Source organism: the organism of the source record quoted next, unplaced genomic scaffold (genome assembly GCF_019419815.1).
Source record: "Pyrus x bretschneideri cultivar Hongxiangsu unplaced genomic scaffold, Pyrus_bretschneideri_v1 Contig90, whole genome shotgun sequence".
Classification (NCBI taxonomy): Eukaryota; Viridiplantae; Streptophyta; class Magnoliopsida; order Rosales; family Rosaceae; genus Pyrus; species Pyrus x bretschneideri.
The window spans coordinates 954769-1026038 of NW_025999832.1; the positions used below are offsets into that span (position 1 = coordinate 954769).

At 36.5% G+C, this 71270-nt stretch overlaps 7 protein-coding genes across 10 annotated transcripts in view; 5 read left to right on the forward strand and 2 right to left on the reverse strand.

The window, feature by feature from the left end:
- The first annotated feature begins 1935 nt into the window (after positions 1 to 1935).
- On the forward strand, positions 1936 to 3231 carry LOC103955142 (probable CCR4-associated factor 1 homolog 11). The gene has a single exon (XM_009367016.2). The coding sequence runs from the start codon at positions 1936 to 1938 to the stop codon at positions 2752 to 2754; it is 819 nt and encodes a 272-aa protein (XP_009365291.2). The 3' UTR covers positions 2755 to 3231.
- Positions 3232 to 12180: 8949 nt separating this feature from the next.
- LOC103955095 (nudix hydrolase 3) lies at positions 12181 to 26821 on the forward strand. Its single transcript, XM_048576742.1, is given in 22 exon segments — positions 12181 to 12529; positions 12897 to 13029; positions 13031 to 13077; positions 13539 to 13616; positions 14234 to 14330; positions 14640 to 14773; positions 15183 to 15264; positions 16037 to 16123; positions 16548 to 16654; positions 17131 to 17302; positions 17381 to 17634; positions 18196 to 18277; positions 19005 to 19070; positions 19336 to 19413; positions 19525 to 19620; positions 19990 to 20096; positions 20188 to 20356; positions 20938 to 21021; positions 21336 to 21430; positions 21545 to 21635; positions 21728 to 21874; positions 26312 to 26821. Coding segments are annotated over 22 exon segments (2331 nt in total). The 5' UTR covers positions 12181 to 12431; the 3' UTR covers positions 26339 to 26821.
- A 2262-nt stretch (positions 26822 to 29083) lies between these two features.
- On the forward strand, positions 29084 to 32009 carry LOC125473636. Its single transcript, XM_048576743.1, has 2 exons — positions 29084 to 30304; positions 30385 to 32009. Exons 1-2 carry the CDS (start codon positions 29969 to 29971, stop codon positions 30895 to 30897), a joined length of 849 nt encoding a protein of 282 aa, XP_048432700.1. The 5' UTR covers positions 29084 to 29968; the 3' UTR covers positions 30898 to 32009.
- A 1229-nt stretch (positions 32010 to 33238) lies between these two features.
- LOC103955096 lies at positions 33239 to 36653 on the reverse strand. 2 transcript variants are annotated; one of them, XM_048576745.1, is made up of 5 exons: positions 36197 to 36653; positions 34997 to 35217; positions 34773 to 34901; positions 33778 to 33909; positions 33239 to 33651 (listed from the first exon to the last, which is right to left on the reverse strand). In XM_048576745.1, the coding sequence occupies exons 1-5, from the start codon at positions 36528 to 36530 to the stop codon at positions 33538 to 33540; spliced, it is 930 nt and encodes a 309-aa protein (XP_048432702.1). In that variant the 5' UTR covers positions 36531 to 36653; the 3' UTR covers positions 33239 to 33537. The 2 variants fall into 2 exon arrangements, with proteins under 2 accessions (XP_048432702.1, XP_009365243.2); XM_009366968.3 differs by having other exon boundaries at positions 34997 to 35214; positions 36197 to 36650.
- Positions 36654 to 45724: 9071 nt separating this feature from the next.
- Positions 45725 to 48620, forward strand: LOC125473650 (tubby-like protein 8). Its single transcript, XM_048576773.1, has 8 exons — positions 45725 to 46347; positions 46565 to 46679; positions 47068 to 47244; positions 47347 to 47399; positions 47481 to 47577; positions 47761 to 47850; positions 47934 to 48026; positions 48229 to 48620. The coding sequence occupies exons 1-8, from the start codon at positions 45836 to 45838 to the stop codon at positions 48370 to 48372; spliced, it is 1281 nt and encodes a 426-aa protein (XP_048432730.1). The 5' UTR covers positions 45725 to 45835; the 3' UTR covers positions 48373 to 48620.
- Positions 48621 to 56663: 8043 nt separating this feature from the next.
- LOC125473634 (AP2-like ethylene-responsive transcription factor At1g16060) lies at positions 56664 to 60411 on the reverse strand. Of its 3 annotated transcripts, none has more exons than XM_048576732.1 (8): positions 59935 to 60411; positions 59691 to 59773; positions 59526 to 59534; positions 59303 to 59391; positions 59073 to 59146; positions 58940 to 58990; positions 58468 to 58544; positions 56664 to 57449 (listed from the first exon to the last, which is right to left on the reverse strand). In XM_048576732.1, exons 1-8 carry the CDS (start codon positions 60111 to 60113, stop codon positions 56896 to 56898), a joined length of 1116 nt encoding a protein of 371 aa, XP_048432689.1. In that variant the 5' UTR covers positions 60114 to 60411; the 3' UTR covers positions 56664 to 56895. The 3 variants fall into 3 exon arrangements, with proteins under 3 accessions (XP_048432689.1, XP_048432688.1, XP_048432690.1); XM_048576731.1 differs by having other exon boundaries at positions 59911 to 60411; XM_048576733.1 differs by lacking the exon at positions 58940 to 58990 and having other exon boundaries at positions 59911 to 60411.
- Positions 60412 to 67122: 6711 nt separating this feature from the next.
- The window catches only part of LOC103964281 (probable folate-biopterin transporter 3), a 4804-nt gene continuing 656 nt past the window's right edge, over positions 67123 to 71270 (forward strand). The window contains exons 1-5 of the mRNA XM_009377200.3: positions 67123 to 67678; positions 69777 to 70036; positions 70511 to 70606; positions 70679 to 70849; positions 70953 to 71270. The exon at positions 70953 to 71270 is cut by the window's right edge and continues 656 nt beyond it. Coding sequence (XP_009375475.2) covers positions 67297 to 67678; positions 69777 to 70036; positions 70511 to 70606; positions 70679 to 70849; positions 70953 to 71270 — 1227 coding nt within the window. The 5' untranslated portion in view covers positions 67123 to 67296. The remainder of the gene's footprint in view (positions 67679 to 69776; positions 70037 to 70510; positions 70607 to 70678; positions 70850 to 70952) is intronic.

Here is a 71270-nt window from a genome sequence, read left to right on the forward strand (position 1 = left end):
ACGGAAGTATGTTCTTGATCTTCTCTCTGAAGCTGGAATGTTGGCTTGTAAACCAGTTAAAACTCCCATTGTGCAGAATCATCACCTGGCGATATACTAGGATCAAGTTCTAACCAATAAAGAAAGATATCAGAGATTGGTAGGACGGTTGATTTACCTATCACTTACACGTCCGGATATTACGTATGCAATTAGCGTTGTAAGTCAGTTCATGCATGTTCCTAGTGAAGATCACATGGCAGCAATGATGCGTATACTGAGTTATCTGAAAGGTGTACCAAGTAGATGACTGATCTTCAGGAAGCATGGACATATGGAGGTAAAGAGGTATACTGATGCTGATTGGGCGGGAAACATTATTGATCGTCGCTCCACATCAGGTTACTTCACATTCGTAGCAGGAAATCTGGTAACTTGGAGAAGCAAGAAACAAAATGTAGTGGCTAGATCCACGGCCGAGGCAGAGTACAGAGGGATGGCACATGGAATTTTTGAATTGTTATGGCTCAGGATTCTTCTCACTAAGATTGGGTTCAAGCCCCAGGGAGCTATGTTATTATACCGCGACAATCAAGCTGCGAGAGAAATAGCCAATAATCTTGTTCAACATGATCGTACAAAGCATGTGGAGGTAGATAGACACTTCATCAAAGAGAATTTAGATTTCAAATTGATTGATATTCCATACGTGAGGTCTAAAGAACAATTAACAGATGAGTTAACTCATGCGGTTTTAGCAAGGGTGTTTCAAGACTCACTTGACAAATTGGGCTTAAGAGATATCTATACACCAACTTGAGGGGGAGTGTCAATGTGAGTCAACCATTTAATTTAGGAATGTAATCCTATAATTTATTCCTTGTATAATTGAGATTCTTATTTCCTGTTATGTGGGATATTGTACAACTATTTATTTACCTCCTAGAGAGAAGAATAAACATGCAATTCAAACCCTAAACACTTTTATATATAAATACCAGTTTTGAGGTGTTTATATATAAACTCATTAGTATTTGTGATAAAATGGTATATGCTCGTTATTCACAAAGCATTAATGCGTAGTTTATCCGAGAAGTGGATGATTGTCCAAATCGAGCCATGTCCATAAAACATCATTTTGGTTCTTATATCATCATAGGGTTGACATAAGATCCTTCGTGGAAAAATGATTGTTCAAGGTGCAAGTAATTCCATGTTTACTCATGGTTAAAATATTTTCTCAATAGAGTGATGAAAATATACTTGCATTTACCTTATATGGAATTGCAAGAACCCTAACCATGAACAAATCACAAAGTTCCATTTTATTTCTCACAGTTGTATTTGAACAACAGGCCTGTTTGTGATTTAGCCATTCCTCATCATGTGCCCCATTTGAAATTGCCTTACTTTTTGACAACTTATAGGTTTCATTTGAAGACAAACATGAATTGTATTTACGTCCACTATGATTCACAGCTCGTGAACAATAAGGAATCTATTTTCCGCCGTTACTCTGTGATCGTCCGTCTTTCTTGATTATGATACCGATGAAAGAGAAACCTAAGAGAGAGAGAGAGAAACAAAGTTACCGACTTTGATGTGGCAATTAAATTTATGTTTTTTGTCTTTTGTTTGGGGAACAATTGGAAATTAGGAAATTAAATCTTTCCTTATTGCATCTTGTCGTTTGTTCTCTTTTCAGCTGGGTTTCGTGTTTTCACCTGGAACCAATATTTGAAGTAAATTAACCTTTTCGTCGATGATCAGTTAGCGAGAAATATTATAAAACATATATTTCCTAGTTGTTCTTGGAAAGAAACTTAATTACTCTGTGTGTGTGTATATAAGCCATGCATTATCTCGGTGATCATAACATTAATTCAACGTCCATCCAGGAACAAACCAACGAACAAAAAGAAGACGATAACGACAGACAAAAAAAGTTCCAAAAAGATGAAGAGCGTAGCGATTCGACGGGTTTGGCAGCACAACGCAGCATTCGAGTTTCATCTGATTACAGCCTTGATTCGTCACTACACTTTCGTCTCTCTAGACACCGAATTTCCTGGGACAGTTTTCCAAATTCCTGCACAGACGCCTGCATCCAAATACCACCTCATGAGGGAAAACGTGAACGCCACCAAGATAATCCAATTAGGTCTAACGCTCTCCGACCGCCATGGAAACCTTCCGGACTTGGGCACTGACACCTGCTACATTTGGGAGTTCAACTTCAGGGACTTTGATATCGATCGCGACTGTCAAAACAAGGACTCAATCGAGTTACTTAAGAGGCAAGGAATCGATTTCTTGGAGAACAAGCAAAATGGTATTAGCGCTTCCTACTTCTCTTCTCTGTTGAGGAATTCCGGTCTGATCTCCAGGGAATCCAACTTGACATGGGTGACATTCCACAGTGCTTATGACTTCGGGTTCTTGATCAAGATTCTAAACGAGGTGTTGCCGCACGACATTACGAGTTTCATGTGGATGATGGATTTGTACTTTGGACAAAGAGTGTATGACATCAAATACATGATTAGGTTTTGCCAAGGGCTTCATGGAGGTCTCGAGAAAGTGGCGAATGCACTCAATGTCGATCGTGTGGCCGGAAAGAGTCACCAGGCTGGCTCCGATAGTCTGCTGACTTTGCAAACGTTTATGAAGCTCAAGGATGTGTATTTCAAAACTAGCTTATTGGAACAAAACTACAACTCAAACTTTTATTGCTGTCAAGGAGTTTTGTATGGCTTGGAAGTTGAGGATCGTTGATATAATTGCCGTGCCCTCATTGAGATTTTTTATTTTTTTTGGTTGTATGTTTTTTTTTAATTTTCAAACGTGTAATTACAATTTAGTCTATATAATTTATTTTTATTCTTCTATATGCTATCAAAGATTGATTTGTAACATTTTTTAATTAAGCATGCTTGGTGGGCTGGCTTGAATCTGGTTTCAGATATTCTGGATATGAATTAAAAATCTATATCCGATATGCGATACATTTTAATGCCACCAAATAATGCACATCATTCATATCCAGTTTAATTGTACTTATCCGATGATATGGAGGGTGGGGAGAGTAGATTTTTTCTTTCCTCTAGAGTGGATAAGGAGGGTGTGATTTTTGTACATTTTGTCGCTAATAACAGCTCTTTAAATTGGGTAGTTCGAAAGAGTTAATTAAACAAGAATTTAGGGACAAAAAATTGGTAGTGTGTAAATGGAGAAAAAAAAAGTTTACGCTTGGTTTTTTTTAGCATCATTTGAAAATGGGGATGACTGTAAAGAGTATTATACATAAGTTATGTCATTGTCATCCCCATCCCTGTTAAGTATTTTTTCCTCATCCTTGCCTTTATATACGAAAATTTCAGATCGGGGATTCTCCGGTTGGGAACGGCTTCCTCGCCCCGGCCCATTACAAAAAGTTATAAAAAAAATATTTTCTCGAATTGAAAATCTGGACTATATAGAAAAATTAAGGGAAAATTAATGAAAAAATACTTGAAAACTTTGAGTTTTAACGAAAATGACAAAATAAAGGGTAAAGTGAATTGGTCAATTCAGCAGCTTTTTGCTCAATCTCTCATGGAGTAAAATTCTTATCAGTACGAGTCAAGGGAATGGCTCATTGTCCTTTTATTTCCATATAAAGGACACGACGAGCATAAATACCCTCTTTAATTTCTATTCTGATGGACTGAATGTCTTTCATAAGGACTCAAAGGAATATGCAACGATTTTTTCCAGGAAATCCCCAACGAAAAATACACACTATGCCCTCTTTTATATCGAATCGATCATAACCACTACCTACATTCCACGAAATTGTGCACCACAAATAAGAGCTAATAAAAAGACCTGCGATCCCATAGAAAGACATCACGATACCTTGTGGAAAAAAAATGATTTGCTGAGAGGGAAATAAAGATATAAAATTCCTACCAAAATAACTGGACGTTCCAACCAATAAAAACCCTAATGAACCTAAAAAAAGAATAAAGGCCCAACAGAAATTACTTGTTTTTCGAGACCCCGCTATAAGTTCTACCCATATACGTTCTGATCGCCAACTCATACTCTAACTAGACCTAGTTGCATTTTATTGGAATTGGGAGAATAACAAAAAAAACAAAAAAAAAAAATTACTTTTTTATTTTTCCATAGTAACTCTCATCAACCAGCACTATTATGATGTGAACCCTTAAGGATAATTTATCAAATTTTTTAGATCCAAACTAAAATAATAATATCACTTTCATATGATTTCCTAATACACATAGATATATTGACTTTACATTTTAGAAATTCTCCTCGATCCCAATCTATTTGAAAATAGTTATAATTCATTCATCATGTTTACACATACTGTCACATCCCGGCCCGGGCTCCCACCACATCCCGGGCTCGACTCCACCGTAGCACGATATTGTCCGCGATTGTAAGATCCCACATCACCTAAGGGTGAGGATCTTGTAAGCCTTATATGTATATTCCTATCTCTACCTAGTACGAGGCATTTTGGGAGCTCAATGGCTTCGGGTTTCGTAGGAACTCCGAAGTTAAGCGAGTTCGCGCGAGAGCCACTGGGAAGTTCTCGTGTGAGTTCCCAGAAACAAAACCGTGAGGGCCGTGGCGCCCAAAGCGGTTTTGTTTCTGGGAACTCACACGAGAACTTCCCAGTGGGTCACCCATCATGGGATTTGCTCTCACGCGGACTTTCTTAATTTCGGAGTTTCTACGAAACCCGAAGCCAATGAGCTCCTAAAAGGCCTCGTAATAGGTAGAGATGAGAATATACATATAAGGCTTATAGGATCCTCACCACTGGGTGATGTGGGATCTTACAATTTATCCCCCTTAGGGGCTCGACGTCCTCATCGGCACACTTCTGGCCAGGGATTGGCTCTGATACCAAATTATAACATCTCGGCTCGGGCCCCGACCACATCCCGAGCTCGACTCCACCGTAGCACGATATTGTCCACTTTGGGCCCCGACCACGCCCTCACGATTTTGTTTCTGGAAACTCACATGAGAACTTCCCAGTGGGTCACCCATCCTGGGATTGCTCTCGCTCGAACTCGCTTAACTTTGGAGTTCCTACGAAATCCGAAGCCACTGAGCTCCTAAAAGGCCTCGTACTAGGTAGAGATGGGAATATACATATAAGGCTTACAGGATCCTCACCCCTAGGTGATGTAGGATCTTACACATACATAAGAGCTTATGCCCGAAGGAAGCCGCATATTATACCATATTTTACTAAATAGATATCCGTGTTATGATCCAAGTAAGTCTTGAAAAAAAAATATATATATATAAGATTTGTCCTTGTTGTATCTAAAAAATCTTGTTTTTTTGAACATAAAGAGATAAAGAAGCCATTGCAATTGCCGGAAATACTAAGCCCACTAAAGGCACAAAAATGGAGGGGAGACTGTTGAGAGTTATCATAGAATGGGTACCTCGATTTAATATTTGTACCTGTTATTTATTGTTATATTTATTGTTTTATATTTGAACCTTATATTGTTATAAAGATATCTTATAATTCATATATAATTGTTATATTATACTAAGTATACCTAACTGAGTATATATATACTTAATAGGGATAGGGAGTCTATAAGTATATGTTTTAAGAAATATATATATATTAATTAATAAAATACAATAAATATATAAATAAATGGACCTATTCATCTTTCTACATGTTTCTAATTCATCTTTCTACATGTTTCTACATGAAATATATATATACGATAATCCACCCTTTTTATATTCGTATTAGTAGTTATTATCTTTTCTTGTCTTATAAATTTCATAATTTAATAAAATTTTAAAGTATTTCCTAAAAACTCCCAAAGAATTCATTATAATACGATCCAACAAAAAGGATTCTTAGTGGGGGATTATTTTCGGGAGATATAGAAAGATGCAAGACCTTGTTAACTAATTCCACGGAAGAAAGCGAAAGAATTCACTCTTTTATTTTGAAAGAATTCACTCTTTTGTTTAATAGAGATTTCCTAGTTAGTATTAGTAACCAGGAATATCAATAAAAAAACGATCCGGATGGTTCTTTCTACAATTCAATCTTATGTTACCAAAGTCAAAATCCATTCTTCGGATTTTGACTTTGATTCCTATAAATTAAATAACTACTTGATCACCACACATAAAAAAATATATTAAGTTTTATTAAATTAATACTCTTATTAAATATTCAATTAAGACTCTAAGGCTCTAATCTAATTTTCATTCAAAGGAAAGAAAGCATGAAGCTATAGCGTCATCATTCGCTGGAATCGAAATATCTGCGAGATCCGGGTCACAATTTGTATCGATTAAACAAATCGTTGGAATTCCCAAAGTGATACATTCTCGAAGAGCCGTATATTCTTCTTGCTGATCAACGATTATTACAATATCGGGTAACCCCGTCATATATTTAATTCCGCCGAGATATGTTTGCAAGTGAAATAATTGTCTCTTCAACACAGCCGCATCCCTTTTCGGAAGACGGTTGAGTCTCCCCGTCTTTTGTTCTGTTCTCAAGTCCCTGAACTTATGAAGTCTCGTTTCTGTAGTATACCAATTCGTTAACATACCACCGAGCCATTTTTTATTAACATAATGACACCGAGCCTTTATTGCAGCCCGTGCTACTGAATCAGCTGCTTTATTTTTGGTACCAACAATTAAGAATTGTTTTCCCCTACTTGCTGCATCAAAAACTAAATCACAAGCTTCTGATAAAAACCGAGCAGTTCTAGTAAGATTTATAATATGAATGCCTTTACGCTTTGCAGAGATATAAGGTGCCATTCTAGGATTCCATTTCCGAGTACCATGACCAAAATGAACTCCTGCTTCCATCATCTCTTCCAAATTGATGTTCCAATATCTTCTTGTCATTTCTCCCCACACTTCTTTTCTTCTCTTTTTTTTTTTTTTCTTAAAAAAAAATGAGATGAAGTACCCTGAAAATAGAAATAAATAATTGTTCCCATGGAACCTTCTCTTCTAACGGAAATTGGCCGTTGATACAGATCCAAACCGTTCATTTCTTTCCATTCGTTAGTATCTTTATTACTATTACCAAATCAAATGACCGTAAAAGGATGAATTCTCTCTTTCGAATCATTAAATCCCATAAAGGATAAATTAACTCTTAGGAATCCTAAAAATGATTGTTCTGATGTATCATGTAAATTCTTTTAAATGCAAAAATCAAAAAATTCTCTGTGGTGGAACAAAATATCTCTCATTTCCCCCTCGAATAAATTCTTCTTTTTGGTTTCCAAAGGAATGTTGTTATGTTGCCTTGAACGGTGCACTAATCCTTTGAATCCGGTACCAACAGGTATCATCCCCCCTAGAACAACGTTCTCTTTCAAACCTTTCAACCAATCGATACGACCCCGGAGAGCGGCTTTTGCTAAAACTCGAGCAGTTTCTTGAAAACTCGCTTCGGATATGAAACTTTGAGTATTTAGAGATGCTTTCGTTATTCCTAATAATATGGCTCGGTAACAAATTGCTTCTTCCAAAGCGCGCCCCGTTCGTTCAGCTCGCAGCAATCCAATTAGTTCTCCGGGTGAAAAAACATTAGACATTCCATCTTCTGAAACCAACACTTTTGATGTTATTTGACGTACAATAATTTCTATATGTCTATTATGGATCTGCACCCCCTGGGATCTATAAACCTTTTGGATCTTATTAACCAAAGAGATACGACTTTGCACTATAGTTAGCTCAGCACCAATCATAAATCCCCAAGGAATTCCAAGAATTCTTGTTATACACTCGTTCCAACGCTCAACTCTTTTTTCTAGCTTCAATTATCAAAAAGTGCTTCATTCAAGTCCACAAAACACCATCTCCACCTCGCTTCGAACACAATAACCGAAAACATTCCCAAACCCGTTCCCTTCCCCGCTATTAATAGACCTACTACCCACAGGGGCCAAAATATGTGGTGAAAATGGCCTTTCCCATCTAAAGAACAATTCTAGAAATTGGTTCATAAAAATCAAAGAAATTGGTGCATCACTTTTTTATCATAGTTGAATGAATAAGAGAAATTTTATTCAGACCCATTTATAAAAAAATTTCGAATGTGTTCAACAATTCTCTTTCTACACCCAAAATAAAAAAACAAAAAAAAATATATATAAAGTTTAGCACTAGAAAATTCTACCCATCCTATCTCTCCATAGCCCAACCACCCCCAATTTCTACTCTTCCCCGACCCCACCTCCACCTCCTCTACCACCCATAATTAAAACCCTAAAGATCTCAGCCATCACTCACTTAACTTGTCGCAAGTGAAGAATGTTGAGGGACTTGAAACTAGTAGTGTGTCCACAACAATGTATACTTGGATTGTCAGAACTCATTAAGTTCTTCCATGCAAAATGCAAGAACTGCTTCAGCGTAGACCCTTACTTACGTTGGTATCGATACCTAATACCTTGCGGGCAAATGCATAATCATTGGAACCAAACTATCAGTGAAAAACTCCACCTAAAGTGTTTGAACTCTCTTTTCCAATGCAAACTAAATCCAGCTATGAACGCAAACTATTTTTGGGTTTTATTGGGATTAGTTGATTAATCCTTTTTCTTATCATATCGTGTTCAATGATCGATGACTATAATTTTGTATATTGCGAATTAGTTGTAATGTTTATTCTGTTTTAGGATTACCACACAATGGCGAAGCCATGAATTGTCGGGGGAAGGGGTGAAATTTAAAAGGGTAAAAGGTTCCAATAAAATGGGGACACCCATTTGAGGTCTAAGTCCAAGGTTTGCAAAAAAATTATGTAGACTACCCAAAATATTCAAAGAATGATTTGGACTAACTGAAATATTCAAACGAGGACTTGGGCTGCCCGAAAGATTTGAAGGAGGATTTAAGCATTGTTTCTTGTTGTAAAGTTCCATTACATAAGTATATAATAAGCAAAGTTCTAAAGGACGCTAAGCACTAGTTGGGCAGCAGACATGGCCTAACGCTTAGGCAAGGATTTTGGCGGCTAGACATTTAAATAAATTTATTATAATATTTTATGAATAAGAGTCTATTTATTATATAGTATATAGTATCTAAAAATATTGATTATAAAACATAATGTATAAAAATATTTGATATATTTTCTTTATTATTTTGTTGAATTTGATGGTAAGAAATAAAAATTGGAATGATTATGAGTTTGTAGTACTTTAAAAAATATTTTTTAAAGCTTGTGTGATTTTATAGTAAATTTTAAGATATATAACAGTTTCGAACACATGGGTTTAAAACCTTAGAAAAGTGAGCAAATTAACAATTAAAAATCAAAACACTCAAAATAATTCACCACACCTAACTAGCAAGCTAGGTGGTGCACATGCATTGGACAATAGTTATAAAAAAATAAAACAAATTGGGTGATTTGAAGGGGCACGTGGGGTAGGATGGGGGAGATAAAGTCTTTCTTCTTCCTCTCTCTTCTTCTTTGTTGGAACTGAACCAGAAGCACCATTTCAAAAGCTACAAAATGCAGCTTCCATTCCTCCTTTCTTTGGCCTGACTATTTTGAAAAAAAAAAAAAGCCTGTACGCAACCTGTGCTGTAAGCATGGACTCCTCATAGAATTGCAGGTTTTCCGACCGACCAGAGGGGCGGCAACATAGCAAATCAATACTTCTGGCCTTGTTTTTCGGTGAGAGGAGGGGCGGCCGCCCCTCTCTGCCTCTTAGTAGCTTTGCCATTGTTGCCACATGATTTGAAGTTTTGAACTTAACAATTTTCAACTTCCAATCCTACTTCTACTACAGCGTTAGATTCGAATGGTTAGCTACTTCAGAGAATTCGGACTGTTAGAAGGATTGCGTGAAAGATTGGAAGAGGCGTGGTGATGGTTGAGAATTTTAGGGTTTTCATTGTGGGTGGTAAGGAAGGTGGTGGCGGGGGAGGGTAGAAATTGAGGGTGGTGGGATTTCAAAACATGGGTGGCCAGAGGTTTCTAGTGCTGGAATTTTTATTTTTATTTTTCTTTTTCAATTTGGGTGTAAAGAGAGAATTATTGGGCATATTTGGAATTTTAAGAAAAATAATAATAAGTTAAGTGTATAAAGATGATAAATGAGTCTGAATAAAATTCTCCATTGAATAATCTCCAAAATGAATGAAACTTTATAGAATTGATCTTTTGGTTTGACTCTGAAGACATACGCTCTAGGACTGTATCCAACTGATGTATTAGTATTGGCCAAAAAAAAAAAATTGATGTATCTGGCAATTTCATTTCTGAATCATTACCTAAATAAAAATAAAGTGTCACATCCCGGCCCAAGCGGCACCACTTCCCGGGCCCAACTCCACTACCGTAGCACGATATTGTCCGCTTTGGGCTTACCATTCCCTCACGGTTTTGTTTTTGGGAACTCACGAGCAACTTCCCAGTGGGTCACCCATCATGGGATTGCTCTAGCCCCTTTCTGGCTTAACTTCGGAGTTCCTACGGAACCCGAAGCCAGTGAGCTCCCAAAAGGCCTCGTGCTAGGTAGGGATGAGAATATATATTTAAGGATCATTCCCCTAGACGATGTGGGATGTCACAATCCACCCCCCTTAGGGGCCCGACGTCCTCGTCGGCACACCACGACCAAGGTTAAGCTCTGATACCAAATTGTCACATCCCGGCCCGAGGCGGATCACTTCCCGGCCCCGACTCCACCACCGTAGTACGATATTGTCCGCTTTGGGCTTACCATTCCCTCACGGTTTTATTTTTGGGAACTCACGAGCAACTTCCCAGTGGGTCACCCATCATGGGATTGCTCTCGCGCGCTACTCGCTTAACTTCGGAGTTCCCATGGAACCCGAAACCAGTGAGCTCCCAAAAGGCCTCGTGCTAAGTAAGGATGGGAATATACATTTAATGATCACTCCCTTGGGCGATGTGGGATGTCACAATCCACCCCCCTTAGGAGCCCGACGTCCTCGTCGGCACACCACGGCCAGAGTTAGGCTCTGATACCAAATTGTCACATCCCGGCCCGAGCGGCACCACTTCCCGGACCCGACTCCACTACCGTAGCACGATATTGTCCGCTTTGGGCTTACCATTCCCTCACGGTTTTGTTTTTGGGAACTCACGAACAACTTCCCAGTGGGTCACCCATCATGGGATTGCTCTAGCCCTTTTCTCGCTTAACTTCGGAGTTCTTACGGAACCCGAAGCCAGTGAGCTCCCAAAAGGCCTCGTGCTAGGTAGGGATGAGAATATATATTTAAGGATCACTCCCCTAGACGATGTGGGATGTCACAATCCACCCCCCTTAGGAGCCCGACGTCCTCGTCGGCACACCACGACCAGGGTTAGGCTTTGATACCAAATTGTCACATCCCGGCCCGAGCGGCACCACTTCCCGGGCCCGACTCCACTACCGTAGCACGATATTGTGCGCTTTGGGCTTACCATTCCCTCACGGTTTTGTTTTTGGGAACTCACGAGCAACTTCCCAGTAGGTCACCTATCATGGGATTGCTCTAGCCCCCTACTCGCTTAACTTCGGAGTTCCTACGGAACTCGAAGCCAGTGAGCTCCCAAAAGGCCTCGTGTTAGGTAGAGATGGGATATCCATATAAGGATCACTCCCCTGGACGATGTGGGATGTCACATAAAGTCCCTAAATTATTTGTTTTAGAAAAAAAAAAAAAAAGTATCAATTTCCTTCATAATGTAAGATTCGAAGTTGCTCTATCCAAATTAGATTTCTATATTTTTTTTCTTAAAAATAAATCTTTAAATACATTAAACATGACAATTTCCTTCCCATTTTAAGAGTTGAATAACACACGAGTACTCCTAGAAGAACAACTTTGAATCTTTCAGTAGGGAAAGACATTGGTATTTTTTAATGAATTTATGTTGCCACTTAGTAATATACGGGTCATATACAACCTAGTGGTATTTCTTCTTAATTATAAATTACAAGTGAAATATCTTAAATTCGAAACAGGTAAATGCCAAGTTGATAATCAATTTATTCTTTATTTTTATTTTATTAATAAAAAGCAGTTGGTAACTTCATCGTAACAGTCCCCTTTTCCGAAAACCGCAAACACTCACACAAACATTCTAGTCTCCTCTAACTACCAGCGATATAAATCGAACTAAAAACATACTTTGTAGAATAAGGGACTGGAATTTATCCCTTCCACTGGGGCACTGGTCTGGTTAACCAATTTATTCCATTAAACCGTAGTACGTGCACGACTTAATTAACTCAGGACCGTTGCTTCCATTGCTGTCAACGCACGCATACTCGGCCTTGTTGCGAACAAAGAGAGTGTGGGTGGAGACAAATCAACTGAGAAATCAGAATCAAATAAACTCTCGTGGCTCGTGGGGTGGGGGTTAATCGGACTGACTGACAGTAGCAATGCCGGTGGCGGAAGGTGATGCTCCTCCTACTACACAAGAAGAGTACTTTGACGTCCTCACCAAAACCGGTCAGAAGACCGGCATTTCCAAGCCCAGGCAAGCTCCTAACCCTAACCCAAACCCAAACCAAGCATAATCAAGCAAAGATATTTTATTTTATTTATAGTGTTCATTATTTTCTTGTAATTTCTGGGAAACAAACAGAATATATTGTATAAAGAAAAGGAAATGATATGGGTTAAGCAAACTAAGTCAATCAATTACTATTATCAAGTAAATTAAGCAAATCAGTTGATTAGTTTTGATAAATTCAAACACTATTTTTCCCTTTTTTAAATATGTATGTATGTAAATGTTCTGTTTCTGATTTTTAAGAATTTTGTGCTGATAACCCATTAGTTCTGAATCCTTAGGTTCAACTGTGTATGTTGTGGTATAATGAATGTTATTCATGCCCATGTAGGGGAGATGTTCATCGAGACGGGGATTACCATCGAGCTGTTCATGTGTGGATTTTTGCTGAGAGTACACAAGAACTGCTTATCCAACGGCGTGCCGACTGCAAAGATTCATGGGCCGGATTGTGGGATATCTCAAAGTGCTGGACACATATCCGCTGGTGATTCGTCACTTATAACAGCTCGGTAGCTAGTTTCACTGCCCCTATTTTTAACAGATATATAGTTTGTACTTAGATCCATCGCACTTTATGAACTTTTGTTTGATAATATATTTGCATTTTAAAAGGCATGTACAGATGAGATAATAACCAATTTAGTTAAAATGTCATTTGAGCACCCCACCGCCCTCCGCCCACCGCCCTCCGCCCTCCACCAACCACCCCCACCACCCCCCCCCCCCACCCACCAAAAACAAGGTCTTCCCTTGTTTAATCAAGCGCCTTTAGGGGTTTATACAGAACTGCCAATTTCATAAAGTACCTATTTCTGAATTGAAATATTTTCTTCCTCATTTCAGCGAGTTACTGTGCCACCTCCACCTTTGTACGAGACAGTCATGCCTATTTATTGATTTTTCTTTTTGTTGTGACAACTTAGTGCATTCTGAACTGTGGTCGCTAAAACATAATAATGTTATGTTTCAGGAGGGAGCTTCAAGAAGAGCTGGGTATAGTACTTCCAAAGGATGCATTTGAAATGCTATTCGTTTTTCTTCAAGAGTGGTTAGTAGGTCAATTCCTTTATTCTGTGTTGGATATTTCTTTATCTAACATATTTTATTATAAACTAGTTTTTCTTGAAAATATTGCTAGCCATCTTCATTGTTATTGTAATCAAGAGTTAGTTCTGGAAGGTGAGGTGTTATACTTGTGAAGTTGTTGGAGTTGTGGAGGTCTTAAGCAGTTGAAGGTATCTCATATAGGATTCCAGTTTCATTCCATCCAGCATCAGTGAATATCTCTGTCCATAGGCCAACTGTTTTTTACGGGACAAAACAAGTGCATTGCATCCATGCAGGATAAAAATGGGCATTTAAAGATGGATGATTGGTGTGACTAGAAAGCAGATTTAAAAATCAATCTGTTTACAACAAAATGTAAACCGAGTGGCTAGATCCATGAAGCAGGCGTAGGTGGTATGGCATAAACAACATAGACCACTAGATGCATATATAAGTTTATAACTAAAGAAAGACATGTTAAAGTAAAAGGTATTAATAAAAGAAGGCGAACAAATTTGACAGGTTGTAGAAGTGTCGCAAAAGTATATGGAAATCAGATTAATAGAAGACATTGTATATTAATATGATCACTTACATTGCATTACATTTTGAATGCAGTGTGACAAATGATGGAAAATTCATTAACAATGAATTCAATGATGTATATTTGGTGACTACTGTGGATCCAATCCCTCTCGAAGCATTTACTCTTCAGGTGAGAAGGGGGATGCATATCAAGTTGCAATTCCAATCATTTGGGATTCTGCTTTTGCTTTTGTATTAAGTTACATTCATGTATTATCAATACATTGACTTCTCTGGGAAGATCTGTCAGTTATATTCTCTTTAAGGCAGGAAGTATGGCCATAAGAATTATTGACCATTCCTAGAAATAGTTCAAAGACTAGGGTTGAAAAGTAGTAAACTATGAAGATGATTTTGGTATTGGTTGCAATGTACATATGTATTCACAGAAATTTTCATGTGTATCTGAAGAACATATTGCTTTTCTGTTTAATGACAGGAAACTGAAGTCTCTGCTGTTAAATATATTTCTTATGAGGACTATAGAAGCTTACTTGCTAAAGACGACCCTAAGTACGTCCCTTGTGACGTAAATGGGCAATATGGTCAGCTCTTTGACATAATTGCACGGAGGTAAGCTGGCCAAGGAGCAAATTTACTTGTGATTAGTGAGTCCTTGATACATGTAGACTGGATTAGTTGCATCTCCAATAAATTTTCTTTCTTAAAACTTTTATTGTGTTTTTTATACTTTCAAAATTTGAAAGTCAAGATCTAACTTTTTCTTTGACAAAAAGGAGAATTTATATTAATTTTTTTCTTTTTATTGTTCCTCGCCAGCTTCATAAATGAATGTTCTTGTGCCGCCATGGCAACACAATTTTATTCTATGCTTTGGTTGGCAGGAAAAACCTTAATAGTAGATCAATATGTTTATAATTGTGAAGACAGAAAGACATATGCCATATATTCTTATCAGGTCAAATTTCTTGGATATTCACCACTTTCTTATACCTGTTATTTCATATTAAATTTGATAAAGGTACAAGGAGAACACCATAGATCGAAACTTATCACTACAAAAGCAACTCAAACGTTATGCTCCTGTTTCCCTCTGTGCGGAGGTTAGCGCCCTTTAATCAGTTCTTACATCTGTTATAATTTTAGTAAATTATTTCTTTAGTTTAATCTTTTTTCTTCTCAACTTATTTTGATTTAGACTATTCAGTCATGGTACAACGATTATAAGTTTTTGTCTGAAGTTGGAAAGGCTGAATGTTCATAAGTTTTTGCTTCATCCTAAGTTGCCTTCTTTAGTTTTAGTGATCGGGATTAATTTGCTTCGGCCAAAATCTGCTTTGGGCGTTTTTGTTGCACCGTGTATGGGTAATGTGACATGTGAATTCTATAGGTATTATTTGGTGTGCATATGGTAGAAAAGGTATGCAAGGGCTTTCAAAGGCATTGAGCTCTTTATGAACCTTGTGGTTGTTGTGTTTGTTAGCCCATCCAATATTCTGGGGATACAATTTAATGCTTCCTTGGTGAGCATTTCATAGGCTGAGTACCATTCTTTCCATTTTCTGTAACTTGTACAACCAGTACATGCAAACTATGCAAACCAAGTTCAAAGTTGATTAAAAGTGCAATAAGCTTTCTTGTCTGAAAGGTGAACACTGAACAATATTATTACATATTTTTAAGCAGATGGTGCAATTTGTTTTGTCATATTTCTATTTGAGCTTCATGTCTAGAATATAGGATATTAGACACTTTTGATGTTGAAGTTCCTCCTCCCTTTCCCATATTTTGTGGTTAGCAGGTGTCCTTCCTTTTTTCTTTTAGTTGGTTGGGTCCTTGAAGTTAAGTTCAGCATATTTTGTTTCATTGTTTCAGTTAACAGGTCTTACAGAGGCAGACAGGGAGGCTCTGGTGTTACTACTTATGGCTGCAGCAATTGTAGATCAAATCTTTTACCTTCAGGTTGTATAGGCTCATACAGAAATACATGCATTGTTAGATAATTATGCAACCATTCCGACCTATGTATTTGTGCTGTTAGGCTATTCTGAATCTCTGATGCATAATGATCGTTGATATGCATGAAAACCATGATCTGGTGATGCTGCTGCATGGTACATCTGACTATCAACAGCAGTGTGCATCTGCGTACTCATTTTGGAATATATTTTGCACAATAATTAGCTATTTTCATATGAAAGTAAAAATGCACTAAATGAGCCCGTTGGGAAGCTATACAAAAATATCTTCTAATTTCCATGTTTTGCAGCTAGTTTGTCATGCACCTTTTTTCTTTTCCTTCTTTTGTTTTTTTTCAATCCTTAATCAATCTTGCAGTGACCATCTCTGATTTTTTTCCATTCCATTTTTCTATTATTACATTTAGGTTTGGTACAGTAACCCAGTTCTAAGGGAATGGTTGAAGGAGCATGCGGATGCATCACAGTTGGACAAGTTGAAATGGATGTACTATGTAATTGATAAGAGTCCATGGTATGTATTTTTTTAACTCAGGGCTCTTTCAGCTGTATGCACATGACATTTTTACGTGCATATATACCATGTTGTGTGTGTCTTTGCGTGGGTATGCTCGTGTAATTTTGGAAGATTCTACTTGAGTAAACGTCCACAAATGGGCCTTTAGCTGTGGTAAAATTGATTCAGTGGCAATATTCTGCGTGGCATTTAAATTTTCTGGTTATGTGAAAAATTGGGTTGCTTTACTTTTGTTTTGTTCTGAATGTGGCTTTCCTGTTAAAACTAAATGTGGCATTTCCACTTTAGTGTGATGTGGTTCATCTTGTCTGGACCCAAGTTGTGCATCGAGTGTTGGTTGCTTGCTAGTTTTGTTTGTTTTGTACGGATAATCATCTTGTTCATCCTCTTTTTAATTTGCTTTTCCCTTTCTGTAAAATCTCTGTTTCCCTTAAATCAATGAAAATACAAATATTTTCATTTTCTATCAACAGGTCATCCCTTGATGAAAATGAGGCATTTTTGACAACTGCAGATTCGGCTATAAAGTTGCTTCCTGAAGCAACAAGACCGGTTACTGGGTGGAAGGGACTTGAATACAAAGTTGCATTTCCTGTGCTGAAACCTCCTGGTGCAAACTTCTATCCGCCCGACATGGACAAAGTGGTATATAACAGGAGCTCATTGTATTTTAGGAAAGATTTTTTTGCATTTGTGAAGACAAAAGAGTTTCTTTTGGTTTAGGAATTTGAATTGTGGAAGAAAAGTCTAACAGAGGACCAAAAACAAGCTGCAACAAGCTTTTTCACAGTTATTAAAAGACAGAGCGAATCAAGCCTGGATTCTTCCTTGTATGGAAGTACGGATGGAAGCACAAAACATTCAGTGACTTCCACTCACGATCTATATAGTGTTCCCTTCTCCCAAGAGTATAATGCTTTCCTCACACAAGCAGCTGACTTATTGCATAAAGCTGGTGACTTGGCCAGTTCCCCTAGGTATGAGATTGAAGACTTTCTTTTCTTAAGCTGTTTCATTACTGATTCTGAGGGTAAGGATTGTTTATGCAATTTCTAAGCTAATGTGTGTTTAAATACCGAGGTTTCAAGCTTTACAATGTAACAAATATAAATACGTCACACAAGAGTCTAGTAAAACTTCCTTGGTATTTTATGTGATATATGGCTTTTTTATGTCCCTTGATGTCAGCTATCCCTTAATATTTTTGTATGTGTGGCTTCTTTTATTACTAGTATCCAGCGGTATATCATAATGAAATACCAAGGGACAAATGCGCCTTGAAGGGATCTGTCATTTGTATATGTCGTTGTACCTCGTAAAGCACAGTTCTTTCTTCTTCTTTTTTTTTTTTTTTTTATCAGTGAAACCTCATTACTTAAACTCATTAACTCATCATCCAAAAGTTCTTAACGTTAAATTAGAGTGAGAGTGTAGTAATTACTGATGTTAGAAAAAATTACAACTACAAAAGTTGACAGTGGTTGTGCTAAATATTATCTTTGTACAAATGTTAACTTAATCTTTTGTTCTCTATGAAGTTTGAAGAGATTTTTTCACAGTAAGGCCGATGCTTTCCTTTCAAATGACTACTATGACTCGGATATAGCTTGGATGGAGTTGGTTAGTAGAGTATTTAATATACCATTTACAATCATGAATCTGCTCGGTATTTCAGTTATATGGTGTTGGTTCTTAGTTATTCATTCCTATAAACAATTATTTTCATCAGCTAGTTTATTAATGTCGAAGTTGCTATCAATCAGCTTAATTCTTTAACATAATATGGTCTTATTATTGGTTTTAGCTTACATAGGACCGTCATGTATTGATTTCAATGTAATTTAACTACAATATCTTGTTTTCTGAAGTTGCATTGCCTGGATGTAAGTGGTGTTACTTCATATGAAATGGAATTCCCTATTTTATAGCCTGTTGACAATTATTTTTTTTCAGCAATGACCACAATTTTCTTTTTTAATATAATGTAAACGGCAATATATTATGCAAAACCAGCTGTCCACTGGAGGTACTAACAGAAAATGTTGGCTCTATCCACTAGAAATACATTTCCACCCCACACTTGCATTCAAATGTTCAACCATTCTTTCCCACTTAAATGACCCAAAAAATTGCCAACAGACTACAACTTTACAGAACTGTAGCTTTTTCCCACCACCAAACTCAACCATGTTTCTCGCAACAACCTGTACCATAGTCTCAAGCAGATGAGACAGTGAAAGAATGGAAGCTTTCTTGTTTTCCTCTTGTTATTTGCTTATTGTCTGTAAATTCTTCAGAGCATAAACTGTTGAACCAGCCTTTGTTTTTATCTACTCTTCTGTTGTAGGACTCTAAGCTGGATGTTACTATTGGGCCATATGAAACATATGAAGATGCTCTTTTTGGATACAAGGTGTTTTTTATATGGACCACCCTTGTGTTTTGAGCTTCTGCATTTATCACTTTGTATTTTGAAATGTGATCAAATGGATATAATGCAAATACAATTGTATTGATTTAAATTTCTTCTGTTTCTTAAAGTTTTTATAATTTTCATTTTCTTGCATATGGAGTCATGGACATTTGTTTTCTAAAAGAACCTATTTGGGAATTTAAGTGATGTAGCATGGTACTAAATTTTCTGCCTTTAGATGTTATTGAACCAACTTTTATTTCAGGCTACTTTTGAAGCATTTATTGGAGTTCGAGATGACAAAGCAACTGCTCAAGTAAAACTTTTTGGTGACAATTTGCAGGTACTGTTGTGCAAACGTTTTCTACCAGAGATGCAATATCTTACCAAATAAATAAATGATCCTGACAACTTTGTTATTCCTTCTAATTATCCGTTACCTTATTTTTATAAGGTTTTGGAACAAAATCTGCCACTGGATAATGTCTACAAGTCTAGAGATGTGATATCTGCTCCTATTCGAGTCATCGATCTTATTTATAATGCAGGAGTAAGTTTTGGAACTCTGGAGAATCTTTCAAGATGTTCTATTTTATGGCAACATGCAATTTTTTCATCACAGGCACAATGACCGGGATTATAGTTTTCCCTGCTTCTAACCCTCTACTGTTGAAGAAAATAGTCAATGAAAAATAGTGTTTGGAGGGTAGAAAATGAAAATGTATAATTCTCATATTTAGGTTTCAGTTTGACATACCAATCACAAGTTAGTAGTGGATTGGGTTGACTAAAATAGTTTTCTTCTTAGTTATAAGGTCAGTCCATGGGGGTTAGAGTCTTCTTGACCTATGTTTAACAATATATTGCAAATTGATCCAGTTGATGAAGTGACATTGACAACTTCCAAGTTTTACCTTAGGATGTCAAGGGTCCTCAAACTGCTGCATTTAATCTACCAAATGACGAGCATATAGTAAAAGATCGAGGAACATCAATGGTCATGCTTAAGAATATCTCAGAGGCTAAGTAAAACTCTCCTTCCCTCAGATTAATATCCATTATTGCTTTTCCAAATTTTGATCCGTTCATAATGTCAGAACTACCTATGCTAAATCAGGTTCAAGCACATTCTTCAGCCTATAGCTGATGTTTGTATTACAAGGGAACAACAGGAACTTGTAGATTTTGAATCTTTCTTCACTCACACAATTTGCCATGAGTGCTGCCATGGGATTGGACCTCATGGCATAACACTTCCAGATGGTAGAAAGTCAACAGTGAGATTGGTCAGTGACATCAGTATAAGTTATCTAATTTACTTGTTCACTATATATTAGTTTGACAACCTTTGTGAATTGCATCGCTGCTAATAGTAAACTAAACAATTCTTCAAAATAAGGTTCAAGATATCTAGCAGAACAGAAAGTTTGATAAACTTTGATCGTCAATTTGATAGTAATTGTTGCTGGTCAATGAACATTGAAATTTGAGGTTGATTTCATAACTCTATCTTACTACAGATAGAACCTAAACATATTTGAGATTACTGCAACACTTTGTTGAAGTCCAGTTGATAACTAGAACAGGTATCTGGCTTTCAGCATCTTTGAAACTTTTTTCCTTGCAAAATCCTATTTGGTTGCCTAAATTTAGTTTGCTTAAAACATCTATATTTTACAGCCAGTCTTATTGAAGATTATATTCGAAGTTCTTGTGCTTCTTGGTATACCTTTAATGTCATTTTAAACAGTTTAAGAAAAAGCAATAAAAAAGAAGGAATTTTTTTAAGGTTAAGTGCATCAAGTGTGCACTGTTTTCTTAATGTCAAATCTGATTTTCCATGTGTCCCTTTCATCTCATAACAAAGGAATTGCAAGAACTCCACTTAGCTCTGGAAGAAGCAAAAGCTGATATAGTTGGCCTTTGGGCATTGAAGTTCCTAATCGACAAGGTGAGTGGCTATTTATTTGGTTTAGATTGCTTTCCTTCACTTTATCTCATTAGTGGGATAGTTTGGTTTACACTTTTTTTTTTGTTTACACATTTGCATCTTTCATTTGTTTTAATTATGTTATCATCGAGATGATGCTGGACCTCTTGTTGATCGATCGAGTATGTTTTACCTGTCTTTTAATAATTATTAATGAAATTTTGTTTCTTGTAAGTTGTGCTATTGACACTGGTATTCATATAATAGTGGCATAAAGCAGTGTTCTAGTGCTTATACTAAATGAAGTTCCATGTCTCTTTTCTTGCTGGTTCCAGGACTTACTCCCAAAGAGTTTATTGAAGTCTATGTATGTTTATTTTCTTGCTGGATGCTTCCGCTCAGTACGGTTTGGTCTTGAAGAAGCTCATGGGTAAGCTAGTAATAATCTTTCTCTAGTCCACTTTTTCGCTTGTCAGCGGGCATTGCTATAGTAACCATCCAGCATGTATGGCCTCCAAAGTATCTTAATACTTTATAATTGCAGAAAAGGACAAGCTTTGCAATTTAACTGGTTGTATGTGGAAGGAGCCTTTATTTTGAATCCTGATGAAACATTTTCTGTTGACTTTACCAAGGTATTACTTCTCAATTTCTAAATTTCCTCCTTTTGCCCCCAAGGTGACGCTTCAAGGCTATGTATATAACTACTCCTTTGTTTTGGTAAAAGGTTGAAGGTGCAGTTGAGACCCTGAGTCGGGCGATACTCACCATACAAGCAAAAGGTGACAAAGAGGCTGCAAATGTACTGCTTCAGAAACACGGCATACTGACAGACCCATTAAAAGTTGCTTTGCAAAAATTAGAGAAAATTCAGGTACAAAAATATATTTCGATAAAATTGATCAAATATGAAGAGTTCAGGCACTTGTATGCATATTATTAAGCTGATATTTGCAAATTGCGTGCATTAGACAGAAATCTCTAGAAGACATATTCCCAGTTTTCATTGATCAAGTTGACATTTCGTATTTATTAAGCTGCATTTTCACTTTGATAAAAATTCAGGGATTTGCATTATGTAGTTTGTTTTTGGCTCCCTACTTTTCTTTTTACTAGTAGGAAAATCCCGTATAATGGAAAATCTAAATTGAAATCTGTAATCCAAAAAGATGCCCTAAGATTCTGTGCATCATATGGCAACGTGTCGTGTAGTTACTAACGTGTTCGTATTTGCTTAGGTCCCTGTTGAGAATCAATGTCATTTGTAGGTGAAGTAAGTGTGTGAGGTTGGTGAAGTAAGTGGAGGTTGTAGGTGAAGTAGGTGGATGTTGTAGGTGAAGTAAGTGTGTGAGGTTGGTGAAGTAAGTGGAGGTTGTAGGTGAAGTAGGTGGATGTTGTAGGTGAAGTAAGTGTGTGGTGTAGCTTTCATTTGGTTTGCTATAAATACCCAAGTCCCCAAGCATTGTATATCATCCAAGGAAAAACAAAGCCTAGAGCTAAATAAGAAAAGCTTTGCTAATTAGTTTGTTTTGTGAGCTTTCTTTAAGAGTGTGCTCTATTTTCTTCTTCTTGGGATCATTAGAGTTATCTTGGATACTCTTCTTATTCAACAATTGGTATCAGAGCCAAGTCGGTCAGGGATCGTTCTTGGTAGAGCATTGGTTGTAAAGTCTCTTGAAATTCTAGTATGCTCTGTGGTTGCAGTTTTGACTGATCTTCCACATCAGAAAAGATTTCTTGAGATTATTGCTGGGGTTATCACAAACCTTGAGAGGGAGCTTCTTTGTGTCGAGAGTAGTGTATTACTCTGCACGGTAGTCACTCAAGCTTGTTCGGTGTAGTCAAAGTCTTGCCGATACGATGGGTGATCTTCAAGTTGTTGAAGGAATCAAGAAGCTCAACAACCAAAACTATAACACGTGGGCAACGTGTATAGAGTCTTACCTTCAAGGTCAAGACTTGTGGGAAGTTGTCGGTGGTAGTGAAGTTACACAACCGGCAGCGGAAGATGCTAACGGCGTCTTGCGGAAGTGGAAAATTAAAGCAGGCAAATCAATGTTTGCCTTAAAGACCACAATAGAAGAAGAAATGTTGGAGCACATTCGGGATGCTAAAACACCAAAGGAAGCATGAGACACTTTTGTTACACTCTTTTCGAAGAGGAACGATACAAAATTGCAACTTCTCGAGAATGAGCTGCTATCGATGGTACAACGCGACATGACGATTGCCCAATACTTTCACAAGGTGAAGTCGATATGCCGCGAAATTTCAGAATTAGATCCAACAGCTCCTATTGGGGAAACCAGGATGAAGAGAATAATTATCCATGGTTTGAGACCCGAATATCGAGGGTTCATTGCCGCTATACAAGGATGGCCGACACAACCATCGCTTGTTGAGTTTGAAAATTTGCTTGCAAGTCAAGAAGCTATGGCCAAGCAAATGGGAGGAGTCTCACTGAAGAGTGAAGAGGAAGCGCTCTACACCAACAAAAGCAAAGGCACCTTCAAGCGGTACACTGGTAGTGGATCTAAAAAGGGATGGAGAAAAGGTGCAAAGTCACCAAGAAAATGGAGGCTCTCGTCCAGGGGGAGCTTGGAAGAATCGCGGTAATAGTAAAAAGTTTAGTGGCTAGTGTTACAACTGCGGGAAGATGGGCCACATGGCGAAAGATTGTTGGACCAAGAAAGAGCCTGTTGAAAGTAATACTGCTACTTTCAGTTCGAAGGAGAATAGTGAAGATGGCTGGGATGCTGAAGCATTATTTGCTACGGAGGAAGAAGAAGAATTAGCCCTCACGGTAACAACACCAGAACGCATTGACTACAAAAATGATTGGATCGTAGATTCGGGCTGCTCAAATCATATGACGGGTGATAAACAGAAGCTGCAAAATCTATCTGAATACAAGGGAGGTCGTGTGGTGGTGACAGCCGACAACTCAAGGTTACCGATAGCTCACATCGGTAAGACAATAGTTAAGCCTCGACATAATTCTAACCAGGTGCCACTTCAAGATGTTTATCATGTCCCAGGAATGAAGAAAAATTTGCTATCTGTGGCTCAATTGACATCATCGGGCCACCATGTCTTGTTCGGTCCACGAGATGTGAAGGTGTATCGTGACCTCAAAATCTCAGAAACACCAACAATGGAGGGGCGACGATTGGAGTCAGTCTACGTAATGTCAGCAGAATGTGCATATGTAGACAAGACAAGGAAAAATGAGACATCAGATCTATGGCACATGCGGTTAGGTCACGTTAGCTATTCCAAGCTAAGTGTGATGGTGAAAAAGTCGATGCTTAAGGGGCTTCCTCAACTGGACGTGCGAACAGACACAGTATGTGCAGGATGCCAGTATGGTAAAGCACACCAATTTCCATATGAGGAATCGAAGTTTAAAGCAAAAGAACCATTAGAGTTAGTTCACTCTGATGTGTTCGGACCAGTTAAGCAACCGTCCGTTGGTGGTATGCGGTACATGGTAACATTCATTGATGACTTCTCAAGGTATGTGTGGGTCTTCTTTATGAAAGAAAAATCTGACACATTCTCAAAGTTTAAAGAGTTCAGAGAGTCAGCCGAAGGAGAAGTGGGAAAGAAGATCCGTTGCCTGCGCACAGATAACGGGGGAGAATATAGCTCAAGTGAGTTCTCTCAATACCTAAGGGAATGTCGAATACGTCATCAGTACACTTGTGCCAACACACCACAACAAAATGGTGTAGCTGAAAGAAAGAACCGGCATCTTGCAGAAGTCTGTCGAAGTATGCTACATGCAAAGAACGTACCGGGAAAGTTTTGGGCTGAAGCAATGAGGACTGCAGCCTTTGTGACCAACAGACTTCCTCAACCAAGGTTAGGATTTGTTTCTCCCTTTGAGAATCTGTGGAACATGAAACCTACAGTTAGCTATTTTCGAGTATTTGGTTGTGTATGTTATGTATTTGTTCCTGATCATTTACGGAGCAAATTTGACAAGAAAGCTGTTAGATGTATCTTTGTGGGATACGACAGCCAGAGAAAAGGGTGGAAATGTTGTGATCCAACAAGTGGAAGGTGCTACACTTCACGAGATGTGGTGTTTGATGAAGCGTCTTCTTGGTGGTCATCAGAGAAGGAGGTGCTACCAGACTCTAGAGAATTTGGAGAAAAGCTGCAACAGAAGATGGGGGAGCATACTATCCAACTCCAACCAAGTTCAGATGAATCAGGAGATCCAAATGACGATGATGTCAAACAGAGAGTGACTCAGAATCCTTGGCAAACTGGCATGTATCAACAACCAAACGAAGGTGGGCCGAGTGAAACGGAAGAATCAACTCCACAATCTCAACTCCGAAGGTCAACAAGAACACTAAGGCCAAATCCCAAATACGCCAATGCAGCCATAATTGAAGAAACAACTGCAACAGAACCTGAGACGTTCGAAGAAGCATCGCAGAGTTCTGAGTGGATGACAGCTATGAAAGAAGAGCTTGATGCACTTCAGCAAAATCAGACTTGGGATCTCGTGCCAAAGTCAAGAGATGTGAAACCCATATCCTGCAAGTGGGTTTACAAGATAAAGCGTCGTCCAGACAGGTCAAGACGAATGATCAAGTTGCGGACTTGTTCACAAAAAGTTTGAGTACAGGCAAGCTCGAAATTTTTCGCTGTTTACTCAGCACAGTGCAAAGAATGAGAGCTGACATTGAGGGGGAGTGTTGAGAATCAATGTCATTTGTAGGTGAAGTAAGTGTGTGAGGTTGGTGAAGTAAGTGGAGGTTGTAGGTGAAGTAGGTGGATGTTGTAGGTGAAGTAAGTGTGTGAGGTTGGTGAAGTAAGTGGAGGTTGTAGGTGAAGTAGGTGGATGTTGTAGGTGAAGTAAGTGTGTGGTGTAGCTTTCATTTGGTTTGCTATAAATACCCAAGTCCCCAAGCATTGTATATCATCCAAGGAAAAACAAAGCCTAGAGCTAAATAAGAAAAGCTTTGCTAATTAGTTTGTTTTGTGAGCTTTCTTTAAGAGTGTGCTCTATTTTCTTCTTCTTGGGATCATTAGAGTTATCTTGGATACTCTTCTTATTCAACAGTCCCCGTGGATATAGTTCCCACATTTCCGGTAGTTGATAAAATATTGGAGCAAAGACAATAAATTGGTGAGTCTCATTACCATCTTTCAAGGATGCTAGTAAATGATAACATAATTCCTGAGCTAATGACAGATAGCAATTTTTCATGTCTTGATACCATCTTATATAATCCTCTACCTATTGAATATTTCGAGGATCCAATCGCCTAATTTTTGTACTGTGAGTTTGCAGATCATGAGACAGACATGGCTTCGATGACTTTTTATGCCACTTGCAGTAATCTGGTTCAGCGGTGCGATAATTCTCATTGCTCTGCTCTGTTTATGAACTTCTCTGAGTTTGGGGACACATGGATGAAGATACACGGACATTACCTACACACTAACACGAGGGTGAGTGCAGATTATGGATGTAAGATGGTTAAATAGATGACAAGTCGTATATTGCCCCAGGTGGAAGATTGATTCCAGTCTCGTATGCATAAAGTCGAGTGACTCAAGCCATTTCCCTTGTCAGAAAATAAGCGTCCTAAGCTGGCATAAAACCGTGCAAGCATGACTGATCGTAGGATTATTCTTGCTTCTCAATATCATCCTACAAGTCTCGTCAAGGTACAGTGACTTATTGGGATATGCAGTGTTCGACTCTTGTTTGTGTTTGATTTTAATGAATTCAGACGATTGGATATGAAGGAAAATAATGAAAAAAGGAATGGGGAAAAATGAGAGGGTATTGGTCCTAGTTCATTTCCCTAAATGCGTCAAGTAAATGGGGTGGATTTTTGTTATTTCTGCTTTTTGTTTTTTCCGTCGTAAATTACAAATGAATACCTTGTAGTTGTAGATATAGAACTACGATATACATACATACATACATACATACATACATATATATATATATACACACATGTATCTATATATACGGGAGATTTTACGAACACCTGAAGATTATCTCAGGTGCCCCCCATCTTAATCTATTCGTGTAGATGAATAGTTAAAAATGCATGCTAAATTTTAAGTTTTTAGCCCTTTGCATTTGGAGATTGTCCAAGCTGGTAGGCACCACTCTTTGTAGCCAATAAAAGCAGTTTCAAGCTTCGTGTAGTCAATACGAGCATGCACTACCTCGTTGTAGCACATGAAGGCAGTATGCCATTTGCAAAATTAGTTATTTTGTGTTTGAGAGACAGTGGGTAGTGGTGCGTTTGAATTGGAGAGATTGGAGGCTTACTTGTAGTCACGTGAGAAGTAAATTGTGAACATAAATCTCACTAGGATTCTGAAAGAGCTTGAGAAAGCTTACTCACAACCGAAGTCTGAATTTGAGATGATGAATCTTGGGAAAACTTGTTCATGTCTTGGCATGTGGTTTGAGGATTTGTTAACCTGATGTGGTTGTAACAAGGCACCCACATCAGACTGGTCATACCCTTGACATGTGCATTTACTGCCACTTGTTCAACCAAAGCATTAACATTGCATTAACTCACATTTTTTCCTTAGACAAGAAGTTTGTCCCACTAGGTTTACTGTTCAGATATGCCTTGCACTCAATATTGAGAAGAAACCTTTCAGGATAATTCCAGAATGATTAGTTATGACTAATACAATAAACAAGCAACACTACTAATTAAGACTATCCTATTAATCTATGTACGTCCAAATAGTGGATCCATGGACAATGGATTAAAGAAAAAAGCAATCTAAAGACACAATTGGGACCTTTTTTCTATAACCCTATGTCCTAAAAGGTTTCTAGACATAGGATTGTCATAGAGACATTGATAGTCCGGATAGACTAGTACATACTATGTCTACTTTATAGAAAGAATGTCTTGTCTCAAACCATTCGTATAGGGATACTGAGGCAAGTGTGTAGGTGCTCATTAATAAAATGAGATCACTAAACATAATCAAACAAGAGTACTTGCATAGAATTCTACATACATGTCAAGCAACTTTACAAGTTGGAATGATGCAAGTATTCTTTTGACCTGAGACATCATAGTTGTCTTGGGGGTACGTTACTGATCAACTGACAATGAAACATAACCACATCGCAGCTTGGATGTGTTTTATGCATTGTTAGGATTAGACTTATTCTCATAGACATTTGAATATTCAACATGGAATAGCTAATCCTCAATATGAGAGGAAGAAACTCTAAGATATGATTCAAGAACTTTTGGCCAAAATATCAAGCGTAATAAAGGAAGATATTTCCATATGTCTCAATGGAATAAATTAGGATGATCACATTAGGGGGTTTGACATAAATGTAACATACCTTAATAATGTGATTGAAAGTATTCACTTAGGTCGCGTTTGGTACGCGGGATGGGACGGAACAGAGTGGGACGAAGCGTTCCGTCCCGCGTTTGGTGCGCCTAAAATGAGTGGAACGCGCTGTTCCACGGAACAGATTTTGGATGATTTTTTGTTCCACACCCCCACCCTGGAACGGGTTGTTCCACGTCTGTGGGACAGAAATTTCCAATATTTTTAGACAAAAATGCCCTTGGTCTTTTTCAAAATTTACAACTTCAAAATCAGTTTACAAACCCTAAAAACAAAATCTCTCTTCTCAGCCGTTTCTCTTCACCTCTGCATCCCTTTCCCCTTCGCAACACCTTCCTGCTCATCTTCTTCTGTGTAGCCTCGCAACCTTCCTCCGCGTCCCCTTCGCAACCTTCCTCCTCGTCCTCTTCCGTGTAGCAGCTCTGCGAACTTGGTGGTCCTCAGTTATCTCTCTCTCTCTCTCTCTCTCTCTCTCTCTCTCTCTCTCTCTCCTCTGTATTTTTGGGTAACTTGAATGTTTGAATTGATGATCATAAAATCAAGATTTGTTTGTCAGTTACAGTATTAATAAGTGCCTGATTTCATTTGTAAACTATTTCTGTTTACAATAAATATGGATTGGTAATTATTGGATTTATGGATTCGTAGTTTTTGATGAGAGGAGTTGTTGAGGTTGTGTGAAGGTTTGTTTTTCTGGGTTTTATGCTGCAGGGGGTTACAAACACAGAGAGGAGGAGAGGAAACATTAGTTTAGATTGTGATTTAATTTTTTTTTTTTTTATATGTTCTTGGTGATATAAACTGTGTGAGTGCAGTTGTTTTAAAATTATTTGCGTGTGGTTTTTTATAGTTTTGCTTTTTTCCAGTTTGGATTAAAATGGATTTTGAATTTTTGAGAAGAAATTAAAAGGATCGTTGGAATTTTGGAAGCCTCAAGCGAATGAAGTTTAACTATCCTACGATGGGCTATCTTACGAAGTCCTTCCCACTATCCAATCAAGATTCAGGGACGAATGATCACCGCATGTAGTTTACTTCATAATTTTATCAGAATGTATATGGCAGTTGATCCTGAAGAAAATGCAAGGCTTGCATTTGATGAATTACCTATAGGGGAAGATTTACCAGAAGTATTAGCCTACATTGAAACCGTTGAGTCAAGCCAAATATACACTCAATGGAGGGATGATCTTGCAAGAGAAATATATGATGAGTGGAGAGGAAGAAGGGCTTGAAAATTGGTTAACATGGTAGTTGTTGTAATTGTCTTTTAGATGGGGACTCAATTTAGTTGTTGTAATTGGCTTGAAAATTCGTAACATCAAGACTATTGAGATGTTTGTTATTGTAATATGGTAATTGGGAGTTATCTAGATGTTATGGCTTATTTGATATGTTTATTTGTGTTACTAAATTTTAATAAATTTTAAAATTAGGGTGTAGTCATTGTCATTTGATTTGGCTTATTTGATTTGGTAATTGATTAGTACAACTAATATAAATTTAGTCATTGTCATTTGATTTGGCTTATTTGATTTGGTAATTGATTAGTACAACTAATATAAATTTATTTGTGTTACTTGTGTAATATATGGCTTATTTGATAGATTATATGGCCACCTCACGTAATTGGATTGATCATGAGGAGGATGTACTACCTACCATCCTCGAGGATATGGTTGCTGATGGTGTTAGGTGTGAGACCGGCAATTTTAAGGCTGGTACTTTTGTAACAGTTGCCTCCAAGATGAGGGAACAGATTCCTGGCATTAATATAGAGCCGAAGCATATACAAAACAAATTGAAGCGTCTAAAAGAAAAGTATTCGTCTGCATATGACATGATGAATACATCTGGATTTGGTTGGGATGATGAGAAAAAATATGTTGTTGTGGATAGTGACGAAATACTACAGGAGTGGGTGAAGGTAAATTTTTTTTTTCTTATTCTTTATCAATTAGTTGTTTTGAAAGTCTTAACCTTGATTTCTTTGGGTTCTTATTGTAGAAACATCCCAATGCATCTTGCAAACCAAATAAGCCATTCCCGTTGTATCCACGGCTATGTACGGTGTTTAGGAGAGACCGAGCCACGGGTAGCATTGCTGAATCAGCGACAGATGCAATTGAAAATATGGGTTTGGAAAGTGAGGATTGTGAGACTTCTGAGATACCTCCGCTTTCACCTACCCCATCTCCTTCTGTTGCTACATCTAGTGCTTCTCAACCTGTTAGGAAGAGGAAGAGGAGCAGGAATGATGGTGATGCAAATATTGTATCTGTTATCAGTGAAGGTTGGAATAAAGCTGTTACTGAAATGAAGAAGTTAGGTGAAAGTTTTACTTTTAGAGAAGCAAAAGCTAGACTACCTTCTGAGCTTCAGGCCATGGGTCTCCCATACGATCAGGTGTTAAGAATTTCAATGAAGTTAGTGAAAGATACCGATCTGATGGGTATTTGGACCACCTTAGATGACTCACAGAAGCCAGATTTCATTAAAGTGTTTATGGAGAGCCTTTGAGGTTTTAGTATTTGTGGTTTTAGTATGGGGAACTTTATCAACTTCTAAGTGTTTTCATTATTACTTTAGCAAGACATTATTTGTTTTTTAAGTTAGGACGAATGTTTGATTTCGGATATTTCATGTTTAAGTTATGCATATTTCATTTTCTTTGTTTAAGTTCTAAATGTTTAAACCCTAAAATGTTTACGATATGCATGATCATTAAACTTATATATTTTTCAACATTTGTCATGTGCTCCTATTGGGAACAAATCATCCTTGATCTCGTCATTGCTAATTGGCTTTGTATAATCATTGTTCACCTTCTCTGATATTATTAGGATAACATAGTCAAGGATAGCCCCCCAATCTTGCCAACCCCCAGACATGAACAAGTTGATGAAATGCTCTTCCACTATCTACCATGTAACATTCGCCTCCTCTATCCATACCCCTTGAATGTTTTGCAATTTTTCAACTGTATTAAATCATCTATTCTATATGGTGGTCTAGTGAAAGAACTTTGAGTTAGAATCCCAACCTGCATCCATTTGATTCGAGACCTAGTTAAAACTTCTTTTCTCTTTCTTTCAATTTGTTAATACACTCTATCAAGACCTTAATCTGCTCACCATGTTCCTCGCAATTATCATGGAGGCAACCCAAATAATGCATTAGATGATCAATTTCCTCCCTTCCTCTGTTAAATTTTCTTCTACTCCATTTCATCAAATTTTCACTAGAAGAGTTTAATTCTCGTTGCCATTTCTCCAACCATCCACACCTACTTTGAATACTCCAGCTCTCTTCAACAATTTATTATGATTTTATGTAAATTATTTATTTCCTTAGTGATAGGATTGTAACATCTTATAAATCCATCCTTACAACAACAACCCACAATTGAAAGGACCAAAATTAGGGACTAAAAATTGAATTGGGGTGTGGGTTTTGCAATTTGCACAATAAAATTTGATGGGTTTGTGGTGAAAATTCGAATGGAGGTGTAGAAAACGGGAAAAATTACAAATTTTAAAGGGGTTTGCATGTGAAACACAACATATACCTATTAAAATTTGGACCAAGAAAAACAAATAATGGATAATAGTGTTCAAATTTGAACAACTTATTAAAATTAAAAAAAAAAAAAAAAAAAAAAAAAAAAAAAAGAGTCATGTCCCATTCCGCCCATAAAATTATACCAAACAACAGCGGAACATGGGTATTTTAGTCATTTTAATCTTTTGTTCCGTTCCGTCCATGTGCTACCAAACGCAGGACGGAACAACCGTCTTGTTCCGTCCTGCGCGTACCAAACATAACACATAACATCTGTTCCGTCCCGTCCCGTCCCGTCCCGTCTGCGTACCAAACACTACCTTAGAGAAGGATGATGGAATGGCACATGGGTTGACATAAAAGTAACCATACATAATAGGTTCTCCGACCAATTCTACATTATCTTGGGTAGCCATGACACATTGTTAGATGTCACTCATGGCTTGCGAGTCTCTCTTGATAATTAATTATGTAGTTGTCAATGTACGGAAGAATGAAAAGTAAGTTTTAATTCACCAAGTGATTGTATAAATACTAATCAAGTGTACTAACAGCAATCACCTCACTGCCTTGCTAATTAGAACCTAAGACGGTTGTACATTGATACACTTGTGTAATGAGATGGCTAAAGGATGATGAAATTAATTAATTAGACTAATTAAGTGATATAATTAATCAAAAAGTCTAAATTAACCATAGAAGCGATCAACTTCGTTGTTGAACTTAAAAGTAGTTCAAGTTCTTTTAGCCTATTGATTCATTACCCCAACAAAGGAGAAAAAACCCTACTTCTCTTTACAAACAAACAGCCGGCCAACTAAGGGAGAGGACTACTCTCCTGGGTTATTTCCATCATCTATCTCACTTGATTTTCTCAAGGTGGAGCTTAAGAAGATATCCATTTCTTTCAAGGTGGAGGAAGCTAAGAAGAGACACTCCAAGGAGCAAAGAAGTTGGTGGAACTCTTGGATAGGATTAAAGTCTAGATCCAATGGTATGAGATCCAAATCCTTCTCTTTGCTTTAATACAACTATTTGTCACACCAAACTAAATCTATGCTTCTTTAAGGGGATTTGCATGACTATAACTCGTCAAACAGGAGAAATTTTAAGATCCAACACCCTGACCATGTGTACCGCAGGGTCAAGGCCAAAAACATCACACACCAATCCCACCCTCCCTAATTTTAAGGCACACACTTACGCCACTCTGGTCCCACGCTCTCTAATCAGACCTGGTCCCACTCCAATTTCAAATCACCCTCCCAACTTAAACGAATTAGTATAAATCATCCTAGTATTAGCATTGAAAAAGATTATAAATTTTTTGTTAAAATAACATTGTTATGCGATGACATAGAAATCTCTTCGTGCTTAAATTTTTCAGGATGAGCATCGAAGTTGGCACATTGCTAAGCCGTGTTTCTTGTATAGAAAAGGCCCATTTTAAGCATGCACAAGACTCAGCGAAAAACAGAATGCGCCCACCCCTTGCACCCTAATTCGAATCTTCCTCGACCTAGTTTACAATATTACCTTGTCAAAATGAAGTAAAACTGACAAAAACACAATTCAATTTTATTTCTGCACCTAGTTCACCTAGACAACTTTCAAATCTTTGAGCCATGCCGTATGGAGCGGACAGGGATCCGGCTTTCCTTCGGCAATTGCCTTTTCGGTTAGAGAATAAAACCAACCATTTCTCCATTTAAACTGCAAGCAAAACGCAATCACCAGAGTGAAAAAACAAATTAAACCCGTTCGAGTCACATGCGTATATGATATATACATACATACATATATATATATATATATATATGGCTTGCATGCATCTCTCACCTCTTTAACTGCAGTCGGAAAGTGTGCAACCGCGCGTGAGTATGCACATAATCTGTCCTCCATGGCTTCTTCAAATACCAACCCCTTCTCTGCAGCAGCTGCAGAGGCAAGCTCCACAATGAGACTAGACACCTGAAAGCATAAATATCGGTCAAGTTTTTATTGGTTCCTTTTCTTAACACATAACCAATGTGATGAGCCAACCCTTTCCTCCCTAACTCCGAAAATAGTATGGACTCTATACTGCACTAACCTAAAAGTGGTTTCGTGTCATGATACTTCTTTGTCAATGAAATGAGAGATGTCCATTCTTATGCAAGTATTTGGACAGTTACAGTTCAACCTAATAATCTGGTTACAGCCTTGGCCATGATAATTATTATGCGTTTGGCTTGATGTAAGCCAAGCAAAACCAGACAGCACCACACCCCCAATAGAATTTACTTTTAGTAACCTTTCAGCATTCTGTAACAAACCCATGTTAATGGAACAAAACCTCGGTGTTATTTTTACTAGAAAGTCATGCTTCCCAGGAATAAAAAAATAAATAAAAACTAGGAAGTCATGAATAATGATGAAGGAAAAATACATACAAAAGAAAGTAACCTTAGAATTGCTATTGTTGCAAATCAACGATAAGAAACCAGTTTATAAAGAAGTAAAACACAAGGAATTGTTGCTCCATCATTAAGTTCAGACAACTTATGAGATTCCAATCATATGATATAATTTAGTCCCTCTTTTCATCGTCCATTGATTGTAGTTCAGTTCGCTAGCTATTATGCCATACGTAGTAGAATTACAATAGCCAAAAGGTAACAAATACTAGGTAAAGTAAATTTGTACATGGCATTTCCAAATCTGCAACCTAATCATGAAGTAGAAATTGTTTTGGACAAAGATCCTATTTCACCATCAATATGCCAAGGGCAGAATTACATTTATTTTCTAGTCTTTTCAACTTTAAAAGAAAAGAAAAAAGTAAAAAAGATTACCTCAGAGCGGTATTCTTTCTCTACACCACCTACAGTTGTTCCTGGATGACGAGCTCCGACAAGCATGAATGCTGAAATCCAGATCAACTTCTCTAACATCTGCTTCTGAAATGCTTCCTTGTTGAGAACCTGCTTTATATTTTCATTCATCAGTAAAAGACTAACGCAACAGAAAAACCAATTCCAAATTAGTGTAAAATGCTACGCAGATATTATTCTTTTACCTTGCAAGTGAGGCCTCCAGCATGTAATCTATCGGCTACTGCCGATGCCCATTTCCCATATGACACAGTCAGTCCTTCAGGATTGGTATCAGTCTTTCCATCAACAGGAGGTTCTCCAAGCTTGGAGACAGCAAAATATGCTAGGACTTGGTCAGCATCACCAAGGCCTTTACTTTCAAACCATGGTTCCAGCATTCCATTCTGGAAAAAAACCAAATCTGCTGGATTGTCAAGACCATTGGGTCAAGCAAACCAAGAAGCAAAAATCCAAAACAAATTTTGCAAATTAGGTGAAGTAAAAAAATCCAGTTAAAGCCATTCACAGAAGAATGCAATCTGACATGTCCCCCTTTCTCCGCCAATTTTGGCAAGCAACAAAACTTGAAAACAAGGAGAGGGGGAGCATGTTATATAGGTTTGATTGACATGTAATTTAACTGAAAGTGAATGTTTAGAAAATTGCATTACAAATAATGAAGTTTCATATCAGCCTGAATTATAAACTGCCAAGCTAACAGTGGTGCTATTGCTGCACAAGGGAGTGCAGCAAACAAATGGTAGGAATATTTGGTCACAAACTCCTAACTTTTTCAGATATCTTATAATCAGTAGTGAGTAAATTCAACAAATCTTCGAAAACACATGAACAATTTCATGAAAGAATAGAAGTCACAAGCCGAATTTTGGTCAATGAAAACTCCAACTTCATATTTACAAGAGACATAGCAGTCGAACAAAGAATTCAGTCATCTAATTTGGATCCAATAATTAACAGTATGAAGGTCCTCTTTTAAGATTCATCACTCAGCATATTGAGTTTGTACTAAGAAACTCCATTAAGCACTCTATTACATGAACATGAACCGATAGTTCAAAAGTATTGGGTTTGAATGTAATCACAAGTGAAAAGCCCCATCCAATCAATTCCCAACTTACTTCCACTTCCAGTAACCAAACAATTCATATACATATAATACAGCAACAACAACAAAGCCTTATCCCACTAAGTGAGGTCGGCTGTATGAATCCTAGAACGCCATTGCGCTCAGTTTTGTAACAGTCTTCCATAATTCATATACATATAATATTAACAAAAAAGTTGATTGATAACACCTGAATTTCATATAAAAAAAACCATCAACAAATCAATTGAAACTGCTCAGACAATAACTGGAATAAAGAGTGAAGAGAAAGTAGTACCGTTCCATCTAGGCCTTGGAGTGGCTTCAAGAACAGCTTCAAGATCGTCATTCCTAGTGCAAACCAAAATTGGACCTTGGAAATCAAGAGGCACGGGCTCTCCTCTTTTCACCAGCAAGTCACCGCCATTCCCCATCCCCTCCAAGGCCCTTCCGACCCTTCCACCGCCCACTATCACTGCAGGTACCACCTTGGTTTTGGCGGCGGAGGCCGTAGCCATGGCTGTGGAGGCCTTGGCTCTGATTCTTAAGCTGAGTGTTGAAGTCAGTGAAGTGGGTTTTCTAGTGAGGTGGCAAAGAGTGGAGCTAGAGAGTGCGACGGCGCTGCTGGCCATGGGTTACACAGAAGAGTAGTAGTCAGGGAGGACATGATGGTGGTTTGGATTTTTGAAGTGGGTTTGGTGTGGGAGTGAGGAAGTGAAAGAGATGAGCCACTCGTTTTCGGCGATTGCCAATCCTTCTATCCAAATGAAAATTACTAGAGTTCGTTTTCCAGCAGCCGTTGAATTATATTATCTTAGCCCAATCTCATCCGTTGATTTAGTTTATTTATTTAACAGAGTTTATACATCTAATTAAGTCATTCTTTCCAATCAAATAAGATTTCATCTCTCATTAAGCGTTAGATCAAGCCACTTGGTACTACAGTACGGTCTAATGGTATTCCTCTTTACTTGTAAGTAAAAGATCTTTGATAGGAGCATATTCATGCGACTTAAATGGCTTGTTCTCGTACATTTACGTTATGTTTCTTTAGTTATTTTAGTCATTTATGCTTCTTTTGTGTGTTTTCAGGTTCTAAGGGCAAAGTTTGCAAAATGGTGCATTTTGGTGCATTTTGGAGTCGTTTGGGGCGTTAAATGGATTGCATATACTTGAAGCCAAGTAGATGGACGAAATTGAAGACCAAAGGAGGCCCTTTGTACCAGAAATTCACACCAACACATCCCATTTCAGATTGCATTCCAATCATTCCAGCCAAGCCACATGCACTCCCTTTAATTTATTCAACCTAGCTGTCAAAGCACATGCACATTCACCCTAATCATTCACATACACAATCTGCCATCATTCACACATTCATTCCACATGCATTCCCTTCATATAAATCAGCCACATGCACCCATAATCATTCAACCAACTTTGCACATGCATTCATCATCATAACCTAGCTATCATTCCACTTTAATCCACATGCATTCCCTTCACAAATCAGCCACATGCATCTCCCATCACCATTCCAGATTTCCACCAAGTTCCTAGCTGTCATATTCCCTCCTTTTCACCTATAAATAAACATCTATTGCAGCCACACTGGATTCATTCCCATTCATACACATTTCAGTCACAAACACCAACCATTCCCTTGTGCCGTGCTCTCTCCCTAATCATCCAAACACCACACCAGAAATCATCCCATTGCCGTGGCCTCCTCCTTCCATTTTCACCACTCCTCAAACCATTCACACCATCAAACTATCCTTAGACCTTGTGCTACAACGAAGAGGAAGATAAGAGGGCCTAAACGTTCATACAATTCAAGTTTGAGTTGTTGGAATGTTTAGGTGTTTCTTTGATTTCAATGTTTAATTTCAATACCCTTTGTTTTGTACGAATGAGGAATGGAAGAGAAGAGGGCCTAAACGTTCATACAATTCAAGTTTGAGTTGTTGGAATGTTTAGGTGTTTCTTTGATTCTCTTTGTTTTGTATCATGAGGAACTAAACCCCCCCTGGTTAGGGGGGATTCGAAATATATGTTTATGCTTGCATTTTGATTTGATTACTTCTAATTGCGTTTCATAAGTTGTGGATTCAATTTGTTTAACTGTTTGATTGATAACTTATTTATGTATGTTTATTGAGAGTACACGCTTAATTTTCATGCATGAATATGACGCTAGAATATAAGTGAGTTTCACCTAATAGTTACGAACTTATATTCACAAGTAGTGGAGGTTGCTTATAAACAATCGCGTTAAACGAATTCTTGGCATAAGTTTCATGCAATCATAGTAACGAATGCCTCGTCAACACTTATAATTTTCATAGAGCGTAATGATTTTTGCTTGTATCTCTATTATGCAATCATGTAAGGGACTTGTGGGGAATGTTTTGGGTTGTCATATGCAATCATCCAATTCAATAACGTTAGGAAAATTTGAAGGTTAATTAGTGCATCACGGTTAACTTGGGGTGTTGAGAATTCATGGTTTATTGAAATGCAATTGGAAATCTTTTTATTATGCAAGTGTAACATGTGTGGAGATAAACCCCTTAGCTAGTCATCCCATCCATTCAAATCCATCACATTCATATTTACATTCTGTTTTTAATTAGAATCTGTGCAATTAGTTTAATTTCGTCCAAAACTCAATCCCCCCTTACTTTAATGTCCAAATTAGTTAGAAATCAATTTAGTTTTTGTTTTTAAGAGTCTTGAGTCAAGTTACAACTTAATTTCGTCCAAATTTGGGTTTAAGGTCAGAAACTGCCTAGTTAGTGTTTTTAGGCAGTTTTGAGTCTTTTGAACTTGTTTTGAGTCCTTTGAGTCTTTGTATTGTTCAAATTAGTTAGAAAGTGTTTTGGTTTGTGTTTATAAGTGTTTTGATTCAATTTGTTACCCAAATTCGTCCAAAGTACTCAAAGTGCTCAAAACTGCCCAGAAAATGTTTTTAAGGCAGTTTTGAGTGTTTTGGTGCTGTTTTGAGTCTTTTGGTTTGTTTTAGTGTTTTAAAGTTTAGTTTTGCATTCTTTGAGTCTAGTAGAGTGTTTTATATTGTGTTTTTACGTTTTTGAGTCAAATCCAAGTGATTAACAATCCCTCCTAATCCCCGGTCCAGAACGATCCCTACTTACATATCTATACTACAATTGTCAAAAAGAGGGTTTAATTTGTGTGCGTATAATTCTCGCATCAATCTTAAGTTCAATTCATTATTGTTAGCTCATCACGAGGCTAAGCACCCTCCCTTTTAGTAGGTTAGATAATATTGTTTGTTAAAAAAAAACCGTTGGTTTATTTATCGAAATGAGTTTATTTATCAATTAAGTCATTCTCTCCATTCAAATAAGATAAAATTTCATCTTCCAATGACCATTAGATCAAATCTTCTCATCTCAATCGAATACATTAGATCATTATCTATTTGTCACTCACTCTCAGTAAATTATAATTCATCAACCATTTAATAATCACACTTATTTCATAATAATAAGCTTCTAATCACTATATTCTAAAAAAAAAAAACTCTCAACCACTAAACCGTAATGGCCCAACCATGAAATAATAACTCCTCATGCGAAGTTGATAAAGTAGTTTTTGCAATGGCATGGGTCATGTGTCAGCACTTCTAAAGATGCTTAAGGCTTTGCCCAAGAAGCAAATGAGCCGCAACACGTTGCCACCTCATCACGTCGAAGAAGAGTAAATCGAGATCAGGAAGAGAGCCATGTTCAGCTTATGTAATTACTTGTCTGGCTCTCCATTGTATTCACCACGCTTCTTTTAGGCCAGCTTCTACATGAGACATGAGCTGTTTGACAAGATCGTGGAAGGAGTCATCACTTCTATGATTATTTCACTCAAAAACGTAATGCAATCGGGAAACTTGGATTCTCAAAATATGCAGAGATAACAGCAGTCAGCAACTTTCGAGTATGCTTGCATACGAAACCCTCACTGCTTCCATTGACTAGTATATAAAGGTTTCAGAGAGAACATCTTGAGAGTCTTGCAGGAGATTCTGTCATCCGATCAATGCCGTCTTCGGACCAAAATATCTTTGTAAACCCACTAAGAATGATTTACAGAGACTTTTGAGAAAATCTAAGGAACGAGGGTTTCTTGGCATATGCTTTGGAGTCTTGATTGCATGCAATGGGATTGGAACAAATGTCCAAGGGCATGCCATGGTGCTTAAACTAGCTACAAGGGGTGTCCCATCATTTTTCCTGAAGCTGTTGTATCATATGATACATGGATATGGGATTATCTTTTTTGGATCTCCCGATTTGTGTAATAATCTTAATATACGCTATACATCACCTCTTTTTAATGATGTTTATGAGGGATGTACTCCACGTGTTCGTGAAAGAAAAGACTAGAGATTTTAGGCACAAGATTTCCAATTTCACCAGGTAGTATAAATAACAATGGAAGCATGTATATGCCATTAGTCAAGTTAAATCCCCTTTAAGATTGCATAGTCTAGTGCTAATATCTCTAGTTGTGGTGTTTAAAACAAAGATAAAGGTTTGAGGAATTATACCTTTGGATCTAGCTTGTACACCCACCAAAATCCTCTCCCAAGTTTGCACCTTCCTAGTAGGATCTTCCGCATTTTCTTCTTCCAAGTCACTCAAGGAGAAGGCCTCCAATTTCTCCACACCTCTAGGAATGAGATCAAGGATGTATGAACTTAGAGGAGAAGGGACTAGTGTCCTCCTCAACTAGGCAGCTGACCCTATTAGTTTTTTTTTTTTTTTTTTTTTTTTTTTTTTAACAAACGGTATTACACTAAGAGGGAGATGAAAGACTTAGCCTCACAATGAGCTAACAATATTGTGGTTCAAATTCACCTTTGATGAGAATCAAACCTAAGAACCACTAAAAGCCTAAAATGTGAAAGGCTAATTCTTGTCTAATTCTTGTCTTTATAGAGAGACGGAGCGACTCATGTAAGAGGCTCTCTCTCTCCTCATCACCTCTAGAATTGGCCATGTATAGAAAGTGGTGTTTTGATATAGACGCCTCATTTTTAAATGTCATAGACTAAACATCTATTCTTTTAGAAATTTTGATTAAACATTTTCCCTACAATTTTGGTGCTTAATTTCATTTCATTTTATTTTCTTAAAAGTCTATTCATGTTATTTCTTTACTAGCATTCTTTTTTTTTTTACTCCTATTTTTATGCATCTCTTATTATAATGATTTCAGATTTATTTTTTATTTTTTATTAAAATATTTATTTTAGTAAATTAAATAGAATGTACAAAACCTTGTTTTTTAGGTACTTTTGGTTGATCGGTACATTTGATTATGTAGGCGTTGGTTACTTATAAGATGATTACATTTAGTTTATGGTATATTTGAACTTTTGGTACATTTAGCTTCTTGGTACATTTGGTTTCTTAGTACATTTGAATTTTTGGTACATTTAGTTTTTGGTACATTTGAATTTTTGGTCTATTTGATTTATGGTACATTTTTTTATTTTCGGTACGTTTGTTTTCAACCCATAAGTTTTATTAATTTTTTTTTTTTACTAATAATGAGGAATTAGTTTAATTAATATTTTTTTAGAAAGATTCATTAAAAATGTAGGAGTTTAATTACTTATTTTAACTCTAATTAATTATTATTTTTATAGAAAGAGTCATTAAAACATAGGAGTTTAAAGGACTAGGAAAATTAAATTTCCTAGATTGTCGGCAATTAGTTACAAGGTGAAGTGAAGATACCTTTAAACTAATTACATATAATTTTAAAAAATAAAAAAATATTGATGTGGCAATTGGTCAAAACCTCTTAATCAAATCTTAGAAAAGAACTAATATTTAGTTTAAAAAGCATTAAAAAATGTGAAAAATTCCAAGTACTCTGTATAGAAATTGGGGCCTTTTGGGCCTAATGCCACTTATTACATCTTATGTCATAAATTATGCCCCATGCGTTTTGACCCAACGGGCTTGAAAAGCCCAAACTATTTTAAAGCCCTATTAATGTCTTATCATTAATTTATTAATATGAGACTCTCTAATTAATCAAATCTCTATACTATAATCCAATTAATTTCATTCATCTCATACTATCATCCCAATTCACTAGTATATCCGTGCATGATTTATATTAGGTTATAATTAGTGAGGCAGTAAAGTGAGTAGTCTTAATATAATCACTTAGTAAATTAAAACTTATTTTTAACTCTCCCATCATCGAAGATTAAATTATTTAATTATCGGGATGTTCCCACAAGCCAATGTTGACATCTAGTCATGTGTTAAGGCTACTCAAGCTAATGTAGAATGCATAGAAGAACATTTTTGGTGTAAATTAATTCAATCTTTCTTTCTTTCAATACTATCACTCACATTATTAGGGTATCGATACTTTATGCCATACCTCTAATGTGATTATCTTGTTGTATACAGCTCTATTGAAACGTGTAAGAATGCCTTCCTTTACCACGTTTGATACTTCGACCAAATATTCCTGAATTATATCTTAGAGTATCTCCCTCTTATATCGAGGGTTGAATCTTCGTTTTAACTCCAAAATTCATTTTGCTTGTGCTGACGCATTCGTAGCAACGAGCACTATAAGAATATGTTAAAAAAATAATTTGTCACAAGCACGAAAGACAATGAAATTTTAGCATTTACCCTTCCAAGGGCATTTCGTCATTGCACGATTATGAGGAAAAAAGTTCAGGGTAAATTTGTTGGAAAAATAGGGGTATAATTTCTATATATATACTAATAATTCATGCAATTATATACTAAATAATTTGCAAACTATTAAAAAAATACAATGCTAAATGCATATGAATATGGATTTGAAGAACCTGTAAACTCGTCAAGGAAAATGTTAGATATTTTGTCCTTAAAATAAGTTTACGCTTCTCTTTAGTGCTCATGGTTGATCGGGACTTGTCTTTTCAGATGCCACAACCATGTCTTTGTAATAGTATCACTCCAAATCACAAAACTCCAATAAACCACGATTGTGTTGAATATTTTCTCATATGAAATCAATAAGACTCTCTAATAATTAATGCACACTATGAATGATTATGTGAATGTGGAAGTGAATAAATAAATTGCAGTAGAGATTAACCTATTTATAGGCGTTAAAACATATTTTCATTTAAAGTTGCAACCATTCAAAACAATCCAACCAAAACAGCCATTTACTTCGTACCAATGCCTACAAGCATTTTGTTACCAATAGATACATTATTCGGCATCGGTAGGAATTAGACCTTTCTATTCGTGTCGTTTTTATAACATACTCAATATTTTAACGGATCGTATAACATCCGTTAAAGTAAACGGGAAATATAACCCAATCCGAAATCGACTTATTAATATTATAAGGTAATATGACCCAACCTATTACCGGTTAAAGAAAATATATTTTAAACAATAACTAATGAAAATGAAAAACATAATTTGACCCAAAAAATGCAAAACATAATACTAAATTAGTATATGCATACCATGTTGTCATATAAATATTACTTCAAAACATAAAAAAAAAAATATTTGTCTTTCAAGTATTACATACCCAAAATAAGAGCCTAATGAAAAAATATTAGTACATTACTACAAAATACCAAATATTTAAGGATATACAAAATGAAGGTTGAGTAACATTGCACCTTTTCTTTTTACAAAAAAACCCTTTAAATTTTATCAATCACATAGTGCCGAAGTTCTTTTATTCTTACCAGCAACAACAACATCAGAACTTTGAAGTCAAGCAAATCCGTTCCCATGATGACCTGGCCGATCTATTCACCAAGTCATTGCCTAAGTCTACTTTTCAGAAACTCGCCCAAGGAATCGGTATGCGTAAATTATCTGAGTTGAATTGCTTGTAGTTCTTTTTTTTTTTGGAAGTGATGTCTAACTCAGAGGGAGTATCCTGAAGCATACTCAATTAATCTTTATGTATTTTTTTTTTCCTACGATTAGGAGCATTTTTTTCACTAGATTTTTGCTATCTAACGAGGTTTTGATGAAGCACCCATTTTGGGATGATCATATTCCGTTGAGTTCACTACTTTTGTCCCGTATGATGTTTGTTTTAGACATTATGTATACTTTTCACTTTTCTCCTTACTTTATAGGTTTTCACCTGCCTTAGGTTTTATCATAGCGAGGTTTTGTGAGTTTTACTACCAACGCATACTTTCTTTAATTTGAGACTCGCATTCATTCATTGTGCCGACGACTTCGTCATCTATTCTACCTCAATTGTTGAAGACCTAATGCAATGTTTTGTTTGAGTATTTACACACTCAATGGAGAGTGTTGCAGTCCTATTAAACTAGGAATGTGATTGTATAAATCCTAATGTATTTAGGATATCTTGAAATATTCTCTTTAAAATTGTAATCCTATTACAGTAAGGATTTAACCTATCATACCACTATAAATAAAGGCACAATGAGGTGATACAACACACACCTTATAATTGCATCTCTCTTTCTCCTCTCTCTTGCCGCCAACCCTCTCTCTCTCTAATCCTAAATACAGTTTAGTAAATTAGGCCTACCACATTTATTTAATTTTTAACGATATTATATACAGTAAGAGGATAGAAGAGTGGGACAAATCTCACACTTTGTTAGCAATAATGTGGTTCGAATTCACCTTTAGTGAAATCGAACTTAAGATCTCTCATTTACAAGTGAAGAGAAATATTACTAGACCGTAATACTAAGTGATAAATAATAAAACATTTGAAGTACCAAAAAATCCTCTCCACTAATTAATAATTCAAAACCAAACACCATCCGTTTATTAGGATTAATTCAAACATGTCTCCCGCCCATTGTGATTTCCCCTAGACTTCGTTTATCGAATCTCCCATTACACACACAAACTGACAAAAGGTCAACATAATTTGAATAGTTACCGTTATCCCACCAAACCAGAGACAAATGAAAACATCCTATTTCCTTTCCTCAAGAAGCAAAACACAAGAAAAACTCCTCAGTTTCCAATGCTTATTCAAATTCAAACATCCTTGATCCCACTACTTTACCAAAAAATGGTAAAGAACGCCAGAGAGAGCCCCACCATTATGCAAATGTAGCAGAACAGAGCTGGGTGTTGTTTTGCATGGAATTGGATCCTTTCCTATGATTCTGTTTGCGAGGATTTCGAGAATTACTTCATCGTGTTTGTTTATTTGTCATCTAGTTAGAAATTATTTTAAACTATTTTATTTAAAATTGACCACAAATAATGCTTAACAAAAATTGACCGTACGATATATGACGAACAGAGACAATAAAATGATTTATAAAATCCTCACAAAATGATCCGGAGAGGATTCTCATCCGTTTTACATAAATTTTGACACATCTGGAAACTATACCCACAATTAGACCTGGCATTTTGGACCCAACCTGTTAACCCGACCTGTTAATACTAGTATTTGGGTGGATGCTTAATGGGTCGGATCGCTAATGGGTGAACCCATTAACAACTCGTTAAATAACGGGTCACTTTGGGTCAACCCGTCAGACCCGTTAGCACTCGTTAGTTGAAGATATTTTAGTAATTTTAGTCGAGTCGTAACAACAAAAAAAAACTATATGCAAAAAAAAAAAAATAATAATAATAATAATAATTGTTAATGGATGAAACGGATGACCCGTTAGCTTAACGGTTCGGATTCGAATGATTCATTTGCTTAACAGGTTGGGTTCGAATAACCCGTTAACTTAACGGGTCGAATTCAACCCAATCCAAACCTAATAAACCAGACCCGATGTCTACACGCTAACTCACCTACTATTCAGTAAAACAACCCCAGCTTTTTGTACTTGTTCATTCAAGTGAAGATTCAAATTCTCCCTCTCTCTACAACATCATTCAAATCTCTCTCTCTCTCTCTCTGAACCATGATGATGGATGGTTGCAAGAAAACCACATTAATTCCACGGCAATCCTCATACAACTCTCTCTATGACAATCCCCTCACAGACCAGAAACACAGCCGCAGCTACAGCGAAGGCATCGCTTTCACCTCCAAGAACGACAACTCGAACCCGAACCAATCACCCTTAAACGACAACAAGGAGAACGCAATGCCCAACAAGCCACAGCAGGCCGTGCCCGACAGCGACAAGGAGAATTTGGTCGCACAAGAAAACGGGTCTTCCTCTTTTGCGATGCAGCCATTGAAGCCGAGGAATTTGAAGTCTCTGTCCACTGGCTGCAGGGCCCTCAAGCCCTCCTCGCTTCAGTTCTGTATGCAGGCGAACGAGCCTGAGAAGGCACTCTTTGGTGGGTCCATATCCACAATGTGGGACCCACCCAGCAATGGGTCCGACAACTCGAGCTCTTTGAAGATCTGGGACTACTCCGATTCTGAGGCTGCCCCTGCCTCATCTTGGTCTAGTCTGCCTAACAAGTGAGTTCTCTGCCCAATTTGCTTACGCTTACCAAGGGGGCTCGTAGCTCCGATTTATTTAGAGCATTCTGCCTTGCATCCGAGGTTCCTAGTTTTAAACACCACCTCCCCCAATATCGCTTGTACCAAAAGTTATGTTTTTGCTAAAAATATTAAATTTTTGTTTCTTTGAAAAGATATTTACTAGACTTGTAATTTATTTGGTGGGTATTTTTAGGTCATTGCTTTGCAGGCCATTGCCAATGGATGTGGGAAGGTGCACATGTGTTATAGTGAAGGAAGCAACCCCAGAAGGATTAGATGGGGGCACTCTCTATTCTCTTTATACCAATGTAAGAATGTTGCCTATATTTTGGGGAACTTTGAATAGCTTATGGCATGTTTGATTTAGCCAATAACGTAGTTGTCTTGTACAACTCTTGTGCTGCGCGTAATGCTGGTCAGTCATTGTTAGAATACTGTTATATCAGGTTATTCCCAAGATTGCGAAACAAATTTACGAGTTTAGTGAAAGCACATAGATGTTTGTTACTGGACTATCAGGGGTTTCTTTTCGACTTGTGAATCGAATATGCATTGTTAGTTTGATTCTAACATAGTCTTCACGGCTTCATCCGTGACCTGCCCGCCCTGCTCGATTGCTGTTTGTGTTGCACTAGTTTGAAGCTCCATGTTTTCTGTTATAACTTGTTAGATTGGTGTGGTATTGCGATATTTCAGGAAGGCAAGGGAAGGCAGGACCGGAAACTAGCTATTGCTCACCATAAGCGGCGGAACGGGAAATCTGAGTTAACTATTGCTCAGAATGTGAAGGGAGTAATGTCTCATTCAGATGATAGTTTTGTTGGGATTGTAAATGCTAACCTCATGGGTTCAAAATACCACATATGGGATCAGGTTTAAAATGAACTCTATGAATTATTCTTACTTGTAGAAATCGTAATCCGATTTCTTTGGACATTTTATGTCATTTGGTTGATGATACAGTTTTAATTGCAGGGTGGTCGTCCCAATTCCTTGAGCAAGGAGGCTAAATCACTTGCTGTTGTAGCGTAAGCCTCCCTCTCTCTCTCTCACACATGCGCATGCAATCTCCCTCCTCAATTTGTAATGGTTGCTCTTTGTCTCTACAGGTTCACGCCAACAATCTCGAGCTGGACAGGAAGTTACAGACGTATGAGGGCATATATACCCAAGCACCAATCCATGCAGTTAAAAAACACAACGCAGGTGATCTTAACAGTTTCTAAGACATCTTAGGTCAATTCTTTCATTACATCGATAACTTGTGCAGACCAGGTTCTTCTAGTGAATATGTTATCTTTCTCAGTGCCTAGTAATGTAAATTGCATTCAGAAATCCAGTTTTTGGGTCAACTTTTTAGCTTGCGCGGTACACATTCTTCTCTTGCAGGTACAACACATTAAGGGACTGCCAAAGGACTGGGAGGGGAAGCTTGACAAAATCCATCAACTATTCTCACGAGTTCCCCATTACAATAAAGTAGGCCTGTTACCTGACCCTGTAGGAATTTTCCTTGCTTTAATTGTTCTGATCTCCATTAACGGAATTCTGTTTTCATCCAGATTTCAAAGCAATATGAGTTAGACTTTAGAGATAGGGGAAGAGCGGGTCTTAGAATCCAAAGTTCAGTCAAGAATTTCCAACTGACACTGGAGGTAACTACTATGAACAATCGTGATTCCGAAAATCTTACTCAGGCTTATCTGAAACACGTATATGTTTAAGTGCCGTATTGTCTGTGGAAACAACGTGATCATCAGTTAGAATTTGTTATGATAACGGGATGAGAGAACCAGTGTTTAATTAATCTTACATGACTATGGGATTCTAACTTGTATATACACATACGTTTGTCAGGAAAACGGAAAGCAGACAATTCTGCAGCTCGGAAGGGTCGGGAAATCGAAGTATGTGATGGATTACAGATATCCTTTGACAGGCTACCAAGCGTTTTGCATATGTTTGGCTTCTATTGATTCAAAGCTTTGCTGCACGGTATAGAGCAAATTATCTGCCACTGCGTTTTGTAGTTCAACCTCTGAACACATGTATTTCTTTTTCCAATCAACCTTCCATTGTTCAATATTAATCACTACACATGAGCAATCTTCACAAGCTGTTAGCGTTTTTGTTATACGCATGCCTATCAATCCAATTAGGAGTAAATAGTTTATGGAAATTACTTAGTGTATTAAGACAAGTTTATTCAGTTTTAATATAACGGGCAAAGATTATTTTTTGTTAACTAATTGTGATTAACTAAAACAATACAAGTCCAAAACAATATTGATTATTTAAATTTGGGGTTGCAAACTAATAGATTTAGGTTATTGAGACCAATCCCAAATGACTTAAATATTCTTAATGTTTCTAGTCATAGGATTGTTAATTGGGCTTTGACTATTTGTTAAGAATAGTATGTATGATGTTTATGATGACATGTCTCATGTCGTGTGGGACACTAAAACAAATACATAGGAATCCAAATGGAGTTTGAGTTCACCGAACATGTCCAGACATGAATTCTTATAGGTGTATACTAGATGCACATTCATATCAATAAGAGTTAATGATTTCAGTAATGCAAAAATAATCCTTGGACCTGATGTGTCACTGTTGTCTTATGGATAACTCAATGAATTTGAGATGTGCATTACACCCTTTAGGGTAATTGAGTGCATGGTTCGGGTCATTATTCCATTTATGGAGGTAGGTGAGTGTATAACAAGGAATCTCTAACCTTCACAATGGAAGGAGAATGCTCTTTCGGGATGATTCAGAATTCTTTGGCCAGAGCATATAATTGAACAAACCAAATAAATGTCATTTAGGCAAAACGAATTGAAATTGCTTATTCAAATGACTAAGGGCATTGCAAGTGGAGAGGAATTGTATTGCATTGTAATTGTAACAGAATAAGTTATCCTCTATATTTTCTATATTGACTTTGGTGTAGTGTTCGAAAAATTAGCCTAGGCAGTGAAGGCCTACCGCGATTTAAGGCAAATAGTTTCGAAAAATCAGTCTGGAGCTAAGCGGTCCTAGGTGGCACCTAGGCGGTTTGGTTTTTTTTTTATATATTATTAATTGTGTGCCTTTTTCTTTTTTAGTTTCATGGTGGTATAGTCATGGAAATGGTGTACCTAATTTGCAAATGATGGACTGACTACAAGTTCCTCCAATTGTAAATGAATTGGAGTACTTTTGAGGGGATACATACAAAGAAAATAAATAAACTAGATACAATAAGGTTAAATAATTTAGTCTATGTCCAATCCAATGCAAAGATCATGAATAAGAAAAATTTAGTCTATCATCCAAGAATACTCCTCATTATGATTACATGCTTTCTATTTTTTAAATATTGAACTTGTTGAATTGATGTACTTTGTGTATTCTTCTACTTCTATTTTTGCATTTTATCATTGTTTTATTGTCCATACAAGTAATTTTATTTTTAAGTGTGAATAGACACTTATTTACAAGATATACAATAAATTTACATAAATCCGCCTAGGTGCCTAGGTGCTAGGCCCCTGCTCGCTGCCCAACTAGAGCTTAGCGTTTTTTAGAACCTTGCTTGGATGTTATGACACGGAATATGATCATCTTTGGATCCTCTTTGTGGGCATCCAGATGACCAATTAATCGTGTCCGTCCATCGTATATCGTGCAATTAGAAATCATTTTGAATTTTGAATTTAAAATTGAATATAAATAGGTCTTAATGAAAACTGATCATACGATGTAATGTGAACGAACACGATTGCTTGATCCCCGGATCCTGACAAAGAGGATCTGAAGAGGATCCTTGTCCTTATGACATGCAGCTAGGCATCACTTATAGTTGATGAGGTCCTCATCTCACTAGCTCGTCAATTAGAATCTAAAAGATCACACACCCAACTCTAGAATCAAGGATTATAAGGTTATACAATGATTGAATAATTAATGTGATTAATAGGGTTGGAAAATATTGCTATAAACCGACATACCAATTGAACTGTACTGGTCGGTTCATATTGGTATGATAAATTTTGGCATAATTTCATAATCGGTTGGCATTATACCGAACTAACTATTAATGGTATGGCTTTGGTATTGAATTTTGTCTACTAGAGGTATGCCGTACCAACCAATATATATGATCAAGGGACAAATTTTTTTACCCTTCTTTTGAGCCTTTAGATTAAACCTATTTTAATGGTTAAGATTGTATTGGTTAATTTACTAATTCAATTTGTAATATGAAAGGAAATTAAATTCATTAATTGTGAAAAATTATTATTGGTGTTTCTCTCTCCTCTATATATCTTAAATAATTTAACGTCATTAAATCTTACACATTCAGCATCAAAGTATATAGAATTTACTTTGACCTACTAGTTTGCAAGCGGTGGCTTCCTTCGAGAAAAACAAAGTATGAGCATTGTTGATCTAAATATAGGTGGAGGTCATTAGTTTGATTTGGAACGTTCTGGTGTTGTTCGGGTTTAGGGTGATGGTACCTGTAATTTCTCCATTTCACCTCGACTCCGAAACGTGTTTTAAAATAAAAAATTGTTTTTGGTGTCCAAAATTTGATCTTTTATTTATCCTCAAACGTCTAAAGATTATAAAACAAAATAGGATACGTGACTACAAGAACTCCATGAATCATACAAGTTCAATCCCATGTCATTTGGACTCTCTTCCTATTTCTTCCTTCTCCACATTAAGGACTAGGTAGGAATAAACCGTTTTTATTTTCGAATATGAAGAGATGAGAAGAGAGAGAAATCAAAATATTATCATAATAATTTTCAATATTGTAGAGGTATATTTGTATAGTTTCCCTTCTTATTTCAAAATAGTTAATAGACCAATGCAATTCTAACCGATAAAATGGGTTTGATCTAAGGGTTTAAATGGAGTGTAAAAGAATTTGTCAACATCTTTGTCCCTTGATCCTATCCCATATATAAACCCTTAGATCAAACCCATTTTAACAGTTAGAATTGCATTGGCCTATATATGTAGGAAATCTTTTAGGGAAGGGATCTCTATTTTTTATTTTTTTTATAAAAATGAGGATTAGTTGTGAAGTCGATACTACATCAAACTTTAATGATTCAAACCATCTATTTTTCAAGTTGCACCTCATAGATCATCATTGCAAAATATTAGCCAAATCAAAAATGTTTAAGACGTCTAATTGGGTTCAAGAAATTAACGAATACTTTGTTATATAAAAAACAATGAAATTTTATCTTGATAATTAAATAGGAAAATGGTTTCACATTGAATTGAATTTTTGTAAGGATGATCTATGAATCGAGACTTACAAAATAGACTGTTCGGATCGTTGAAGTTCGATGTAAAGTGAGCCTCATACTTAATCCTTATTTTTTGAAAAAAATAAGAATCCCTTTGCATAAAAAGGCCTATATATATTAGCTATTTTTTACATGCACAACTCCTAAATTTTATGGATTTGGATCCTCCCCTGAGTTAATGGAGAGGATCCTCCTGACCAATCATCGTGAACCGTTAGATTTTTATCCAACGGCTACAATCATTATAACTTTAAAGGAACTCCTTGTTTGTAGCCGTTGGATAAAAATCCAACGGCTCACGATGATTAGTCAGGAGAATCCTCTCCATTAGTCTAGGAGAGGATCCAAATCCAAGTTTTATGGCTTAGAAAATAAAAACCCACTCGTGACTTCTCACTTCATTTTTTTCTACTCTTGTACGACTTCTTGCACCCCTGCTCTCACAGTCTTCATCTTTTATTCAGTGAGCCAACACCTCCCTTGCCACCACGCCAGATGCTGGCCCTACCATGCAGATTGCAATCAGGGGATCCCATAATTAGAACCATACTTTTGACTTTTGAGTTTTCTATTTTTGCTTGCATTGGTTGTTGCATACTATTAACCATTTGGATTATGTTTGCTAATATTGCTTTTGGCTTATTAAGTTATGATTTGATTTCTATTCTACTTAGTTTTTGTTCCTTCTATTTTTTGGTTTGTTCTTCTTAACGGTCGGTCTGCTGTGTTGGGCTGATATTTTTGTAGCTTAATTTTTACGGTAATAATATTGCAAAACCACTATTTATGTCATTTACCAACCGAACTAGCGAATAATTTTGGCTGAACCGATTTTGGTAACCTCAAGGAGGTGGTTGACAAGTAATAACTGATTTTTGTTAATTATGTATTTGTGGATGGCTTGTGGCACCCTATTGGTTAATTATGGGGGGATTGGAAATAATTAATTTTGGTGCCTTAACATATTAAATGGGCCTTAAAAAGGTTTTAGGTTCAAGTGGGCCCATTAGGCCTACACCCATTTAGAAGACGTAAGTTAAAGATGGCTTAAAGATCAGATAGGCCCAATTAAGGGCATAAAGGTCTTATGGCCACCCATAGGAGGTACATGAATTAGGGTTGTTTTTTGGAAACCACATATGGTTTTGATTCCGTAAGAAAGAAAAGAAAATGGAACCCGAAAAAACGGCTCTAGAGTTTCTAGGGTTTCAGAGAGAAATGCTCTCGCGCCGCTGAGATGGCTTCTGTTCTACGGCTAATTTTTGGGTGTCTGTTGGGTTTCTCTTTAGTGATAATTGTGGTAGCTGATTTAGGGTTGGGAAATGGGTTATTGTTATAATTAGCAGTGATTTGCATAATTTTGTCTTCAGGTTGTAAAACTTAGGCTGAGAGTATTTCATCTTGAACTGGAATTGTTCGAGTCAGAAATTAGCAGCGTATTTCATCACATCACCACATTCAAGTTATTCTCCTGGCCGAACTTGGTGATGAATTGGCACACCCGCATTAGCATTCAAGCCATCGAAAATAGTAATCAGCTCTTAGTCACTCGGACTATGCCCCATCTAAACTTTGTAATTTTTAAGAAGCAACACAAGTACAACTCGTACATATGACATAAAATTTAACAATTTAGTATCATTTATTCTCTACTTCGATCGGTGCATGCATCAAGTCAAAATTAAGGTACTAAAAGTCTAAAAGATAGGGGTGGTGGAGATGATCCATCATCCATGGCTAGCTTTCGTCTACTCCACTCGCATATGTATAGAATTTCACCCCCGTCTACACACTACACACAACCATCGCACCCGCCGACTTGAGATGGTATAATACATATACACCCTCTTGGAGGCAATTTGCTTTACCAACCAACCTAATAAGTTTTATTTCAAATCTGCTTACAAAAATGGAGATTGATGCTGCTACACTAACTAGTCTTCACATGGTTAAATACTATTACTTTTTCTGGGTTGCAATGATGTATATATGTAATTAACCAAAAGGAGCTAAAGTAATTAACCACATTTTAATTTCGAATGAATTTAAAATTTAAAATTATAGAAATAAAAAAAACTCCGACGTTAGTGGGTGGTTTCTTGCCTTTACTTCCTTTCTTCTTTTAACTTTAATAATTTTTTTAAAAAAAATATATAAATTAATTTTTTACATAACAACAATATAAAAACTCAATTGTCATACGTATATGCGTTTGTAAACTAAAACTTAATCAGAGGTGAACCGAATGCTAAGACAAACAAAAGAACAGGATCCTTGTACTTGGACTTTGAGATCACTTATCAACCATATACATCCAACTACAAATTAAATTATAAATTGGGTCAATTTTGAATCTGCTCAACTATATATCCGACTATAAACCGACTCGCATTAATCTAGTTATTCTGCTCAACCATACACCCAGCTGTAAACTGACTAAAACTAATCTTGCTAGTTAATCTGAATTATCTGCATGCGCAAGAAAACATGAATTCAGGGCGCCTAACAACACCTAAACTTCTACATTATTTAAATTAACCATACAAATTGTGAGGACTGACTCGCGTCCATGTGTTCACTTAATGCATTCATCATTTAACATCAGATACGATTAGATTTGATGTTCTCTCGTTCTGATACCATTAGATGTTAAATGAATAAGTCAATGCATTTACTATAGCCAAGTCATATAATTAAATATATATATATATATATACACACACACATACATACATACATATATATATATGTGTGTGTGTGTGTGTGTGTGTTAGGATCCGGAAACACAAGCTTTTGACACTTATTTTGTAGGGCTCACTTCGTAATGTATTTCAACGAACCGAATTTTCTGTATTTTAATACATTACTTATAGATCATACTTGCAAAAAATTAGACAAATACAATATCATTAAGGCATTCATTTATAATGAAGAAAATAGACGAATACCGTTCTATAAAGAAACATCAAATTTAATCCAATGGTCATATCGTTTTGTATTTGAGTGATTTTTGGTAGACATGACCATTAAGGTAAGATATAAAAGATAAACATTACTGAGGGAACCCTACAAAAATGCGTTTCAAAATGTATCAAAACGTGTATCCCGAGTCCTAACTATATATATATATAGGCCCTTTATGCAAAAAGATCCCCATTTTTTGAAAAAAATGGGGATTAGGTGTGGGGCTCACTCTACATCGAACTTCAATGATCCGAACTATCTATTTTGTAAGTCTCGATTCATAGATCATTCTTGCAAAAATTCAATTCAATCCGAAACCATTTGCCTATTTAATTATCAAGATAAAATTTCATTGTTTCTTATATAATAAAGTATTCGTGAATTTTTTTGAACCCAATTAGATGTCTTAAACATTTCCAATTTGGCTAATATTTTGTAAGGATAATCTATGAGGTGTAACTTGGAAAATAAACCGTTCGGATCGTTAAAATTCGATGTAATGTGAAGCCCACAACTAAGGAATCTATTCCCTTAAAGATTTCTTGGAAAATAAACCGTTCAGATCGTTAAAATTCGATGTAATGTGAAGCCCACAACTAAGGAATCTATTCCCTTAAAGATTCCTCTCTCTCTCTCTCTCTCTACACACACATGTGACAAACCTCCCACCTAGTTAGTCATATGTGTTCGCCATCAAACTTTTTTGTGTCAAGGGTTTACCATCAACTCAACTTTTTAAGAACAAAATTTATTGGCAGCTGCCAACTACTAACGACCTGAAATAAGGAAAGGGATCCTCTCTGATTCCCTTCCTTCTAATCCACAAAGTTTGGAAATTCAGGTAATTGAAATTTGATCAAACGACTACAAATAGGGGCTCACTTTAAAAGTTATAATAACTTTTGCAGTTGGATTAAATTTTAATGGTCTGAATCTCCGAACTTGGTGGATGAGAAAGGGATCTGGAGAGGATCACTTTCAGGCTCCCTTCCTTCTAATCCACAAAGTTTGGAAATTCAGGTAATTGAAATTTGATCCAACGACTACAAATAGGGGCCCACTTTAAAAGTTATAATAACTTTAGCAATTGGATTAATTTTCAATGGTTTGGATCTCCGAACTTGGTGGATTAGAAAGGGATCTGGAGAGGATCCTTTCCCTGAAATACCCCCCATGTTACTATTCGGCCGCACATTGGGCCCTATTGAGGGACAATAAGATCACACAGAGAAGTGAGTTTTTCTCATTGACACAGAGATATTAATGACATAAACTGTTAATTATTAGAAGAAGGAGGATCAGTGAGATCGAATTCACACCAAAATGTATACAAAAATGTTTTGTAGTAAAACATTTGAATCAGTTATCCAGTGCATGTCAAACAAGAAACATAGTAGTTTCAAAGAATGAATGTTTTGTTCATTAACGTAGGTGCACTCATTATATATATGAAAGATACGTGTGGAGCAAAATATAATTTCAAAAATTCTGAAGACGACACTTGAACCTTTTCCCGCGTGTAGTCCAACATCCCTATAGGCTAGAGCAGCTCACTACGAAATCATCAAGCTCTCTACTCGTGGCAAGGAGGAAAGTCAAAGCACTAAAGATAGGATTAATTACCAAATCTACCTTTAAGATTCTCCTAATCGAAGATCAACTTAAACATGCAAAAATTCCAATCATATCCAATCAAGGAAATTTCCAAGATAATCCCAATATATTATTTAACAATTAATATCTTTGAGATTATTCTTTTCACATCCATCCTACGGATGGCTCATCTTAGTCAATCGAATGTAGCCACGTGTACCCTTATCGTTGGCCACCTCCCTATAAATACCTCATCTCCATCAACTTTTAGTAAGTTTTTGCTACGCACATAAGCCGTAATCTCTTTGACCATCAAAGGTGTTATTTGTTGATTGTTGTGTAAGTTTTCGTCTGAAAATGGCTAAAACTTCTACCACAACATGCAGGTATAATATAGAATAGAAATGAATTAAATAGCCCTTAAATGCCAACTTTTGAACTTATCTTATTAGGAAAATATGTGGTAAATGAATTTCTACTTCCATCTACATGAAAATCAACCAATAAACAACAACAATTAGCAAACTTTCAAAGTTACCGTCTTCTTCTGTGTCAGTGAACACGATGTCCCTCCATATTCACAGGAACATCCAAATAAAACTCATCTCATCCTATAATAGTATACGTCTTCCACTTTCTTTGCGGATCATCTTCATGCATCGAGTTCACAGTGAAAAACAGGTGAAGTAAACGATCGTAAGTCACCAAAAATAATGTCGTCTACTTCCGCAAAGCTGTTCAAGTCTTGGCAATCAAAATACGTTTGAATGTCATCAGGAAAAATGCGTCTACGTATTTCCGGCTCTGAAAGAGTTGGAGAGCATTCAGTAACAGAGGATCTCTCGAGCATTTCTTTAAACTTAGGAGATTGTAGCAAGAGCCCTGGTGCGGATGACGCCGATGAACCATTTTCTGACCGTGGCAAAACTACGGCTGACTGACTAGCGCTACTCGAACTCGTGTGGTCAGGCATGATCTCCAGTTCTGGTTTACCGTCAGGGTTGTGCATTTGATTGAGGACACCATTAGGGTTTTGCATTTGATGGAGGACACCGTTAGGGTTTTGTTGAGCGTCGTTAGGCCCGTTTGTATTATCTGGGCACAGAGACTTGATGTAACGGCTAAGATCAAAGTTTGTAATGGCATTAAGTCCACGGTATTCTATTGCTGCCATGTCATATGCTATGGCTGCTTCTTCTTGTGTAGCTGCCAAAATATAGAGATTAAACAATAAAATTCAAAGGTTGTACATACATAAGAAAGGGTGTGCTATCTACACGTACACTTATTTTTACTTTTCCCACATCTTTATAATGGTGTGGGATACAAACAAAGCTATAATAAATACAAAAATTTAATTTGCTAGCAAATTGTGGGGGAAAGATCTGGAAATTATTTTCGAAAAAATTTGAATAAAAATCTTGAATAGGTGCATGGGCAGTTCAGGTTAGGTGATCTACGTACCAACAAATGGTTTTGATTGCGTAATTTTCATTGTTTTCTTTATCCTATTATCTTGGATCACCTGTGTTGTTTTTTTTATTAGGAATTCATTAGGAAAAGATTTTTCAATTACATAACTTTACTTCTTTGGTGTTAGTAGTTGAAGTACACCAATGACGTGTGAGGAGTCGCATCTTTCCACGTGGCATTTTAAACTTGTAACCAGATTTAGGTTGAAAGAGGGTCATTTCCGGATTCATTTTGTGGAAATTCTAAGCATTTCTATATCTTAGGCGATCATTGTATATTTTGCGACTAGTTTTCATCAGTATTATTTGTGTTTAATTTTAAATAAAAAAATTCAAATGATTTTTGACAATACGATACATAATGAACGGTTAAGATGTGAGAATTCTTACGATTCTCACAATTTGGATCCGGATGGGATCCAAATCCAATTAGGTTAATCCACAAGTTAAAGAAAAAGATTCTTTGTTAAGTTATTTTGGCAAACCAAAGATCTTGCTTTCTTGGTTTTTTTATTAACAAATATCCTATATATTTCTAATTGACATTTGAAAAAAAATAATAACATATTTATTGCTGAAGACTTGAATTCAAAACTGTAAAGCAGTGGTGTATTGTCCTAAACGGATATAACGTTCCTCTTCAAATCACTGTATTCAGATTTTACTCTCTATTTTTTTTTTCCGTTTAATATAATTTTTAATGATAATATCGCTTGTAGTAAAAACATTAAATTGTAAAAAGTGGGAATTACCGTAGGTTCCAAGGTAAAGGTATTTGTTTCCATATACTCTGCCAATTCGAGCTTCCCATCTTCCATTTTGATGGTGTCTGCAAAAATGAATTAAATCAAAGAAATTAAAAACCAAATATATCTCTATAAAGTATAAAGTCAGTTGTACAATATCTCCCTACATGCGTATAGATTATGACGGCCACATGTCAACTTTTTGGTAACTTTGAATTATATGCAATAGATTGTGTCATTGTGACAGCCACATCTCAACATTTTATGAAATGTATAGACTTGCACTTAATTATTTTAGTATCATTTCGTTAAAGCAATAATCGTGGAATTAAAATATATGAATTTAATCAAGTTAGTTAAAATAAGGTGTTCTACTGCATCTAAGTTTGAATCACATATCTTAGTAGTTAAGATAAATTTAATAAAATTATCTTATCACTTGTAAAAAAAATAATGAAAATTAATTAAATATAAGCACCTTGCCACGCCTCTATACTTTGAAACCCCGCGAGAAAATCCACTACTTTTCCTGTTAATTAATAAAAATTTAAAAGCTCTATTATATATATTTATCAAAGTAGATACGAGATACAAGTTTAATTAATTATCACCTTCGCAATGATCCAATGTATTCTTCTTTCGACTGGCTCTCCATTTCTATGATCTCTTCTTGATAAGTGGATACCTACAACAATTAATCAAAGATGTAGAATTAAGGTGGATACATACCATTTCATATATATGTTAATGACATCACAAATTAATTAAAAAAAAATATTTTTGATCATAGTCCAGAGATGGATCGATCCACCATCCAGTTTTAGTAAGGTAAAAAATATACTGGGAAATTGAGGACTGTATCTCGTCCCCAGTACTTTAATGCTGCCAAGTCATAAGCACGTCCAGCAGCTTCTTCGTCATCATATGCCCCTAAGAAAGATGAAATATCCCGCGTATAATTAAATTGATCCATTTCTTGCCCAACCAATAAATCAAATTATGAATTAAAATGACGCAGTAATAAAAAAATATGAAAATTAACTTGTTTTCAAAAGGGGACAGACCTAGATAGACTGCACTTGAGTTGGGATTAATTCCATCAATATCATCATCGCCACCAAGAAACCAAAAACACAAGAAAAGGGAAATTGTTAACCCCAAAACAAAAAAAGAATTAAGGAGAAAAGAATTAAAAACCAAATCAAGGAAACAAGAGATTAATGAAGAACCTTGTCTTCCTTTCTTGTTCTGCGACTCATTCCAGCAATTCTTGTCCCACAAATGAGCTTCGAATCGACCCGTCCATCGATGCCTAAATTCAAAAACATCAACGTTGATCAGTGATATATCACCCTAAGTTAAAAACAGAAATGAAACAAGAACCGGCGGCTAACTCCAAACAAGAAAAGGTAAGAAAATGGTAGAGACTATACAATTAATTTAACTAACATGTATCCATGAATATGATATAACCTCGTGACACCACGGTAGACGGAGCTCCGCTGGGGCGGAGAGTCACGGCGAACGCTATTTCGTGTCCGCTTGCCTTTTGTTGTTGTTGTAGCAGTACTGCTAGTGGTGGTTGTGGTGGTGCTGCTGTTGTTAGTGCTTCCAGCAGTACTGTTCTTCGTTTTCTGTGAGGTTTTCGCCATTAAACTCGCGCTCTCTCTCGCTTTCTCTTACCCAAAGAGAGCAAAGAGAGAAAAATAGACAGAGAAGGAGAGAAGAGAGGGAGGGAGATGAGGGATGTGACTAGGTCATCTAATATAATGAGAAGGAAGGAAGGGATGATATACTAGTGCTAATATATTGGAGGATGAGAGCACAAAATTAATTAAATGGTATGATTTTCTTGGCAGGAAAATTTATAAATGAAATGAAAAATAAATAACATTTATGGATTTACTGTTTGTATTGAAAATTGGATTGGAACTTGGAACCGGGAGGAGGGGGGGGAGAGGTGGGGGGGGGGGGGGGGGGGGTGGTGGTGTTTACAATTTACGGGGATGGGAGCACAGAAGGTGTTGAGCCGGCTGGATCACAGGTATTTTTGTGACCGTCTCCAAGCGCTTGTAGTCTCCTACCTGTTGTCCTCACTTACTCTATTTTGGGGCTATTTGTCAAAACTGAAAATTGATAGAACTTTTTCTTCATTTTGTCCTATATAATATATACACTATGCTATTTATATTTATATGTCATGCAAATGTGTGTGTGTGTGTGTGTGTGTGTGTGTGATTAGGCCTCAAGTCATGAGCTTATTCACCCTTAATTAACTTATAAACTGACTCCCTTTTTGGCCTCTCTTCTTGTTTGTGTGATTATCTTGTTTTTCCCTCCATCTTCGATTATCCTCATCAATTCTTTTTTTATTTTCACTATCATCCATTATACTGATAATTCTCACTATTATGTCATTACTCTATCCTAAAATGGATTCTCTATGCCAGAGTTTTCTTCTATTTTTTTTTTTAAAGGGGACCAACTGATGGTTTCGTCACGGCAGTCCACATTTTCCGGAGACGGAAAGACTCACAAAGACCTTTTAGTCTCCCCTAGTCACCATCGTGCGATTCATTAACGTCAGGATTGAACCCAAGACGCGCCATGTGGAATATACGAGACTGAAATTCATCCCCAACCACTGAACAACCCCATGGTGGTTTATGCCAGAGTTTTCTTCAAATGCCAATACAAATTAGTCGGCACTAATCATCTATAAGGTTAGGCACCAATCATCTATAAGGTTATCTCCAATACACCATGAAATTTGGAGTTAAAAGTTGAGTTTAACTTTAATCTTAGACACTTAATCTTATGCGCTAAATTTAAAAGTTCAAATTTGAATTTGACTCTGTATGCATATGACATGGAATAAATTATACTGGCATATTTAGAGTCAAATATAACTTAAAACTTTGAATATTTACATTGAAGATAGCCCAATGTAACCATTTTCATTTTTTTTTTAAATCTTCATAATAATTTAGGCTCTTCTAACTTTGTTGAATGTTTGCACTACCACATTTTAGGCCGAGTACGAATTCATAACTTTTAGATTTTAGTTTTGAGATTGGAGATAGCCTTATACACTAACTACAATTGACTACTTGAGTTTGTCTATAAATAAGTAGCCTTATACACTAACTACAATTGACTACTTGAGTTTGTCTATAAATAAGTTAACAACAACCTAAGATTGCGACCACAAAGCAAGGGCGCCTAATTATATAGCTCCGCACTTGTAGGTGGCTGATGTATATGTAGAAAAAATCAATTAAGAGTTTAGGGGACTCAATTTTTGACAAATGGTCAAACTCCTCCTCTATGGATCGTCGCACTAACTTACGGGTAGACTGGATCGACGGTCCACATTTTGGTCCTACCATTCTGTGCATCTGCAAGTTCATCAATTAATATATATGCAACACAGATTAAAAAGCTTTTAATTGGTGCAAACTTCTTGGTGTGTGATGCTTCACGTTGCGGTTTTGTTTTCCCATCAGGTGTAATTGCGCTAAATGAACTCATCATGGTTAACCACCAAAAATCTATCTCTACAAGAAATCAGCAAAATTTGTTTGAAACATGGTTGTGCTAAAAGAAAGTAGAGGCTGTAATCCCGCCATTGCAAATTAACCAAGCACAATCTGATACTTGAGTTACTGCAAGTTAAGATATTAGGTAGCATTGTCGGATGGAGAAACCGCCTCGGGACCAACGTGCAAAAGTTTCATACAGTTTTGTTGACAAAAAATCATTTGGACAATAAAATGACTGTATTATTATTCATGGTCGGATTTAGAAATTGAAAATTAAAACGGTGGAATCAAATACTCAATTTAAAATGAGTAAACGGAATTCCATACTCGATCTCATAGATACATATAGATTTTTGTGGAAAGCTTAGGGGGTCGAACAAGGTGTATGTAATCTAATCGCTATAAGACAACACTTGTCCATGTTTTGTAGAATGGATTCTTGAATCCCATTGAATCTAAGGTACAATATTTGGTTTACGGTGGGATGCCTTGTGTCTGACATGTCTCTTGGATGGAGTAAGAGTAACGTGAAACTTAAAATTATGAGCGTAATATCTTCTGCTTTATATGATTATCAATTAAATAAAAAGTTATTTTGCGTAGTAACTCTTACATCATGAAATACAATGAACACACGAGAGTTTCTTTAACGTGGTAAAAGCCACACATGATGGAGAAAATCCACGGGCACATTGCCAGAATATAATCAGCTAAGATCAGGAAATATATACAAGACTATAAGACAATTTACAAACTCAAAGTTCACCTTGTCCTGTAGTTTTCGTACTTGCTTTTCTTTGTCTCCTCTTGAAAGGAAATGTGAATGATCATAGCTAGAAAAAAGTGTTTCACTTGGATTTCTCTTCTAACGTAGCATACAAGATCCTTGCCTTAAACGTTTTCTCGCACAAAACTATGGTTGGCAAAGATAGTAAACCTGTTGGAAAACCACTAGTATATAATGGATGCGAGAAACAAAATCAACAGCCTACAATTATGTAAATTGATTTTATGCTTTAACCCTAAAATAAGTTGATGATATCATAAATGGATTTTATTTGACCACACTCTCCTAATATATTTTCCTAAAATGATGCACGTTTACCATAAGTGATCCACGAAATCATATTGTCTTCGATTTTCCTTGACGTACAAGTTTTCATATCACGAACCTAGGCACTAAAATTTAGCACTAGTCTATCACAGACACATGCATTACCTTGTCTAGGAAATTAACCAATCACAAAAGCTTGCTCTTTCAACCTCACCTTTGGCATTTCCTAGACAAAACCCCAATAACAATTAAAATGACTCCTAAACCTATCCATCATAGATCATGAATTGAAACCCGCACACAAAAAATCCAAACTACCAGTGAAGTATAAAATGAGATTTGAATAACAATAACCAAAGTGAGATCAATCAAACTAACAAATGATTAAAACCATGTTGCAATCCTACAAATTAAATTATACTCACTTTCAATGTAACAACTCCTCTTAACCATATCAAACACTTACTTCCCCCCTTTTTGTTAGAAAATCTAAACACAAAAAAAATATGCTTTCTTCCCCTTTTTGTCAAGGAAATCCAAAAATATAAAACAATAAATGAAAAGTAGTAACAAAACACAAAGTTAAAATATAATAACAAGAAGAGCATCACCAAGTGGTGTTGATTTCAACGACAATAACACAAGCTGTATCGTTCTTACAATGAAAATAAAGAGCACTTAATTTGCAAAAACACAAAGTCAAACTCCAACAAACAAATGATCACGTGATATAGGCAACATGACTTCACCATCTAGCAATTTTATGCCAAATTAAGTAAATGAAAATGTAAACAAGCAAAACATGATAAGCATTGGAGTCCCATCCCATAGCCATAATATGCGAACATTCAAGAGAGAAAGTGAATAAGCATCGCATGTGTTAGTAAATTACTTTTTGATTTTCCTTGAAAGTTCATGTGTGTAATAACCATCTCAAGTAATTCTAAGCTCCTTTAAATCATCATATGCAACAAGTAAGCTTCTCACATGATGTACACCCATGCACACATAAATTTTTGAGTTATACTAGTGTTTCATTTAAGTGATCTCATAGAACATGCCGACATATGCTTGCTTGACTATCTAACCTGTTATCAATATCAAGCAACTTCTTCAATCAAAAGGTCTATAATTAGGGTTGCAATGGGGCTAAGATGAAGGTGAAAGAAACAAGGGGTAAAGATAACACAAAGATTCAATGATTTAGTAGTCCATATAATTAAGTAGAAGTATTTGGCAACGTATTAAGAACACAAATCTCTCAAACAAGGATCAAAATTATTTTGTTGGACCCAATCTAAGAAAAAAGCTATCTCTAAAATCACACAAACATTTTCCCACAATTGAACTTTTTGTGCACTCTTTTTCCCTTCTTCTTCTTTTTCTCTAAGAAAAAAGATATCTTAAAGAAAACATACTCTACCAATTTCAAAGAATAGAGTAGGATGAGTGTTTAAGGTTTGGGGTTAAAAATGACATATATAGTTACAAGAATAAAAAGCTAATGAGGCTCAAAGGGGTTGCTAGGGAATATTATATTAGGACATTGATAGATATGGTAATGGTGGTATGTCCTAGATGCTTTTGTCATCCTCAAGATATCACATGAATCAATATATGTTCGAGAGGTTTAAAGCAAGTTCTAGAGGTACAAGTAAATATGAGATCATACACACAAAAAAATGTGATTGATGCATATATAATGGTTCAATCGGCTCAAAACATCACAAGGATTTTATAAAATTACTAGATTCACATATGAATTTTAATTTTTTTTTTAGTACATCGATATTTTTAAACTAAGGGGAGGGGGAGTTCGGCAAAACCACACAATGAGTAGCCTAATTTGGTATTGAATTCGTCATTCATGAGATTCGAACCTAAGACCTCTCACTTTCAAGTGAAGAGAGATACCACTAGACCGTAGTAAGTAGTCATATGAATTTTTAAATCATGCCTTAAATTAACATCTAAATGGCGTGCAGTTGTTTTTCGTGATAATCAAACATATTCAGTGCTAACATAAAAGGAAACTCATTCAATAAAATCAAGAACTGCCAACATACTTGAGTCTGGGATTGAAACCAATAAGCATTGTAACCGTTGCAAGAAACAAACTAAAATTCGCACCATCCTAATCGACATGAACATGCAGATGAGATGCATGTTTGACATAAATTTACAAAATGATTTAGTCAATGCAACACACACCAATTAATTTTCTAAAATTTTCGAATCGAACATTGAATATTGTCCAAAGGTTTTGAAAATTTATTCGCCAAATGTTTCTGAATAGGTACACCTTCAAGAGCAATAATATGATTTTCATTAGAATCATGCAATGAAATTGAAGATCTAGCTAGCATGCAAAAAAAATAAAAATTGATTCTCCTTTTTCCTCCAAATCAATATATCATTTTGGGCATAGAAGAAGCGGACACAACAGTAAATTTATACAATCTTCAAGAGTCAAAAGAAAAGGTCCTTAGGTTAACCAACTCAACCTGAGCAACAAAAGCAACAACTTCATCTTCATCACATAGGACTCACTATCACTCGAAATGACTTTCATTGCAGTTTTAACTTTTTTTTGTTTTTTTTTTTTTTTTTTGCTTCTTGGCAGTGTTCGCACACTTATGTGCACAATGACCATAACCCTGACACTCATGACATTATCTCCTAGTTAAAATTTTATCTTGTAAGTGAATTCTTTAGACCTGAATTTTTAGATCATGAACTACCTTTTTTATAATGACTTTTTAAACTTTGACTTTTCAGAAAATTTTGAATTTTTTAGTGAGAAGAGCCAAGCTCTTCATCACCAGCACCACCATCCCCTTCATGTTCCTGAACTGCTTTAAAGGCAACACTCATGAATTTTTTGACTGGAGGATGTTTCAATTCCTAAGCTTTTAAAGGCCCAAGTAACTCTTTATGTTTATAGGTGTTTAAATTCCCATGCCCTTCAATTGTGGTCACTTTTGTGTCAAACCTAGTAGCCAAAGACCGAAGGATTTTCTTGACAACAATATTCTTAGAAATGGTTTCACCTATATTGTGCCAAGTGTTTACAATAAAACTGAGTCTAGCATAATAATCAGAAAGTAATTCATAAAATCATAAAAACTTGCACTTTCAGGGTGGGAAGTGGGGTTGCAATTTGGGTTTAAAAAACCGGGTACAGGACCTTTTAATTAATTTAAATCGATAATGACCCTTAGCAAAACTAAAACTATTGGTATTTTGCAATTCGGTAATATCCATACTGGTATTTTTGGTTCGACAATTTACGGTAACTTTGGTTTATAAAAAATTTTGGTTATCGATTACTTTAGTTTTGATTTGTCTAAAGTTTAGTAACTATTAAGTCAAGACACTGAATGAGCACATTCTTTTTTGTTACAAACAATGTTACTAATTTATGCTACACTAAGTGTAGGAAGAAGAGCTTGAATCGAAGATGCAGTGGCTACTTGCTGAATGAGAAGACGTGTAAAACAAAAGGATGAAAATTCAACTTAGTTGACGAATTTAACTAGGATAAGTTAAATATTAGAGTGTGCGACGAACGAGATTACAAAATAATAAGAATATTATTAAACAAACGAAAATGCCGAAACGCTACAAAATCTCAAGAGACCACATCGTGACTAACTTATTCTCAAACTCAATTACAAGCTGTTTTTATAGAGAACTAAACCTAAGAAATCCTAACTCGGATGAGCTAGGCCAATTCCTAAACTAACAAAACCCAAATACTACAATAAACATAAATACTAATATCTTTCAACACGATAATGCTATTCATACTCATTTTTACTTCTTACACATCCTTGTTAATGTTTGGCTATTGGTTTTATTTAATTCATTTGATCTAACGACAAAAAATTGAAATGAGTTGTTAGTAGTAAAAAATAAGTGTGAATAACACTACCTTTTAACTAAAGTGAAAACAAAAGGAAACTACAAACGAATGTCCATTTCCCATTGGGCTTGGATCAAAGCTAATGAGCCTTTAACCAAAAATGAGAAAAAGACAAAGAGCCCAGCAATATGGTTTCTCCCCTCCCCCTCCCCCTTCCCCCACCCTGACAGAGTAGAACTGTTGAGTTAAGTCAAAGTCAAGCAGACGAAGCTTCTGAGAAGAAAATCAACAAACCCACCTCAGAAAACCGAGATATATCAACTGGGTGCGTTTTATTGTTCCCAAATTTTGAAGGAAAATCAAAATTATCAGCCATGGAAATGGAAGCAGAAGAACATGAAAAAGAAAGTCTTCACCCTGAGTCAGAGAACCAAAAGCAGAAAACTCCAGTAAAGGGTGTCCGAGATTTGCTATGGACACCCATAAATTGGTTCAGAATGCTGAGCAGCGAGTTGCATTGGAGCTTTGTGGTGGGTGTGGTGATTGTGTACGGCATCAGTCAGGGTCTAAGCATGGGACTGAGTAGAATTAGCATACAGTATTACTTGAAAGATGATCAGAAAGTGCAGCCTTCTGAGGCACAAGTCTACTTTGGGATCATCCAAATTCCTTGGATTGTGAAGCCTTTCTGGGGTCTTCTCACTGACACTCTTCCTGTTCTTGGCTACCGCCGAAAACCATACTTTATTTTTGCTGGTAAATTATGATACAACTCATCTTTCTACATAAATGTATGTTTTTGAGTTTATATATTTCAGATGCTGCTTTTAGTTTTTGATTGAATTAAAGGGCATATTGTTATGTTAGTTAAAGATCAATATATGTTGTTGCTTATTTGATACGTAATGGCTACTGATTCTTGTCAATTTTTTTAGTTTTAAGATCAATATATGTTGTAAATTACTTGATACGTAAACAACCAATTCCAGATAAGGGGAAAAACATTAATTTTAGAAATGGCAGTTGTTAGCATATGGGTGGTAAAATTGGGAAATGCTAGTGTGTGTTTGCACCTTTGCACCTGTAAGTGTGCACGGTGTACAGATGGTAGTCTTTTGTGCTGCAGTGAAGTAAGACCTCTACCTCATACCTTCGACCTACATACAAAGGGAATCGAGATTTGAAACTCCTTGTCTGTTCGAATGAAAAAATCCAATCTTATGCCTTCAGTCGTAGGCTCCATTAGTTTTCTCTTTAAGTGACTCCCATTCTAATAACTGGTTTGATTTTCAAACAAATGGTCATTTCCTTGTGCAGACGTACGATCAGTAGCCAGGCATGCAGGTTTAAACAGAAAATATGTATGTATGTATGTATGTATAGTACTATGAATCTGGTACCTACTTACTTAGTTTCAGTATGTGCCATTTGTTTGACCTTAAATATAAAATTCAAAGTTCAACTTGTACATGAAGGATGTTTTACAAAGTTGGACTTTAAATTTTAATCATCAACATATGCATTCATAGATGAGTTGACATTCCACTGTTAATGGTTGTCTGTCCTCATACCGAAATGCTGAATTTAACAGAAACTGGTAAAATGATCATTTTCTTCCTCTCTGAAAGTAAATTATTAGTTACTTTGAAAAATCTCACTGCAAGGAGATAATATTTTATTGTATACAGAACTCCAGGTGGGATGTTCATTTCAAAATCAAGATAGATGTATATCGCATAACATGTTTAACGGTTAAAGCTTAAGTTTGTGTTACTTAAGTGTGATTACCGTGATAGCATGTTTTATGGAATTATACCGTTGATTTACTTGATTTCGACTCTCATACTCTAGTTTTTTAAAATATTGGCATGATAATTTGGCCTTGCATAGTCTGGATTGGCATCATATTCAAATTTATTTCGGGATAATTTGAGCAATTTAATAAGGACGTTCTGTTATATGTTGTCACAGATCATTTTCTTTTTCAGCTACATCATCTGACTTTTGAAAGAGACCAAAAAAAAAAGCCTGTATCTGGAGACTGGATCCCTATTTAAGTGCTGTGGATAGTCCAAAACTGAAAATTATCTCTAGAAGGTTTTATATAGAATATCTGCTAGACCTTAGGGAATGCTTTCAGGACTGGTAGTCAATTCAATTGTTTTGTTTTCCCCTCGAAACTTCTCTTACTTACATTAAAAATATGAGTTTCAGTAGGAGGATTCTTAGATATCCCTTATCTACCTTGAAAATGCTTTCGTCGCAGCAATTAAGTTAAGCAGATTCCAAACTGTTTCTTGTGATACCTAGAAGCTGCAGTGACTGGCTCTCCTTAGTCCACATTGCAATACCTTATTTTCTTTTCATGTGATAACTTTAGCATCTGTAGAGTGTGCACAAAAGGACATGCCAACGAAGTTGAAGACATGCCATGACTTGTAGAAGGGAAAGTAGTCCACAGTTTGACACAGGAGAAGAGGACGTGGAACCCGAACATATATTTATTTGTTCCACATATATACATACATGAATTGACCATTCCACATCAATTTTCGTAAAATTGAGAAACTGCTGGTTTGTACAATCCAACGATCATAATCTCTGGCTGAGTTTTAAAATCTCATGAACCGTGACAGTCATGACTTCCATTTTGTATATGTATTTGTAATCTGATGCTGCATTAGTTTGTCTGCAAGAGTCACCTTGAAACTTGGCTGTTGTTTTTCTATTTTAATCTGTATAAGATGAAATTTACTATATATCATTTAGTAGTATGACCTGATTATAAACTAGAAAATACTCCTTTACCTGAATGCTGTTCCCTTTATTTTCCTCTCTCTGTTGGTCTTTCCAGGTTTACTTGGGGTGATCTCCATGCTTGTGTTATCACTAGACAAGAATTTAAATCTGACAATGTCCTTGCTGGCTCTGATGGCGGGGAGTGCTGGAGTTGCAATTGCCGATGTAACAATTGATGCCTGTGTTACACAGAACAGTATAAGACATCCATCCCTTGCCGGTGACATGCAGAGCTTGTGTGGACTGAGCTCTTCGGTCGGGGCACTGGTGGGTTTTGCACTTAGTGGGTTTCTTGTTCACCTTGTGGGCCCTAAGGTATGCTTTCGCTTATAGTTGCAACATAAAAACATCTGGCATTGTCAATTTTTTGGTATATTTTTATTTTTGGGCATGTGTAGGCATACCTTTCCAATTTTTACTATAGTAGGCTTGCCGAGGATTTTGAATTTACCAACATTCAAATGATATAATTCTCATCTGGTCAACTATCAATGGAGGAGTTTCAGTGGTCATATGGTTGAAAAACTCTTATTCATTCATGTAGATTTTCATTTATGAAATTCGTTTCATATGAAAAGATTCATATTATACTGTTATATTAGACAGAACATTGATTTGAAATTGAATTTTGCAACCTGTCGATTGAACCATGTCGATTTGAAATTGAATTTTGCAACCTGTCGTCTGATTTGAAAAGATTCATGTCGGTATAATTTCCTTATCCACTTGGATAATTTATCAGCTGAAATTGCTTTTCTGAATGGTGGAAGTTTGGCACTTCTATGACAGGGTGTGTTTGGGTTGCTCAGCATCCCTCCGGGGCTTGTCATTTTGGTTGGGATAATGCATAGAGAATCTCGTGCGCGCAACTTTGCTTATAAACAGGTGAGATTACTTTTTTATTTGTGCATTTTAGTTCCTGCTTTCTCTGATGCTCGTGCCAATATCTTAATTTAGGTCAGTGTAAAGTTACTGGATGCTGGCAAGGTTATGTGGACAACATTAAAATGCGGTAGTGTATGGAGGCCTTGCTTATACATGTACTTGTCACTTGCTCTGGCCTTGAACGTTCGTGAAGGAATGTTTTATTGGTACACTGATGCGAAGGGGGGTCCGTCTTTCTCCAAGGTAACCGGAACTGCTTCTATAATTCCAGTGCATTTCTTGTGGCCGGAAATTGTTTGGTCTGATGCGCCTAAATCCAAACTCATTATTTATGTGCTTCTTACAGGAGGTTGTCGGATCCATATTCTCTATTGGTGCTGTTGGTTCCCTTTTTGGGGTCCTTCTCTACCAGAATTTTTTAAAAAGTTACCCTTTCAGGGATGTTCTTTTCTGGACTCAGTTGCTCTATGGTGCTTCAGGAATGCTAGACTTGGTATTGGTGTTGCGCATAAACTTGAAATTTGGTTTGCCAGATTATCTTTTTGTTGTCATTGACGAAGGCGTTTCTGTGTTGATTGGGCGTTTGAAGTGGATGCCTCTTCTTGTACTTAGTTCCAAACTCTGCCCTGCAGGTATAGAAGGTACTTTCTTTGCTTTACTGATG

Coding starts and splice junctions, on each gene's coding strand:
- LOC103955096 (XM_048576745.1), bottom strand. CDS start 36,530: ATGGCCAGCAGCGCCGTCGCACTCTCTAGCTCCACTCTTTGCCACCTC. Junction 34,902..34,996: donor CTGGAGGCCTCACTTGCAAG/GTAAAAGAATAA, acceptor AATATAAAGCAG/GTTCTCAACAAGGAAGCATT. Junction 33,910..34,772: donor AGAAAGAATACCGCTCTGAG/GTAATCTTTTTT, acceptor TTATGCTTTCAG/GTGTCTAGTCTCATTGTGGA.
- LOC125473636 (XM_048576743.1), top strand. CDS start 29,969: ATGGCTTATTTGATAGATTATATGGCCACCTCACGTAATTGGATTGAT. Junction 30,305..30,384: donor TACTACAGGAGTGGGTGAAG/GTAAATTTTTTT, acceptor TTCTTATTGTAG/AAACATCCCAATGCATCTTG.
- LOC103955142 (XM_009367016.2), top strand. CDS start 1,936: ATGAAGAGCGTAGCGATTCGACGGGTTTGGCAGCACAACGCAGCATTC.
- LOC125473634 (XM_048576731.1), bottom strand. CDS start 60,113: ATGGCGAAAACCTCACAGAAAACGAAGAACAGTACTGCTGGAAGCACT. Junction 59,774..59,910: donor TATCATATTCATGGATACAT/GTTAGTTAAATT, acceptor TTTTGAATTTAG/GCATCGATGGACGGGTCGAT. Junction 58,545..58,939: donor AAGTATAGAGGCGTGGCAAG/GTGCTTATATTT, acceptor TCATTTTTGCAG/ACACCATCAAAATGGAAGAT.
- LOC125473650 (XM_048576773.1), top strand. CDS start 45,836: ATGATGATGGATGGTTGCAAGAAAACCACATTAATTCCACGGCAATCC. Junction 46,680..47,067: donor TCTATTCTCTTTATACCAAT/GTAAGAATGTTG, acceptor GCGATATTTCAG/GAAGGCAAGGGAAGGCAGGA. Junction 47,400..47,480: donor AAATCACTTGCTGTTGTAGC/GTAAGCCTCCCT, acceptor TTGTCTCTACAG/GTTCACGCCAACAATCTCGA.